The following is a 72,089-nucleotide window of genomic DNA, read 5'->3' on the forward strand; positions in this document are numbered from 1 at the left end:
AACCAGTACATGAACCCGGGTAGTTCTGCTTTAAAAATTCTGTGTTTAACAACTAGGCTGTTTTAAGTCGTCGTTGGTTATGAGATCTATTATCATTTATTATTATTCCTTTGCATGACTCCATAAGAGCATCTTCTAATGAAAACTCACGGATCTTCACCCTGTTTTGTCAACCAGAGCTTCCTTTCCGCTTGGGGCACAAACCCTCCAAGAGGAAACCTAAGTATCCTAGGAAGTTGCTGCTTTTATACGTGAGCAACCTCTACTCCACCCTACCAAACCAATGAGTAATTTGCACTCAACATTATTCATTACTAGCCTTAGTATTCAGGGACTCTAATTTTAGATTATTTCCCCAAACACATCCACTTGCGCCTTCCATGTGTCTTCCACACGCCAGAGACTTCCAGGCGCGCAGACACGCCCGCATCTCGGCGGACGCGGCGCTGCAGCTTTCTTGCCTGTGAAACTACACTTCCCAGTGGTCTTTTCGTCCGCGCGAACCCATCTTTCCCGGATCCGGGCGGCAACTCGGAAAAACTAACGACGCTTTGCGGGGCAGTGTGGGTGGGAGAAATAAAGGGCTGACGGGCAAGGCCCTACTGTACTCGCGCACCCCAAAATGGCTCGGAAGCAGGACGAGCAGAGAGGGGGCGCGCCCTTGATGGCGGAAGGCAAGTCGGACGCGGAGGTTAGGCTCATTCTGTACCACTGGACACATTCTTTCAGCTCTCAAAAGGTAATTACAGGCCTCTGCTGGGGCGGGCGGCGCGGCTCGGGTTTCAGCACCGGGACAGCTCCCTCAGGGCTCTCTCGGGTACTCCGGCGCATCTGCAAGTAGGCCTCTAAAGCCCTAACCCGGGCAGGCGCTCCCTGAGGCAGGGATGCGCGCTGTGAGGGAGCACGGATGATAAGTCTGGGATGGAAAGGGTATGACTCAGGCTTTGCCACTCATGAGATGCGACAAAAAACAAAAAACATCACTTTAGGTATTCGGGCAGGAGGCCTTGTCCCCTGGGCTTAGGGGAGTGAGGCAGAGGGAAGTTCCTTCATGCAACCACATGCATAATTTACAGTCCCTTCTTTTACTCTTTCTGGTACGCATTCTCTCTCGTCAACAAGGCCTAGCACATCTATATATCAGATTCTTGTCTGGGGAGGACACATAATTAGGTTTAGGACGCAAAGATAGTAGTGGTGATGGAGAGTCACTGTGGAATAAATATAGCCAGAATTATTTTCATTCCTTATTTTATTATCCTAATTTATATGAGTAAGATGCTAGAATATATCTCACTTGTTAATTCCTAGACTAGGAATAGTTAAAAAGAATGTGGAGAATATTAATAACGTAGGGAAGCACAGAAAGTCTGCTTAATGGTATCCAGGATGTCATTTAATTCAAAGCCTACATGTGTTGTAGTAACCAGTGTGAACTCTTTCAGGTGCGATTGGTAATTGCTGAAAAGGCATTGAAGTGCGAGGAACATGATGTAAGTCTGCCCCTGAGTGAGCACAATGAGCCTTGGTTTATGCGTTTGAACTCAACTGGAGAAGTGCCTGTCCTTATCCACGGGGAAAACATTATTTGTGAGGCCACTCAGATCATTGATTATCTTGAACAGACTTTCCTGGATGGTAATGTTAAGGCTATTTGTGATTTCTTGGATTTACTTTCAACACAAATATGTATGTCCCCCCCCTTCCTTCTCCCTTCCTTCCCTCCTTCCTTTCCCCCTCCCTCCCTCCCTCCCTTCCTTCCTTTTTTGGTTTTATGATGATAGTTTCATGCTAAAAACCTTTTCCATTTCCATAAGCACACAAATATAAAATAGGTCAATACCATAAATTTTATGTAAGCCAGTGTAACTCCATTTAAAAGATTTTATATAAACTACAAATTTTAATGTTGGAACTTTCCTTTTAAATTCACTTCCGAAACACCTCTGTAGGTGTGTGGTTTGTGGTGATGAATTTTTAGCCTCGAAGTAAAAGTTCAGAATTATTTGAAATGTACACTATGAAAATCAGCTTTATATAGTCTACCAAATAGTTCCACCTTAAACACCATAGGAGAAAAAAAGAGGAATCAAATGTAGGCAGGGGAGAATAGAATGTTGGTATATGTGGAGATCTTTGCTCTATAGTTTAAATTTATATCTTTTGTGAAGAATTTTAAGACTTAACTTTGTAAAATGCTTTTAAGTAATAATCATTTATTGACAGCCTGTTTTATGTCAGGTGCTTTATAATTCTGTTATATTTAGTCTTCAAAAGAACCCATCTGAGACAGGCATGATGGACTAGTTATTCCCACTGTACATGAGGAAAGAGAAACAAAGCGGTTGCCTTTGTTTGGTAATGCAGATATTTAATGGCACAGTGGGGCTGGGATGCAGGTCTTTCCTATGCATACCTTCATGTTATACCAGCTGTCTCCCATAGTCATTGCCACTTGTATATCATCTTGCTTGCTCCTGATGACAATCCTTTGAGATGAACTATATCTTGAATATTTGCCAAAGATCATATAGCTGATCACTGGCACAACTGAGAGAACAGAAGGCTCCTAGCTTTCAGCTGAGTGCTCTTCTGAAAAAGAAGCTACATGAGATCTAGTTGCTTTCCATCTGCCACTAGTTACATTGATGTTAACTGGGCAGGATAAAACTAGAATATAACCTCACATTATTGGAAACTGAGAAAGGAACTTACTAGGCTAAAAAAGTGCCTGAGGTACTTAGAAGGAAAATAGGTATGGGACCTAAAAGTGTGTAGAGGGAACCCCAGGGAATTAGATTGACAGTGGGCTGCCCCTATTCTTATTCCGAGTGTTTGGTTTCCTAGGATTCTGATTGGAGGTTTTAATTAGAGTTGGCCATTGGTGTAAACCAAAGAGTTATTTTCTTTTTAAGATAAAAAAAAAGTTTATTTATTTTTGAGAGAGAGAGAGAGAGCAAGCAGGGGAGGGGCAGGGAGAGAGGGAGACAGAATCCTAAGCAGGCTCCACGCTGTCAGCACAGAGCCAAACACAGGCCCAAACTCTTGAACTGTGAGATCATTATCTGAGCTGAAACCAAGAGTCAAATGCTTAACTGACTGAGCCACCCAGGCACCCCTAAACCAAAGAGTGTCATGAACTGTTTCTCCTTTATAATTACTTCCTATTCTTTATATCTATATGCTGGGGACAGTACTGAAAATGGTGGCAAATTGATTTAAGACAATTTTTCTCAACCTTGAGCTTTTTGGAAATGGACAGGTCTGTTAAGTAATTTGTATTTCTTGAGAGAAGTGGTTATAATGTGAATAAAACAAAATCATGGTATAATAATTCTGTTTTAAATCATCAAAAGTCTCCAAAAGATACATAAATGGAAAATCATACTTAAATATCTTGTTGGCATCCTTTGAACCACTATTGCTAACCATTCTCCACTTCTTCCTCCTCTTCTTGCATTCTTTCTTCTCTAAGATATTCAGTAATATAAAATATGTTACTTTACAACATGGTAATGATGATTATTAGGCTTTCTTAAAGTGTCCTTAAGGTTTTTCTTTTACTGTGATTGTATAAAAACAAAACTGAAATACATTCTGAGCCCTACTCAAAGAAAGGAAATATTAAATTCTTCTTCTTACTACTTATGGAATCAGAGGAGAAGGCACTGTGGGCTAAATGTTAAGATGAAAATATGGAAACTAAGGACTTTAACTCTAGCTCTTAGTCTGAAGTTTTGGCTAACTTGTTGCATATCCTTGGTGACTTGACTTCTCTGTTTATCCTCTTAGATTAGGTGATAGAACTTTATCAATTGCAGAGATAAAGCAAGTCCAATAAACTCTTACTTCACTCTTTTCTCTTTCCCAGGAGATTAGTCACTCCATTGGGAAGAGTTAAAAGAAGATTAAGGGACCCCAAATCCTTAGATATGAAGACAGCAAGAAAACAGTTATATAAATGAAGGCTAGTCTATTTAATTCTTTTTTAAATGTTTATTTATTTATTCTGAGAGAGGGAGATAGAATGGGGGAGGGGCAGAGAAAAAGGGAGAGAGAGAATCCTAAGCAGGCTCCATGCTAAGTATAGAGCTTGATCTTATGAACCCCGAGATGATGACTTAAGCTGAAACCAGTAATTGGATGCTCAACTGACTGATTCACCCAGACGCTCCAAATGAAAGGTAGTCTACAGATGAAGTTTATCCCAAAGTATTAAAATAAAAAATAAACATGTGTGGGTTATCACAATTATCATTAAGATAATTTATATTTGTCATTAACAACTTATGGATATTAGGAAAAGAACCAGACAAGACAGATATTACTATCCTAATTGTCAAGGATGGGGTTAAGTGAATTCTAGCAATCCTTGCTACTTAAAGTGTGTTCCATTGACCAGCTGCATTGATATCACCTGGAACTTGTTAGAAATGCAGACTCCTAAACTCTACTGCAGATCTCTTGAATCACAATTTGCATTTTTTTTAAAATATTTTTTTTTTCAACGTTTATTTATTTTTGGGACAGAGAGAGAGCATGAACGGGGGAGGGGCAGAGAGAGAGGGAGACACAGAATCGGAAACAGGCTCCAGGCTCTGAGCCATCAGCCTAGAGCCTGACGCGGGGCTCGAACTCACGGACCGCGAGATCGTGACCTGGCTGAAGTCGGACGCTTAACCGACTGCGCCACCCAGGCGCCCCCACAATTTGCGTTTTAACAAGATCCTTAAGTAATTCATATATAAAGTTTCAGAAGCACTAATGCAAATTACTGTGTGTTAATTGCTTAAGCTTTAAGCAGCACTATAAATTACTTATATATACACACACATATAATTTTATATATATCTATACACATATATAACTTTTGAGTATCTCCGTTAAAAGGAACCAGCCTAAGTTTTACATTACCGAAGAATGGCTTTAACACCTAAAAAAAAAAAAAAAAAAAAGAATCTATTGTGTACTGGGCATGGTTCTAGATATAACGTATCTTGGTTTAAGTAGAGCACTTCAGATTGTCTCAGAAGATACCCTTGTGGAACGAAGGACCAAATATGGCTGATAAAAGTGATGTACATTCAAACCACCATATTGAAGAATATTTATTTATAAATGTCTTACACATGTTGCCCATTTAGCTAAAGATTTATCCTATATAATTTTATTACATTTATTTCAATTACTGGTAGACCACGGTAAACACCATAAGGTCAGAGGCAGTGTCTGTCTCACTAACAGCTGAATCCCCAGTTCTTCATATAGTGCTTCATATAAGCTCTTTAACAGGAGCTTAATTAATACTTCTGAATGATTAAAATGAATCATTAAAATGATTAAAATGAACTTTTGAAAATAGACGTGAGCCTGGACAGGGATCTCTACTGATGTCCTTATAGGTTTCTGTTCTCTGACTTGAGCCTAACAATTCTATAAATGACTTGAATAAGACATTGTGGAAATAAGGGATGACAAAAGCTGGGATAGTTAATGGCTAGCTTGTGAAATGTTTGTCATGGAACAATAAAAGGGAAAAATAATTAAGATGAAGTTTAACAAGACTAAATGTAGTATGTGAATTTTATTTTTAAAAATCAGCTGCATTAATGAAGGATGGGAGACCTAGCTTGCTAAGTTATCAATAATTTAAGCTAATAATAAAAGGCTGGTATGATCTGAAGTTGTTTTAAAAGTATAGGTTCTATCTGGAACATGGCAAATTGTGAACTGGTCAGAATATGCAACATTTTGTTCAATTATGAGTGGAACTTAAAAGAACATTTACAACTTAGAATAATGAGTGAATTGATTTCATGAGATGTATAGTTGCCCATGGTTATAAGAGGAGACTTTAAGTGAATTTATTCACCTGAAGAATATAGTCAACTGGTATCTCTTTTGCTGTTATTTGTCATACGTTATTTGCTTACCAGCTAGAAATTGTACTAAAAATGATGGCTTGCTGACCTGTAGACATTTCTCAACATTTGTATATAATCGCTATTTACATCCTTATGCTTTTGGGATAAGTCCATTAGATAGCTAATAGTATTAGGGGAGAAATCTAGTAGCCAAGGCAATATTTTTCAAGTCTTAGCCTAAAAATAGTTAATATCTAAATTGGATGATGGCTTTTTTTTTTTTTTGAAAGAAGCTATAGATGTAGATATCAGTGTTATTCTTGAGGTCAGAACATGGGTTAAACAAAGAATTTAGAAGTATTCAGTTATGGCTGCTCAACCAAGGGCTGGTGAAGAATAATCTCTTTATTCTTTTAGTAGCTATTTTTTGGGGGTGTTAATTGGTGCAAGGACCTGGAATATTTCAAAGATTCCTAATCATTGGAATCTTACTAATCTAAAAAGATAGTTTCATTCTATAAACTTGAAAATAATATCAAACCTGTCTTTACTACATGCATGTGCTATTACCACTCACTTTTACAGACTTTTTCATGTACATGAGACCTATTTCTCTTTGTGCATGTAAAGAAAAGTAGATATATTAAGGCATGAAATCCATTAAACTAGGTAAGGCATGATATGAAGCAAACTAGGAAAACTCAGGAACAGTGGATATAACAATTGAATATATGCACTATTAATATAGATTTAAAAATCTGGATATTTCTAATACTGTTCATAACCCATTCAGTGAATTTAATCTGACCTCTAGATAACTTGAAAAAATGAGTATGAAATAACTACAAAATACTAGAACATTACTATTTATTATTGCCAAATGACTCAGTGGTAACTTGGAATCAAGGATCTCATATGGTGATATCGAATTTTGGTAATTTAATATAGAACAGTTCTCTGAAGATCATATCCGATACCTTAGGTCTGTATATACATCATTTATTCTTAGGAAATGGAATTTGGTTTGGAAATAAAGTATTCTGGTATGATATTAAAATATTGTATATAAGTCTCATTAGGAAATATATTTTGTAGATAAAATTTTTGTCAATATCTATTGAATATCAACTCAGATTTTTAAAAAGAACATTAATTCTGAAGTCACTGTTACATTAAAAAGTTATTTATGTAAGAGTTTCCAATTATTCCAATTATACAATATTTTTGTATATTAATAAAAGCCTCTCATAAATAGTTGAATTACTTTATATGTATTTTAGCACATCTCCTGAAATTGTAGAGTAGCACAAAGGTTCTAACCAAGTGTGGAGAAAATATATGTGGTAAGGAAAAGAAAATGAACCTTTTAAAACTCATGAGTGTGCCAATGAAAGTGGCTTTAAAAAGTAACTTTTTCTCCCCTCTTTGATTTGTCCAATTTCAGTGGACAGGTAGGGGTGTCAAAATGCAGAGACTCTAGTTCTATATTATGTGCAAACAATAATTGGAACAAACTGTCTGATAAAGGAGTTTTGCTCCCAATTACAAATGTTTCTGTTAAAAGCCTTAAATACCAATAAAGAGAAGTTAAACATTTAAGGTATAAAGCTTATTGAAAATGATGGTATAAATTTGTCTCTGTCTCAGCAGATCATGACTGCATATAGTGAACTTCTATAATTTGACATTATGTGTTTTTTCCTCATCTGTGTTTAGATTTGATTGTTCTCATTCCAAAGTTGTAACAGCTTTGAATTGTAGTCAGTTTGTAACCATAACTTTTGCCTCAGGTTATAACTTATTTACATTATTATATTTTTTTAATAGCCTGGTGTTTGACTAGTTCAAGGGTACAGTTTTTTTTCTGCTACATGATGCATACCTTCTTATATATCGATGTCATCACAAAGTGATCTAATAAGTAAAATTAAAAAATCAGCAAAGGGGTAAAGATAGAAATGAGGTCTGTTTTCATTGAACTACTTACTATTTCAGTAAGAACTGAAAATTATTCAAATAGACCTAGGGGGAAGTCTTTCTTGAAAACAAGACATAATTATGCCTTCTTTGTCTGCCATCACTGGGGAACGTAGGAAATCAGAGCAGTCAATGTAGTAAAATAATGGAAGCTTAGCCTGTAAGACCCTAAATTCTTTTAAATTTTTGCTCTTGGGTAAACAATGTAATGTAATATAAACAATGTAATTTTTTTTAATGGCTCAAGGCCATGGTTATTCTACAAGGCAGTATAGGGACTTGAGAATGTGGGGAACGGTTTGTCCCTGTTAAATAGCTGCAGAACACTTGCATTGTGTCTTTTCTTTCTGGTTTTAAAAAACTATGTTTTTCTCTCGTTATCTCATATTTCTGCTTTGTGTCTACCCGTCTGTTTCTAATTTGCTGCCAAAATTTTGGTGCAATACAAGACCTGCCTTTGTCCCCTACTCAGTTCTTCTAGGAAGTCAGGTCTTCTGCCAATTTATTCATTTATTCTTATTTTTTCTTCCAGCTTAGTCACTAATCCTGGTTTCCAGTACAGCAACCCTATTCCCTAATGCTGGAAACTCTTTTCAATGCCTGCTTCTTAAAAGTCCCCTGATTCCTTGCCCTGCCCCTTTAGGCCTTCTGTTGCTTTTGCTTTTTCGCTCCTGACTGAGGTAGAATAGCAAGAACAGTTTTTATTTATTTATTTATTTATTTATTTATTTATTTATTCATTCATTCATTCATTCCCTACACCCAATGTGGGCCTCAATCTCATGACCCCAAGATCAAGAGTTGCATAGCTCTAAGCTAGCCAGGTGATCCCTTTTCTTCTTCTCCTTCTCCTTTTGGTGTTCTAACACAAATGCTTTATGGAAGGATTGAAAAATAAAATAGAATGAGAGAGGGAAGATCTGTATAATTAAAAGGAAATTCCCAATTGCTTTTTGAAAAACTGTTTCCAGAGGCAGTGGACACTATTGTGCTTTGGTGTTGAGGACGACAATGACAACACATGGCAGGTGTTGCTCTGGAAGTCCTGGAAGAGAGACCCTGAGGCTGGATGAGAGCTTTGGTTCAGTGGATATTTTATGGTCTGTCTGACAAAGTGTTAGAGGAGATAGTTGTATTGTAATGGTGCCTTGAATAGAAGAAACTTATTTTCATGGATTTAAACATTTATATTCCTTTGAGAACTCAGGCATAGGCAGATGGAACTTCCCCAGAAAGCAATTACTAGACAGTGTTTTTCCTGCTTTTATTCACTTTCCCAGAAGGAAGTGGTATGCTCTTCTGAAGACATGCCCCAGGCCTGGCACCAGAAAGTAGCCTGAGCCACTGGCCATAAATTTAACCACTTGTAAGCATTTTAAAATACTGTACCGTTTTTGGTTATTAACTTGAGGTTTTTGGACCCTCAGAGCAGTGGTTCTTAAACTGTTTGGTTTCCAGGCCCCTTTATCATAAAAGTTATGGAGAACACTGGAGAGCTTTAGTTTCTGTGGGCTGTATCTATCAACATTTACCAAATTAGAAATTAAAACTGAGAAAAATTTGAAACAAGCAAATACATAAGCCCACACCTCATTAACTGTCAGAGTGATGGAGCCATCACATGTCCTGTAGCCTCTGGAAAACTCTGGTGTATCCTTGAGAGAGAATAGGAGTGAAAAACCAATTAACATTGTAGTATTACTATGAAAGTAGCTTTGACTTTGTGGACCCCCTGAGAGTGTCTTGGGGAAGCCCAGGGATTCTTAGACCACGCTTTGAGAACTGTTGCCCTTAGTGGTCTATGAATAGCATTCAGGAGATTTGAGATCCTAGAGGAGAAAAATTATTATATCTTTATTTTCACTAATTTCCAACAGAAACATTACTTCCTTTCATTTCTAGTGTAGGGATAAACCACAGCAATTGATCAGGAGTGCCTGTGACTTTGTTACCAATAGAAATCACAGGTATGTTCATAGCATATCAAGTTATTGTAGATATCTTAAAAATAACTTATGCTCATAATTACTTTGAAATTATGGTAGTTATTAGACCTGCTTCTAGATATTGTTAATGTGTTAAAAAAAGGCACCCATACTAACGTTTTATAATTTAAAAATAATTTGATAAATATATTTCAATATAATCAATTTCCTTTGCAATCCTATGTCTTGTATGCACTTAAGGACATTAGGTTAAGAACTCTTTAGTATTTCAAGGGCCTGAGAAGGACTCCAGTCTGTTGTCCTCATGGAAATTTCTACCATGCATTGGTTGGGATCTTAGTGATAAACTGAAATCCTCAAAGATCACCAAGGAAGTGTGCTCTAGTTGGGTAAATTCACTGTTGACAAGCAGTATGTGGCTGACACTTCATTGTCAGTTATTCCAATGTAGATTTCAGAGTTGGACTTCCCAGCAGGGAATTAGATATTTGTCTGCTGGTTTGAGGAGTAATCCATCTTATTTTTTCTTAGAGAGTCAGAAATAGTTTGTTGGCTTAAAAAACTTGTTCCACTTGGATTATGGTATTATGAGATCTTGTCTGAAATGCTCTGCAATGAACTCTGAATTTTCAACACTTATAAATGAGTGTGGGGTGCTCAAAAGGATTCTAAATTAAATAACCCAAACTCAGAAATAAATTAATAAAATTGAGGCTGTTCTTTTTACTTGTTGGAATAAGCTTGTTGGCATTTTTCAGGGCCTGTTTCAGGGTCAAAATTAAGAAGTGATTCTGAAGGGACATAGCCCTGATCTTTGGATCATTTGGTTCATATTTATTCTTTTTAGATAATCTGTGAATTGTGAACCCTTTAGAGATGTTACAATGATGTTATAAGACAGAGCACTGCATTAGGACTTACTGACTTTAGTTGTTGTTCTGCCTTTAATTAGCTGTGTGATCTTGGGGAGAATGCCTCAGCCTCTATGCCTCAGTGTCTTTGGTAACTGCTGCAGAGCTTCTCCAGCTCAAACATTCTATAGCAACTAGAAATTTGGGAATATGTTCATTAGTTGAAACTTACTGAACACCTACTATGAGCCAAACATTATATTAGGCACTGGGAACTCAACAGAGAACAGTACATGGTCCCTGCCTTCAGGTAGTCTAGAGTTTAACCAGCACATGAGGATTCATGCAGAACCCACTTTCTAGAGATAAAATACTAGAAATTCATGGTGAATTCTGTGAAGATTGTCACTTCACATTCACCTAGCATCAGCAGGGCTACTCTTGGTATTAATTGGAACCTCAGAAAGAGTGGTCCTTGTTTATCTTTCCATAATGGTCTTTCATTCACCTAACCAACCTCTATCAATGGCCTAAAGTATAATGGACACTGTGGTAGACCCTAGGTCATAGGCTCCCTGCCCTGAAGAAGCTCATGGGTCAAAAAGATACAAACAACTAATTAAGGTGATAAGGCTATGTAGGTATACGTACAAGGTATTTTGCATGTACTGAGGAGGTACATTTGACCCAATCAGATATTGGTGGTTGTAGGATGTTAGGGAATGTTCCACAGAGGAGTTGGCATAAATAACTGGACCTTGAGGGTTGAGTAGCAATTTGTAAGGTAGAGAAGTGAGAGAACTGCAGTGTGATCATCGTTTGGGATCTAGCCTCATACATCTGCCCATTTCAAATTTTGAATATCTGGGCAGGGGAGATACCATCTTTTAAATGTCTTGATACAATATTGAAAACATTGATGAGGAGGTTTGGGTTTTTGATTTTGCTTTTGGATGTAACATCTCATTTGTAACTTTTTCTTCAATGTTTGTATATATGTTTTTAGAAAAAACACCCAGGTTAATGCCTGATAAAGGAAGCATGTATTATCCACGGGTACAACATTATCGAGAACTTCTTGACTCATTGCCAATGGATGCCTATACACATGGCTGCATTTTACATCCTGAGCTAACTGTGGACTCCATGATCCCAGCTTATGCAACCACAAGGATTCGCAGTATGTAATGATCTTAAAGACTTGGAATTCTATCTCAAGTTTCTTTTAATTCGTTTTTGAGACCTGGCACATCTCATGAAGACCTGGGCACAGGGTTGTTGAGTTTGTTGCATGGATGCTCATGTTACAGATTGATCCATGCACTAGATTAATATGTGCTTCAGCTGTTCAGCTGGACTTTTATTATCTTTAGGAGCTGATTTTCCAGCTCCTAGTCTTGACGGCCACGTTTGGATAAAACTCAGAAAAGAGGCCTGTGGAAAAGAAAAGAACATAACATGTTCTAACAGACATGTGGACTAAGAATCATGAAATGTGGAAACTGCTGGGGATTAAGGGGAACTGAGTTCACATTTCTTGTCCTTAATTCTTGTTTCATTACGTGAGGGAGCCAGACTGCAGGCTGTGTAACCATTATTCTACCTCTAAATTCAATGATTTGGGATTGATTTGAGTTGTGATAACCAGCTCTCTCCTTTTCTGAGGACAGAGTATGGTCAGTGCATGGGATGTGGAGAAGGAGATGTGCTCTATGGCACATGTGACTGGGATAGGAAAGTAAGGGAAGGTGGCTGTGGTCGGACTCTGGGGATGTTTGACTAGAAAAACTCAAATGCAGATCTTCTAATTCCAGAAACTACATTCTTTCCATTACATCATATCTCACCTTTATAATTCTTTTAATGTTACTTTTCTTTCGTTTTGTACTTTTCCACCTTTTTCTCCTCTTCTTTCCCCGTCCTCCTTTTCCTCTTCCCACTTTACCGTCTTGTTCCTCCTCCTTCCCTACATAAATACTCATTATATGATTTGAAGCAAGTGTTCTGACTATAATTCCATCATTTAGAGTTAATATTTTTTCAAATGAGTCGTTTGCCTTCCCTTCATATAGAAATCCATTATAGAAAACTTGAAAGGTATTGAAAGATAGAACAACTACTGAGCACTGAGCACTTCTAATGTGCTGGCCTTGCTCTGAGTGCTTTCCTGGGTGTCTCACATTTAATCCTTAGCCTATGCAGCAGATGCTCTGAGAAGCATTTGAGAAATTAAAACTGAAGCATTTTCTTGCATTTGAGAAAACTGAGGCACAGAGAGCGTAAGGCCATGGCAGAGGGAGGGGGTGAATCCCAGAGCTCATGTTCTTACCATGGAGTTTCCCAGTTTCTCCTTGTTTCTTGTGTAGAAGGGAGGAAATAACTTACTATTTCAAAAATGATTTTGTTCTCAGGCCAAATTGGTAACACAGAATCTGAACTGAAAAAACTTGCTGAAGAAAACCCGGATTTACAAGAGGCATACATCGCAAAACAGAAGCGACTTAAAGTGAGTAAGCCAGGCTGTCCTCAATTGACATCCACTGTTTGTATTAAATGTTCCACTTTGGTAAAATATCACTATTTCTAGAACATCTTCACTTAAATATTGCAGGTCACCAGTGCATGTTACCTTTGGCTTATGCTCTGCTTTTAGAAAGAAGTTTTCTTTGTTAGATTTGATATTCAAACCTAATGACGGTTGCCTATAAAAAGGCAGGTATTGCCCATGCTGGTTGCCAAGGAAAGTTATAAAACGTAAAAAGCAAGTTCATAATATGTACTGGGAATCTGTCACTTCAGTTATTCCACTTAGCTAGACCTTTGACTTTTGTTTTTTAATACCAATAAGGCAATTGGCAAGCTTATTCTATATATACTCCCCTCCCTCATTTTTTTTTCTTTTTATCTTTCACCCATTTCTTCCTCCTCTAACCCCCACCTCTGGCAACCATCAATCTGTTCTCTGTCTCTGTGAGCTTGGTGTTTTGTCTTGTTGTTGTTGCTTTTAGATATCACATATAAGAGAGATCCTACAGTATTTGTCTTTCTCTGTCTGACCTATTTTACTTAGCATAATGCCCTTGAGGTCCATTTATGTCATTGAAAATGGCAAAATTTCACTTTTTTATGCTTGAATAATACTGCATTGTGTGTATATACCGCATCTATTCATTCATCCATGGATGGACACTTAGGTTGTTTCCGTATCTTGGGTATTGTAAATGAAGTTGCAATGAACCTGGGGTGCATACATCTTTTCAAGTTAGTATTTTCATTTTTTTTTTTTGATAAATACCCAGAAGTAGAATTGCTGGATCACCTGGTGGTTCTGTTTTTAATTTTTTGAGGAACCTCTATTTTGTTTTCCATAATAGCTGTACCAGTTTACATTCCCACCACTTATTACTTGCCTTTTTGATAATGGCCATTCTAATGGGTGTGAGTGATATCTTGTGGTTTTGATTTGCATTTCCCTGATAATTAGTGATGTTGAGCATCTTTTTATGTACCTGTTGGCCATCTGTATGTCTTCTTTGGAAAAGTATTCAGATCCTCTGCACGTTTTAAAATCAGATTTTTTTTTTGTTATTGTGTTTAGGAGTTCTTTATATATTTTGCACGTTAGCCCTTATCATACATGTAATTTGCAAGTATTTTCTCCCATTTAATAGTCTGCCTTTTCATTTTATTGATGGTTTTCTCTGTTGTGCAGAAACTTTTTAGTTAGATGCTGTCCCACTTGTTTACTTTTGCTTTTGTGGCTTTTGTTTTTGGTGTCAGATTCATAAAATTATTGCCAAGACCTATGTCAAGGAGTTTACCACCTATGTTTCCTTCTAGGAGCTTTCTAGTTTTAAGTCTTATGTTCAAGGCTTTAATCCATTTTCAGTTATTCCATTTTGACTTGTCTGTCTCCTAAGGAGGCCGTGGGCTTTGATTCATCAGTTACAGTCAGCCTTTCTCTCTCTAGTGATTCTTTCCTCATGGTCCAAGAACACATGCACACTTCTCGCACATTAAAAATGTAGCCAACATCAACACTCTTCGCCCTCCTCAACCTCCCATCTTCCGTCATCTTATCTTAGCTAAGGGAGCTTCTCAAAGGAAATGACTTCATACACAGCACCCCTTACTTTCTACTCTTTGAAAGAAGAGAGAGAATTTTTTTGATAGAATTATCTTTGCCTTTATTTATTTTTAATGAAATTTATTGTCAAATTGGTTTCCATACAACACCCAGTGCTCATCCCAACAGTTGCCCTCCTCAATGCCCATCATCCACTTCCCCTTCCCTACCACCCCCCATCAACCCCCAGTTTATTCTTTTTTAAGAGTCTCTTATGGTTTGCCTAAGTTTTTTTTTTCCTTCCCCTCCCCCATGGTCTTCTGTTAAGTTTCTCAGGATCTACAGTTGCCCTCCTCAATGCCCATCATCCACTTCCTCTTCCCTACCACCCCCCATCAACCCTCAGTTTATTCTTTTTTAAGAGTCTCTTATGGTTTGCCTAAGTTTTTTTTTTCCTTCCCTTCCCCCATGGTCTTCTGTTAAGTTTCTCAGGATCTACCTAAGACTGAAACCATATGGTATCTGTCTTTCTCTGTATGACTTATTTCACTTAGCATAACACCCTCCAGTTCCATCCACGTTGCTACAAAAGGCCATATTTCATTCTCTCTCATTGCCATATAGTATTCCATTGTATATATAAACCACAATTTCTTTATCCATTCATCAGTTGATGGAAATTTAGGCTCTTTCCATAATTTGGCTATTGTTGAAAGTGCTGCTATAAACGTTGGGGTACAAGTGCCCCTATGCATCAGCACTCCTGTATCCCTTGGGTAAATTTTAGCAGTGCTATTGCTGGGTCATAGGGTAGATCTAGTTTTAATTTTTTGAGGAACCTCCACACTGTTTTCCAGAGTGGCTGCACCAGTTTGCATTCCCACCAAAAGTGCAAGAGTTCCCGTTTCTCAGGAACCCACTCTTCCTTAATTCTCTGCATTCCTCGTGCCTGACCCTTCAGTCCTTCATTCCTCGAAAGCTGCTGAAGTTCCATTCATTAGTTGGGGTTGAGAGGAGTCCCTTTGTGCCCCTCATATTCCTTGCCATTTCTGGTCCACTGGTCCCACAGGGGTTGCCAGTGAGCATTGGATCTGGCCCATGGAGTATTCTCCAAGCCAGAGTATTTTCCCTCAAGTTTGCTTTTGCTTTAACATTATTCTGTATCTTCTCATTGTCTCGAATAAATAGACTCCAGCTCTGGAAGAGTTTATATCTGCTTTGCTCTATATTGATTGTTTTTTTTGCAGGCATCAATAACCTCTTTTGTTATTTTTGCTAATTAGTCAAAGCTTCTTGACCATGACAATGTCAAATATTTGAAGAAAATTCTTGATGAATTGGAGAAAGTCTTGGATCAGGTTGAAACTGAGTTACAAAGAAGAAATGAAGAAACTCCAGGTAGGTTCTCATTTGTGGGTTTTTTTTTTCTCTTTTGCTGGACACCAGGCTATTTATGGGAATATTTTTAGATTTTGCCAAAAACATCCTGTAATCTGTTTTTATTATTTTTATTCATGGGCAGTTTAAATTATCATGGCAACAATAATACTAAACTCAGCAAAACCCAGGCAACTCATGGTATCCCAGTCTGTGTATATGTGAAATGTGACTGGTGGAGGATTTTTCCGCACAATTTGAAGTTATAGCTGGGAGATTCCTACTTAGCCCATTTCACACATTTGTAATTACAGTAGTTCATTTGGTTGAATAACCTGAGTAGTTGCTTGAATGGTCCCTCTAGTTTTTTTTCTGGGCAGGGACAGTACTTCCAATCTGGAGTATAAAACAGGTCCTGGCCTATGTATGTCTGCAGGTTGGCTGGTGAGCATCCGTGTATTGTACTTTGGGGCTTAAGTGCATCACCAAGCCATTGCCCAGGTACATGCATATGGACCATTTGTGCCATTCTAATTGGCAATAAAGTTGAAGACCATGTTATGTGAAAGTTGCTTCCCAATAGGAACTTCTGCTTTATATAAGTAACTAGGAGCAGCAGTCACTTGAGTGACATTTCAGGCCCAATTTTATGGGTGTTTCTAAAGCTTATCTGCTGTTTTCCTAAACCAGGAAGAAAGATCTGTTGACTCCTCTGGGTTGGAGGCTCTCACTTCCTCAGAATCCTTTTGAAAATGAAAGGCTTTGAGCTCAAATGGCTCTAGTTTGACCCAGGGATGTAGGTGACTGACAGATATCAAGCAAATTTCCCTTAGCTTGGGATACATTGGCATGGGCTTTGTTTTAGGATACAATTACTTGCTGAGTTTGATTGTCAAGAAAACGTACCATGGCCTTCATCGTTTGCTGTACTCACACTCGCCCTCAAGACCGAGATAAAAGATGCCAGCCAGAGTCTCTCTGTACAGCCCTTGCCCCTAACTCTCCGTGTCCCTTTCTCTGATTAGAAGAGGGCCGCCAGCCTTGGCTCTGCGGAGAATCCTTCACCCTGGCAGACGTTTCACTCGCTGTCACATTGCATCGGCTGAAGTTCCTGGGGTTTGCGAGGAGAAACTGGGGAAATGGAAAGCGACCAAACTTGGAAACCTACTACGAACGTGTCTTGAAGAGAAAAACATTTAACAAGGTTTTAGGACATGTCAACAATATATTAATCTCTGCAGTGCTGCCAACAGCGTTCCGGGTGGCCAAGAAAAGGGCCCCAAAAGTTCTTGGCACCACCCTTGTGGTTGGTTTGCTCGCAGGAATGGGATATTTTGCTTTTATGCTTTTCAGAAAGAGACTTGGCAGCATGATATTAGCACTTAGACCCAGACCAAATTATTTCTAGGCTTGTAGGGATCTCATGGTGGCAACTCATCCAGCTATTCAACTAGACCCTTGTCCACTCTTCCAGGCCCAGTGGAGAATGACCCTGGGCAATTAGTAAAAAGCATAATTTACTTTACTCTTTGGATAGTTTATGTGGGGAGAGGAGATAATGAAAGTGTTTTTGTGGGCTGGTAACTTTGAGGTCACTTATTTGAAAACCTGAACTAATCCATCCTTAAAATGTGCAAGGTCAAGATAATGTAAATATGACAGAGAATCAGACCTTCAACTCAAAATGTGAGTTCAAGTTCTGAATTATTTTGGGGGAGAAGGTTCTTACTATAAGCAGACGGTAATAGCCTGTGATTGCCCAAAGCTGTTCATTTGAGACTATCTGGATGTGCTGAGTGTTGAGTAGTTAGCAACATTTTCCACTGGAAATTCAGAGATCACCTTTGTTTTAAACCAGTTCAGATAGTGGCAGGGGCACAGCAGCACGTCATATGATCGCTGTTAGCTTCAGGCAGAAATAAGTAACACAAAGGGAACAGGGAGAAGGACAAGAGGGAAAATGAAGTCTGTATAGTGAAGAGCGGTAGAAGGCAACTGCCAGGTGCCTCCAACACAATTCATGGCTGCCTGTCCCCTTAGTAAACATTACATTTGACTACTTGTGGCCATTGCCCACATATCTTCCTGTAATTGAGAAACTTGGGAAGAGACTAGGGAGTTACTGGGGGAGTGGACTGGAGAAAACCCTGGGCTTTACACCCAGAGCTCCTCATCTGACCTTAGGATTAATTTTAAATGCATATGAATCACACTCATTATTTTAATAAGATTAACCGCTTATGTACTTGGGTGTGAAATGCCTACTGGAACATTTCTGCTTAGCATTTACATGACATAAAATGGTTCCTTTCTTTTCCTCATAGTTCCCTAATTGGATGCTGCCTGAGAAATATCACTCCTATGAACCGTTTTCTCCAGTCACTGGGGGTCCTGGCTTCTACAACCTCTTTTAGCACACAAGTGGGAGTCAGGTGAAGGTCCCTGCTAATCCCTAGCATGGCACGTGGCTAGGTAGTAGGTGTTTGAATGATCTGGGAGCACTAAATATGCTTATTCTGATTTTGAAGAAGCTGGTGTGTTAAAAAAAAAACTGTTGTCTAGGCCTTGCATCTGTTTATTGTTATTAGCAGGGCCTTAGAAGGTTAAAGAGAAAGAAAAAGTTAGAGAGAAAGAGAAAAGTGTAGTCTTAGCCCATTAGGGGAAATGAAATAAGCCAATAGTGATGTCCACTTGTATTCTTCATGCGTGTCTAGGCATTTCAGGGGTACCTCAGTCCATCTGGAAGGAATAATCCCAGTGTGTCCCATGAACAACTATGGAATCATACAGTTTGTGCTTAGGAAAAATTTTTCATGGTGACAGCAAGATACAGTTTCCCTGGCATTGCCCTGAAAGGAATTGGGGGCATAGTTTTAGGTCTCTGGCAGGAAGTATGTATAGAGAATGATGAGCTAAGGTTCAAGAAAATAACAAAAGCTTGGATTGCCTCAGGCTGGCTCTGCAAAATAGCCAAAGAATGTACTGACTTTTTTTTATTAATAGGAAACAGTCAAACTTAGGAAACAATGACTTTTGATGGTAAAATGAGTCTATAATTCCATTTCATGAATCAGTTGTTTTTAGAAAATCTTGAGGAAGTGGATGTTCCTTGTTTACAAAAATTGATAACATCTCAGTGTAAACTTAATCTAATAATAACGAACAGACTGGCGGCTTTTAGAATGTCTTAATTTTGCCCCTCCCGTGCACTGTCATATAGAGTAGTTGGATTTGTTTGTTGCTGGGACATTCCAATCCCTATGTTCATAAAAGAGCCACAAAACTGATTATTCAGTAGTTTATAGTGTTTCAGAGATCTTTATATCACTCTGCGAGAAGCAAGAATTCAGACATGAAGAAGACAAAGTTGGATTTTTACAAAATTCTACAAAGGGTATTTACCTATGTAAAAGTTGTTGATCAAGAATAAAGATTAGAAGCCCAGTGCTGGCTTTTCCTTAAATTTACTGAATCAGAGAAAGTCTACTGGGAAGTATAATTTTCTGATACGGTTTCATTGGAAATATGCTTGTGTCAATATTAAAGATGATGCATCATGGTGATTTCACTTGTTTCATGCATACCCATGGGTTTAGACTTATAAAATGTTAGGGGACATAATGACCACTAGATGCCACTGTTCACATAGTAGTCTGAGATCGGGCATTCTTTAGGTTCAGCAAACCTAAAATTGCTCAAGTGAAGATAAACATTAATGACCTTAGTTTCTGAAATGAGGGCATCTTCATCAGATCATTCATCTGTACAAAAGCTTGAGGCACATGTAGTATTGATTTCTAATGCTTTAGAAGGGATAACAGTACCACACAATGTCAAACTAAAGAGCTAAACATATACTATTAGCAAAATAAGCACTTTTATCTATTTTGTTTCAAGATCATTGGTGACTGGCCAGTGTGCTCCTCAGTTTCCAAAGTTTGTATAAATATCATAATTATAAAAATGTCTGAGGTACTAAATTTAGGTTGGCTGTGTATGTCTTAATACATAAATACTATTTTATTGTTATTGCAATTATATGCCTTTTGAATCTGTTTTCCTTAATTGCAGATAGTTATAAATGCTTGCTTGATTTTTAGTTATTATTAATATTGACACCAGAGTTGTAGATATTTTGGTGTTGTTTAATGTAATAGATCAAGATACTATTCTACTTGTAAGATCAATAAAAGTAATTGGATAATCAATATGAACTATAAAAGTACCAATTTTGTAATCTTTTTTGAGAAAACAGATTTATTGGGGCACCTGGGTGACTCAGTTGATTGAGTGTCCAACTTCGGCTTATGATCTCAGGGTTTGTGGGTTTGAGCCCTGCATTGGGCTCTCTGCAGTCAGTGTGGAGCCACTTTGGATCCTCTGTCCCCCTCTTTCTCTGCACCTGCCCCTCTCATGCTTGCTCGCTTTCTCAAAAAACAACAAAAAAAACCCCCAAGATTTATTTTCATTTAAAATCAAAGTATACTGTGCTAATTGGAAGGAGTAAAATAAGCAGAAATTAGGTATTCAATATATTTAGCTTACAAGATGGCATATTTTCCTTATAACAATTACTGACTCATGATTTATTTAAATACACAATTTTATCATTAAAATGAGTGTCAGCTTAAAGAATAGCATATTGCTGTTGACCATTAAAGAGATTATTTGGCAGCTACCTAATGGGATAGGCATGAAAATGATAAATACCAAGAGAATATTGTTTTTTCAAAATAGTTTTGTTACATTTTTACTGGGTTTCAAAGATTACTTTTATGATATTTATGTATATTTTTGATAGAGCTCTTTTATTGAGTTATGGGTTATGGATATTCAAGTTACCATCCATATTTCTAGCCTTGCGAAGCTTAACCATTATTCTAATCATCAAAAGAAACTGAATACTACTTTTATTTTACAATGAACAAAGCAAATGAGAACCTAATTGACTTTATTTTCCCTGAATTTGCTAGCAAGTCAAAAAGCAACAATATTGACTACCCATGGAAAGGCAAATGATGTCATATGCTCAGAAAAGGAAAAGACACCATGGTATGGACACAAAAGTCAAATTAATGCAATGAGTGAATTGATATTTAGTCATAACCTTCATATTGTTTATGCCAAATATTTGGCTCATTTATATTGTTATTCTCTATGTATTCATATCAGAATGTTTTGATTTTCTAATTTACCACACTTGTGGTAACCCAACACTAGATAGGGTTCCAAACCAAGTAAGGAAGTGTAATTTCTAGAGTGAGGATAATAGTTTTAATTGTGTATGACATTGTGAAAATGGATAGGGGAGAGAAAGAGAACTCACTTCATGGATTAGAAGGGTAGTGCATTGATGAAAGAAATATCTTAGATTACTTGCATTTGAGTTGAGCCCTGGATTTTGTCTTAGGAGAGAGGAAGGACTGACATATGGGTCAAAAGCAGCAGGGTGGAGCAGGCTCTGAGGAGCCTGAGACAAAACATACTTAGGATGGGCCCTGATCTACTCTGATTCCACTAGGCAGTGTATCTCATCCAGAAAACCTCATCACAAAGCTCCTTTGGGAAGGTTAGAATTTTTTTTTCCAGCATTTTACTGTACTCATTATTTACACATTGACTCCTTGATTACAAGGTGCTATCTTTAAATTCCCTTATTAAGAGAAACCGATAGTATGGATGAAAATATAAAGATGTTAATGAAATGTAATGCAAAGGGTCAGGTTTCCATGCTAACAGAAATATTCACATCCATGTATATAAGTTAATTCCTAATCAATCAGATAGGTAAATTTTCAGGCATGTGGCTAGTACATATACCTTTTTGTATCATCAGATTAAGGTATCTTTTGAATTTAAGAATCTGATATTCAACAAAGTCACAAACATCAAATATACATAATAAAAATATAATGATGATATACTTTTAGTGATTCCATTTATTAAGGTCAGTGAACAAAAAAGTAAAGATTTACATTGAAAAATTGATATGAACTAAAAATGATTAGCATTAAAAGCAGAGATGGCTATGTTGTAAAAATGACTGCAGATTGTGCTCATTTCTTTGCAATGTGATGTTACAGATCATCTTGTCAGAAATACCGTCCTCAGAGCATGACTATAGTAGGCTCACCAGAAAGCAGAGATATTAGACATCAAGTAGTGGTGAAAGTCACTAGAGGTCCTTGTTAATACCTTGTTAATCCTCCAGGCAGAAGTAAGGACTATGCCCTCAAGTAAGTTAGAAGAAAGTTTTTCAACCTTGTCACTACTGATATTGTGGGCCAGGTAATTCTGGTTGTATAGATCTGCTTTGTGTGTTTGAGGGTGTTTAGCAGCATCCCCGGCCTCTACCTACTAAATGTCAGTAGCTCCCCATCGATTCCCTGTTTTGACAACTAAAATAATCTTCAGGTATTACCAAATGTCACCTGGGGAGAAAATCATCTTTAGTTGAACACCCCTGCTCTACATTTATCCTAACAAAGCCTAAAACTAAACCCCAACAAGATCTTCAGAGGAGATAGACATTGGAGGTTGGATTCTGCCAAGTTAGAGTGCTTGGGAAATGTCTTGGATTTCCACATATCCTCCATATCAAAGCATAAAACCAAACCTACACATTTAAAGGTTATTAGCTAGTAATTGAACTGCCTACCAGAACAAGAATCAATACCCTTCAGAGAGGATAACAGAATCCAGAATCTCTGTAAGAGGTCACTATCAATGTCCAGTACGCAATTAAAAAAATTACCAGATATGCAAAGATACAGGAAAATAGGATCCATAGTCAATTAGAAAAGGAGTAGTACACAGAAGCAGAATGTGATATGACTCAAATGTTGGACTTAGCAAACACTTTAAAGCAACTAAAAGATAACATATATTCATAGAATTAAAATGTAGTTTGATTGAGCCAACAGATTAGGCATCTCAGTAGAGAAATGAAAACCATAAAAAAGAACCAAATGGAAATTCTTAAACAGGAAAGTACTGTAACTAAAGTGAAAAAATTCACTGGATAGGCTTCACAGCAGATGGGAGAAGGTAAAGGAAAGAGAGGAGCAGAAACTGAGGCTCACATGAATCATATCAACTTGTTTAATATATATGTTATAGGAGTGCTAGAAAGAAAGAATTTATGGAAACAAATATATAATTAAATACCAAATTTTCCCAAATTTGATGGAAAATATTGACTTGCAAATACAAGAAAATTGCTGAATTCAATGAAAAATACTCAGAAAGCTGCACTTAAGCATATCATGGTCAGACTGTTGAAAATAACCAGAGGAAAAAAGTCACATAACACTAAAGTGAACAATAAAAATATTTACTGAGTTCTCGTCAGAAACATTGCAGTTCACAAGACAATGGAAATGTCTATAAAATGCTGATGGGGGAAAAATCCTCAAAATTCTATATCTGGAGAAAATACCCCTTAAAAATGGAGTGAAATAAAGACATTTTCCTGATAAATGCAAACACAGTAATAAATTGGATCTGGCAGAAATGCAAAACAAAACATGTTAAAAGCATTCTTTAGACTGACAGAGGAATCGTACCATATGGAAAATCAAATCTAAAGAAAGGAATAGCTAAAAAGAGTGCCAGAAATGGCAAACAAATGGGTGGTATACAAGATTATTTTTGTTACTTCATAATTTCCTTAAAAGGCACCCAATTTTTTATAACAAAACTAATAGCAGTGTAAGGTGGACTTTATAATATACATGGAAGTAAATATATCACCACAAGAAACACAAAAGTTGGGAGTGATGGATAAATGGAATATTATTGTAAGGCTAGTTAGATTTGTGGAGTATGAAGTGTGAAGAGGGGTGAGTCAAGGGTAAAGTAACAAGTGTCTACTGTGAAGTAGTACAATTTTGACTCCAAATACACTCTGATAAGAATGCATTGTTGTCACTGGAAGAATACTAAAAATTAATTTTATAAAAAGCTGAGAAATAGAAGGAATAGAATAAAAATACCAATAAAAAGAGCCAACAGAATGAAAAAACCAAAGAGACAAGTGAAAAACAAACACACCATTGCAATAATTACATTAAATGTAAAATGTTCCAAACAAAGGTCGGATTGCTAGATTAGATAAGAATGCAAGACAGAAGTATATGCACCTATTAGAGATGCATTTTAAATTTAAAGTTACATGTAAACTGAACGTGAAAGGATGGAAACTACACAGCAAAGGAAGCCATCAACAAAATGAAAAGTTAACCTACTGACTGGGAGAAGATATTTGCAAATAATGTATCCAAAAAGGGGTTAATATCTAAAAAATATAAAGAACTTATATAATTCAAAACTGAAAAACCAATCTGATTACAAAATGGGCAGAGGAATTGAATGACTTTTTTTTTTTTGCAAAAAAGACATACAGTTGGCTGACACTTGAAATTCAAATCAAAACTGCTATGAGGTAGTACTTCACACAAGTAGAATGGCTAAAATAAAAAAGACAAGAAATAACAAGTATTGGTAAAGATGCCGAGAAAAGGGAACACTTGTGCACAGTTGGTGGAAATGTAAATTGGTGCAGCCACTGCAAAAAAAAGTATGGAGGTTTCCCCAAAAATTTAAAAGTAGAAATACCATATGATCTAATAATTTTATTACTGAGTAGTTACTTAAAGAAAATGAAAACACTAATTTGAAAAGATATACGCACCCCTATGTTTACTTCAGCATTATTTACAATAGTCAAGATATAGAAGCAACCCAAGTATCCACTGATAGATGAATGGATAAAGAAGATATAGTATATATTCAGAATGGAGTATTACTCAGTTATAAAAAGAGGATAATCTTCCATCTAAGACAATATGGTTGGATCTAGGGGGTATTATGCTAAGTGAAATAAGTCAGAGAAAGTCAAATACCATATAATTTCACTCCAATGTAGAATTTAAGAAAACAAACACAAAAAATAAGCAGACACATAAATACAGAGAGCAAATGGTGGTTGCTAGAGGGCAGGAGGTTTGAGAGATGGGCAAAATAGGTGAAGGTGATTAAAAGGTACAAACCTCCAGTTATAAAATTAGTAAGTCACAGAGATGAAAAGTACAGCATAGGAAATATAGTCAATTATATTGTAGGGGCGCCTGGGTGGCTCAATCGGTTAACCGTCTGACTTCTGCTCAGGTCATGATCTCACGGTTCGTGGGTTTGAGCCCCGTGTGGGGCTCTGTGCTGACAACTCAGAGCCCAGAGCCTGTTTCAGATTCTGTGTCTCCCTCTCTCTATGCCCCTCCCCCACTCGCGCTCTGTTTCCGTCTCAAAAATAAACAAACATTAAAAAAAATAATATTGTAATAACGTTGTGGTGACAGATGGTGACTACACTTATTGTGCTAAGCATTCAGTAATGAAAAGAGTTGTCAAACCACTATGTTGTACACCTCAAACTAATATGATACTGCATGCCAACTTCAGTAATAAACAAACTGAGGGTTGATGGGGGGTGGGAGGGAGGGGCGGGTGGGTGATGGGTATTGAGGAGGGCACCTTTTGGGATGAGCACTGGGTGTTGTATGGAAACCAATTTGTCAATAAACTTCATATAAAAAAAAAATAAAGTCCTATTCCACAGGAAAAAAAAAAATAAAAAAAAATAAATAAAAAGGACTGAAAGTGATACACCAAGCAAATGGCATCAGATAGATAATGTGTTTACATAAATTTCAGAAAAAGTCTTTAAGACAAAGCATTTTTCAAGAGATGAAGAAGTACATTTACAAATCACAAAAGGACCAATTCATTAGGAAGACATAATCATAAATATGTATGCATCTAATAACAAAGCTTCAAAGTTAATGAAGCAAAAACTGACACAACAAATGGAAAAAATAGTTGGAGAGTTTAATACCACTTTCTGAGTATTCATGGAGGTAGACCAAAATTAGTTTGAGGATAGATCTTAGCAGACCATCAACCAATTTGAGCCAATTGACATTTATAACACATTCTACCCAATAACTCTGGAAGGAACATTGTGTTCAAATGCATATGGAATGTTCATCAAAGTAGACATAGACTAGGTCATAAAAGAAATCTCAATAAATTTTCAAAGATTAGTATATCATAGAATATATTCTATGTATATTATATTTTATAACAGAGCCAAATCAGAAATCAATAACTAAAATATTTAGAAATTGTCCAAACATTTGGAAATTAAATAACACATGTCTAAGTATCCCATGGCTCAAAGACAAAATTATAAGCAAATAAGAAAATATTTTGACTTGAATAACAAAAGTACAACATATAGAAATTTATGGGATATGGCAAAGGCATTAGAGGGAAATTTATAGCTTTATTTTATTTTTTTATTATTTTTATTTTATTTTTTTATTTTTAGAGAGTGGGAGAGAGCAAGCATGCCCAGGGGAGATGGGTGGAGGGAGAGAGAAAGAATCTTAAGCAAACTCCATGTTCAGTGTGGAGTCTGGTACAGGGTTCAATCCCATGACTCTGGGATCATGATCTGAGCTGCAGTCAAGAGTTGGATGCTCAACTGACTGAGCCACCCAGGCACCTCAGAAATTTATAGCTTTAAATGATTGTAATAAGAGAAGGAAGGTTTAAAAATCTTAATGTACAAAGAGTAAATTAAACTCGAAATAAGCAGAAGGAAAAAATAATGGAGTCAATACATAAGTCCATGATTTAAACACAAAAAATTAACAAAGCTCAAAATTCATTCTTCAAAAGATTAATAAAACTGATAGCCCCCAACAGGATGAAACAAGAATTAGAGAGCTAAATATAAATTACCAATACTCCCAATAGTTTATTTTTGCTTTTGTTTCCCTTGCCTCAGGAGACCTATCTAGAAAGAAGTTGCCACAGCTGATTTCAAAGAAGTTCCTGCCTGTGTTCTCTTCTATGATTTTTATCGTTTCAGGTCTCATATGTAGGTCTTTCTCCATTTTCAATTTATTTTTGTTTATGGTGTAAGAAAGTGGTCTAGTTTCATTCTTCTGATGTTTCTGTCCAGTGAAACCGACACCATTTGTTGAAGAGACTTTTTTTTCTTATGGGATATTCTTTCCTGCTTTGTTGAAGATTAATTGACCATGTAGCTGTGGGTTCATTTTTTATTTGTTTTCTGTTCTAATGATCTATGTGTCTATTTTTGTGCCAGTACCATACTGCCTTGATCACTACCGCTTTGTAATATAACTTGAAGCCTGGAATTGTGATGCCTCCAGCTTTGATTTTCTTTTTTCAAGGTTGCTTTGGCTATTCAGGGTCTTTTGTGGTTCCATACAAATTTTAGGACTGTTCTAGCTGTGTGAAAAATGCTGTTGGTATTTTGATAGGGATTGCATTAAATGTATAGATTGCTCTGGGTAGTATGGACATTTTAACAATATTTGTTTTTCTAACCAATGAGCATGGACTATCTTTCCATTTCTTTGTGTCATCTTCAACATTCTTCATCAGCGTTTTATAGTTTTCAGAGCACAGATCTTTCACCTCTTTGGTTAGGTGTATTTCTAGGTATCTTATAGTTTTTGGTTCAATTGTAAATGAGATTGTTTTCTTATTTTCTCTTTCTGCTGCTTCATTATTCGTGTATAGAAATGTAAATAGCTTCTGCACAGGAAAGGGAACAATCAGCAAAACTAAAGGCAACCTACAGAATGGGAGAAGATATTTGCAAATGACATATTTGATAAAGGGTTATTATCTAAAATATATAAAGAACTTATAAAACTCAACACCCAAACAATAAATAATCCAATTAAAAAATGGGCAGAAGACATGAATACACTTTTCTCCAAAGACAACCTGCAGATGGTCAACAGACACATGAAAAGATGCTCAACATCACACATCATCAGGGAAATGCAAATCGAAACTACAATGAGATATCTCTTTACACCTGTCAAATGGCTAAAAAAAAAATCAACAATACAAGAAACAACAGGTGTTTGGTGAGGATGTAGAGAAAGGGGAACTGTCTTGCAGTGTTGGTGGGCATGCAGACTGGTGTAGCCACTCTGGGAAATAGTATGGAGGTTCTTCAAAAAGTTAAAGATAGAACTACTCTATGAACCAGCAATTACACTACTAGGTATTTACTCAAAGAACACAAAATTACTAATTCAAAGGGATGCATGCACCCTGCTATTGATAGTTACATTATCTACAATAGCTAAAATATGGAAACAGCCAAAGTGTCCATCGACTGACGAATGGATAAAGAAGAGATGATAAATAGATAGAGATAGATAGATAGATAGATAGATAGATAGATAATGAACGATTACTCAGCCGTAAAAAAGAATGAAATCTTGCTATTTGTAATGGCATGGATGGAGCTAGAGAGTATTATGCTAAGTAAGTCAGAGGAAGAAAAATGACATATATGATTTCACTCATATGTGGAATTTAAAAAAATTTTTAAAAATATTTATTCATCTTTGAAAGAGAGAGAGAGAGACAGAGTGTGAGTGGGCAAGGGGCAGAGAGAGAGAGGGAGACGCAGAATCTGAATCAGGCTCCAGGCTCTGAGCTGTCAGCACAGAATCTGATGCGGGGCTCGAACCCATCAACTGGGAGATCATGACCTGAGCCAAAGTTGGATGCTTAACCAAATGAGTCACCCAGGTGCCCCTCATATGTGGAATTTAAGAAACAAAACAAATGAGCAAAGCGACAAAAAGGCAGAGACAGACAAACCAAGAAACAGACTTTTACTATAGAGAACAAACTGACGATTACAGGAGGGGAGGTGGACTGGGGGATGGGTTAAACAGGTGATGGGGATTATGGTGTACATTTCGGATGAGCACCGGGTGTTGTATGGAAGTGTTGAATCACTCTATTGTACACCTGAAACTAATATTATACAGCATGTTAACTGGAATTTAAATAAAAACTTTAAAAAATTACTAGTATTGCAACTAAAAGAAGGCATACCATTACATTTTTGTCAATTTTAATAGGAAATAACAGAATATTAGAAAAATTGTGCTAATATTTTGATAACAAGATGAAATAAATTTCTTGAAACATAACTTATCAAAAGTGACTCTGGAAAAAATAGAAAATTGGAATATAAGTATTAAAAAAACTTGAATTTGTAATAATGTTAAGAAAATGTTTGCACAAAGAAAACTCAAGACCAAGATGGTTTTATTGGTAAATTGTATCACGCACAAAGTAAGAAATAATACCAATCATACATAAACTCTCTTTTCTTTTTTTTGTAATTTTTTTAACGTTTATTTATTTTTGAGAGAGAGAGAGAGTGCAAGCAGGGAAGAGGCAGAGAGAGAGAGAGAGAGAGAGAGAGAGAGAGAGAGAGAGACAGAATCCGAAGCAGGCTCCACGCTCTGAGCTGTCAGCACAGAGCCTGACACGGGGCTCAAACTCAAGAATTGTGAGATCATGACCTGAGCTGAAGTCGGACACTCAACCAACTGAGCCACCCAGTTGCCCCAACTCTCTTTTCAAAAAATAGAGAATAGACTGTTCCCCAAGTTATTTTATGTGATCAATGTAACAGTGATATCAAAATACCAAATTTATTAGGTAAGAGTTTCGAGATGGTTGTAGACTGAATGCTTGTGTCCCTCCAAAATTCATATGACACCTTGATCTTGGACCTCCAGCTTCCTGAACTGTGGGAAATAAATTTCTGCTGTTTACAAGCCACTTATTCTATGGTATTCTGTTACAGCAGCCTGAATTGACTAAGAGAGTAACAGAGAGACCAGTATCCCTCATCAACATAGATTAAAAAATCCTCAACAAAGTGTTGGAAAATTAAATCCATTAATGTTTACAAAAGGATACATCTTACAAGTACAATTTAAGAAATTCAAGCTTGTTTTAATGTTTGAAAATCACACAATTAGCCACATTAACTGAACAAAGATGAAACATGGTCATCTCAGCAAATGCAGAAAAATATTTTGGTAAAATTTAACACATGTTCAAGATAAAAAAAAAAACACTAAGTAGAATAGAAGTAGGAAATTTCCTCAGTCTGATAAAGGCATCTATGAAAAATCTAAAGCTCATATCATTTAATGGTAAAAGGCTGATCAGCAATCTCTCTCATAGGTCAGGGATAAGGCAACAATGTCCAATGCCATCGCTTCTATTATCCTACTGGAATAATAGTACAATAAAGCAACTAAAAGAAATAAAAGGCATAAAATTGGAAAGGAAGAAGAAAAACTGTTTTTGTTTGCAATTCATATGATTCTATATGGAAATTCTAAGGCATTTTCTAAAAAAAACTACTTAAAATATTAAGTGAAGTTATTGAGGTCATAGACTACAGGATCAATATGTAAAACTAATTGTTTTTATATGTACTCACAATTTATATGTGAAAAATGAAAAATACTTAGGTTTAATAAGTGTGCAAGACACTGAAAACTTCAAATAGTTGATAAGAGAACTTTAAAAAGACCTAAGTAGATATGACATGTTCATGTATTGGAAAACTCAATACTGTTAAGTCCATTCTCCTCAGATTTATCTGTAGATTCAATGACATGCCAATCAACTCTCAGCAGCACCCCTATCCTTTTAAAAAGAAGGTTAAAAATTTATTCCAAATTTAAAATGTAAAGGACCTAGAATAGCCAAAACAATTTTGAGGCAGAACAAGATTGGAGGACTTGGCATTATCTTAGTTCAGAATTTACAAGCAAGCCATGGTATTCAACTTAGAATGGTCTTGTCATAAAGGTAAACATAGGGCAGTGGAACAGTATAGAGAATCCTGAATAGGCTTTCCATCTAAGGTCAACTTTTTTCTTTTTAGCATAGGAGCCAATTCGTTTTCAATGGCTGGGACAGTTAAATATTCTCATAAAAATATATATATACTTCTGACAGTCATCTCCGACAGTACACACAAATGACTTTGAAATCGATCATAGTCTTAAATATACAAGCTAACATCGTGAAATTTGTATGAGAAAATATAAGATCAGAGGTTTGCTACTTTGTGATAGGCATAGATTTATTAGAGAGATCACCAAAGAGTACTCACTATAAAAAATAAGTTAGACTTCATCAAAGTTATAACTGCCTACTTTCCAAAAGACACCATTAAGGAAATGAGAAAACAAACCACAGAATGGGAGAAAATATTCACAATGTATGTATCTAACAAAGGGCTTATAGCCAGAATATATATTCTTACTATGCAGTAATAACAAAAAGTTGAATAAAAAATGAACAAAAAGACATGACTAGATACTTCACAAGGGAAGATATATGAATGGTCAGTTCACATATGAAAAGGTGCTCGATCGACATCTTTATCCATCAAATCCAATCAGGCAACTGGATTCAGTTGGAAATCAAATGTACCAATTATTATACCAATATACAAGCTATTATATAACATTAATCCACTGTGTATCATATGCCCTAAGTGCTAAAATTAAAAAGAATGATGATAGTAATTCTTGGCTAGAATATGGAACAACTGAAACTCTTAGAAATGGGTAGGGATGTAAGATTTATATCTACTTTGGAAAACAGTTTTGCAGTTTTATATAAATTAAACATGCATTTAACCTATGGTCTAACAATTCCACTCCTAGGGATTTATCCCAATGAAATGACAACCAATATCTACATTTATGTGCAAGGCCTGTACATGCTTACAGCCACTCTGGTAACAATAGTCCATAATTAGAAATCATTGAAATGCACGTCATAGGTAAATGAACAAGCTGTACTGTATTCACACAGTGGAATACTACACATCTATAAAAAGAATAAACTATTGATTCATACAGAAATATAGCTTAATCTCAAACACAAGTTATGTGAAAGAAGCAATGAGCCCACACTTTGACTCAAACTGAAGGGTGACCATCACTGAACCAGAACCCTGAGCTTTTCCTATGTCTGAGTAAGAGTCACTCCAAATCAATGTATCAACACTATTCTGGTGAACCAACTTTGTGTGATCCCATGAAAGAAAAACTACTGGTCAGCAGAGTGATTTGCCTGTTAGGTCACCCTTCTGGAACTGGGACCTGACTATGGTATGCCAGGAAAGTCTCATGGGTGTGTGTTGTAGAGTTCCCCAGGGCATCTGGTAACCCTACATGTAGACTAGATGGGTGGAGAATATCCAAAATCAAAGAAGCAGAGATGAGGCCCCTGTAGGTTTTGGTCTGTGCTCAAGGTGCTCCACCTGGATGGAATTGGTGGCCATGGCCAGTTCTAGGCATCTGAGGTGGACTTAGAAAATTTTGAAGAAAGCTCTCTGAAGTGCAGGGACCCTTAAGTTGTACCAAGGGGGGTACCTAGACTGCTTGAGTTTAAGAGCAATACTGATGAGGGGAATGTGTGAGAAGTTCAATGGCGGCTATCCTTAACTGACCAGGGTTGACAGTAGAATATAGTACCATCAAATAAGCACCATAATTATCAAATTAGTACCAATTCCAAAGGATTGTGAGCAGAGGCTAGTTAGATGCACTTAAAGGAGGAATGGTGTAATTACCAAAATGAGGAGAACAGCTGGAGTCATAGTCCTTGACCCACAGAGATCTGTTGTGATAGCTAACAGACCACGTGTTTTCAGAGGCGTAATATATGGGCAACCCACTAGGATGTTGACTTGTAGAACCAGAAAAATTGAGCTGGTGAGAAGTTGATAACAGCTGTTGTAATGGGAAATCATGATCCTTCACTCCGTTTCCAGATCTAAACAAATTCTCAGACCAGAATCTGTTGTCTAAAATGAAGACTATGTCCCTTTGAGAAAGAAATTGCAGGTTTACCACAAAAGTATGTGACAAATATTTTTTCAATGTTTTACCAAAGGACCAGTGGTCAGGAGCACATCTTTCAGTATAAGCTGAGGGCAAGTGTATAAATGGAAGCTATTGACCCAGAGCCTATCCCTCTTAAGATAGTGTGGAAGTACTAAAATTTGCTTCCTGTTTTTAATAGTCCAAGCATATAAATCTAAAGTCATTGGAAATTATTCAGAAGATAAAATAAGAATTTTTCTTCGAGCATCTTCAAGTTGAATTCTGTGAGATTGAAAATATTGTTTATAAGCCACCCAGCCCATGGTATTTTGTTATAGGAGCCTGAACAGACTAAGAAGTTGATACTGAGAAGTGGGGATGCTGCTGTAACAAATCCTTCAAAATGTGTAAGTGGCTTTGGAACAGGATAAAGGATAGAGGCGAGAAGAGTTTCAGGGTACATGCTAGAAAAAGCCTATACTGCTCTGAACAAACTTTTAAGGGCAATTCTGCTAAGGGTCCAGAAAGAAAAGAGGAGAGCTGTATTAGATAAAGCCACAATCTTCTTAGGGAATACCCAAATAATCCTAAACAGAATTTTGGTAGAAATATGTAAGGCAAAGCCTATTCTGATAAGGTCTCAGATGCAAATGAGGAACATGTTATTGGAAACTGGAGGAAAGGCCACCTTGTTATAAAGTGGTGAAAAGCTTGACTGAATTGTTTTCATCTTCCAGTGTTTTGTGGAAGGTAGAACTTCTGGATCAATGAAATTGGATATTTGGCTGAGGAAGTTCCTAAGCAAAGTGTTGAAGGTGTGGTTTGGCTTCTCTCAAAGTCTTATAGTAAAATGTGGGAAGAGAAAAATAACTTAAAGATGGAATTATTAGAAAGAAAGTAGAGCTTAAAGATTGGGAAAATTTCAGCCTAGCTATATTGAAAGAAATGAGAAAGCCTATTCAGGAGATATTCCAAAGGGTATGGCTAAATGACCATTTGACTAAGCCAATGGGTTTGTATCAATTACATTTGATGTAACTATTTTAAATTATTGCTAATTAGCAACCCCTTGTTTTCCATTGCTTTCCTCAGCAAATCATAGAATGCAACACTACGTTTCCTCACACTGACATATGCGGACAATTGACTTTTGACAAAGATGCAAAAATCATTCAGTGACAAAATATAGTCTGGCAACAAATGATGCTGGAATAATTGGATATCTATGTGCAAAAAATAATCTTTGATCCAAACCTTGCATATATACAAAGCCAACTCAAAATAGATCATACATGTAAATGTAAAACTTAAAACTGTAACACTTCCAGAAGAGAACATAGAAGAAAATCTTTGTGACATTGTATTTGGCCAAGATTTCTTTTCCTTCATTAAAATTTTTTAAATATTTATTTTGAGAGAGAGAGAGAGAGAGAGAGAGAGAGAGAGAGAGAGTGCACGCAGGGGAAGGGCAGAAAGAAAGGGAGACACAGAATCTGAAGCAGGCTCCAGGCTCTGAGCTGTCAGCACAGAGCCTGATGTGGGGCTCAAACTCACAAACCCCATGATCATGATCTGAACCAAAGTCAGATGCTTAACTGACTGAGCTACCCAGGCTCCCCTGGCTAAGATTTCTTAGTAACACCACCAAAACCACAATCCATAAAAGAAGAAAAATTGATAAATTGGACTTCATGCAAATAAAAACTTCCACTTTTCAATTTTTATTAAAAATTTTTAATGTTTATTTTTGAGAGAGAGAGAGAGAGACAGAGTGAGAGTGGGAGAGGGGCAGGGATAGGGGGAGACACAGCATCTGACATGGGCTCCAGGCTCTGAGCTGTCAGCACAGAGCCTGACGTGGGGCTCAAACTCATGAGCCATGAGATCATGACCTGATCCAAAGTCGGCCGCTTAATGGACTGAGCCACCCAGGTGCCCCTAAAACTTCCACTTTTTTTTTTTTTCAACGTTTATTTATTTTTGGGACAGAGAGAGACAGAGCATGAATGGGGGAGGGGCAGAGAGAGAGGGAGACACAGAATCGGAAACAGGCTCCAGGCTCCGAGCCATCAGCCCAGAGCCCGACGCGGGGCTCGAACTCATGGACCGCGAGATCGTGACCTGGCTGAAGTCGGACGCTTAACCGACTACGCCACCCAGGCGCCCCAAAACTTCCACTTTTTAAAAGATACCATTATCAGAATGAACAGACAAGTCACAAATTGGAAAAAGTACTTGAAATTCTCATATCTACTAAGGATTTCTATGCTAAACACCAAAATTTAAATCAGAAAACAAATAAGCCCAACAAAAATATAGGTAAAAGATTTGAAATGACAATTTATCAAAGAAGATATATGAATGATAAATAAGCTCATGAAAGGTGTTCATCATTAGTCTGTACAGAAATGTAAATTTAAAACCATAGTGAAATACTACTTGATACCTATTGGAATATCTAAAATTAAAAGGCATGATCATAAGTGGTAATAAGGATATGAAGTAACTGGAAATCTCTGGTGGGAATGTAGAACAGAAATGGTTTGTCAATTTCTTAAAACATGGTAAATACATACTAACCATTCAATTCCTAGGTATTTAGCCAGAACAAATGAAAGTATTTTCCATGCAAAGGCTTGAACACAAATGCTCATAGCAACTTTATTTTTATTTTTTCATATTAGCTTTAGATGTATTTTTTCTTTTATATGTATTTTTTTCATACCGGCAAACTGGAAATCACCCAAATGTTCATCAACAGGTAAATGGAGAAACAAATGTGGTGTGTGAACACAATACCAGCCAGCAATAAGAAGGTATGAACAGTTGGACACAGGCAGCAGCATGGATGCACGTATACATCTTTATGCTGAGTGAAGGAAGCCTGATGGAAACGCTACTGCCTTTGTGATTCCATTTACATGAAGTTCTAGAAAAAGCAAAGTAATCAAGAGTGTGCCTGAGGCTCCTTAGTGTTCCCCTCAACTCTTCTCAACTTTAGATGGGTCTCTTCCTGACATAGCCCCTGCCCTCCTGTTTCCTAGAGCACTGACTCTGGAAAACTTAGAATTGTAAATTTTTTCTCTGCCTCTTTGAGATGTAATTCTCCCCCACCCAGCCTATTAAAATAGTCTTTACTTCTATTGTAACAGTCTTTTAAAAATTAATTTATGTATTTAAATTCAAGTTAGTTGACATACAATGTTGTATTGGTTTCAGGAGTAGAACCCAGTGATTCATCACTTACATACAACACCCAGTGCTCATCCCAACAAGTGCCCTTCCTTAATGCCCATCACCCATTTAGCCCATCCCCCTCCTCCCCTCCAGCAACCCTCAGTCAGTTTGTTCTCTGTATTTAAGGGTCTCTTATAGTTTGCTTCCCTGTTTTTATCTATTGTAATAGTCTTGAATAAAGTCTTTCTAGTTTGTACATCTCATACATACATACATAGTACACAATACATTATGGCTATTAAAAGAACAAGTGGAAATATCAAGAGCAAACTGACAATCAGTATGTGTGTGTGTGTGTGTGTGTGTGTGTGTGTATAAAATGTGATTCCATATATGTGAAGAAATATGTAAGCACACAAAAAAATTAACACTAAAACTCTTAATTGTGGTGGACTCTGGAGAGGTAATTATGTAGCAGGATTCTCACATAGAGGGATGGGACACTGAAGCCTTTCTATCCAGGAAGCAGCTTTATTTGTGCTGGCACAGGCTCAGTGGGTTTGTATTCGAAAAACTGAGTCCCCAATGCAGTGAGGTGTAGCCTTTTATAAACTTTTTACTTCTTTGTTTCCCATACATGGTAACATACAGACATATGGTCTGATTGGGTGGTCTCATGTTACAGGGTCATGAGGGATGTCACGTATATGCACATAGCCAGGTTGCCTTCCCTTATCTTGAGGTTTTTTTTTTTTTCTTCTTCACCACATTCCTTAGGGAGGAGACTCTACCACAGTTGGAATTTTGAAGGATATGTGAGGGAGAAGAGTTGAACTTTTTACTGTATCTTCCATATTTCATATCAATAGCTTGCTGGTCTTTGAGAGCTTGACCCTCTGCTTTCTTCTTCATGTCCTCTAATATTGGCTACTATGCTGGGATGTACATTAAAGGACTAAAATGTTGGTCTTTTTTTTATTATTATTTTCCAGTTCTTAAAATAGTGATTGGTTTCCTAGAGTCCTCCAAAGATGACCAATGAGGGTTTTGTTGGTGATGGGGTAATATAAACTTGATGCGGTTTTGGAGTGGTGGTGGTGGGGGTCTGGAACACACAGCCAAGAAATTCTTGAGACATCTTTGGTGCAAAAAGTAGTTTTATTAAAGCACAGGGACAAGACTTGTGGCAGAAAGAGCTGCACTGGGATTGTGAGGTGTGACTGATTATATGCTATGGAGTTGGGGTGGGCAGGTAAGGAAAAAGAAAGGTTTCCAAAAGGACTTCCATATGTTAAAGAGGACTCATAAGATACTGGATACCTAGCTTATTGTCGAGCTAAGGTTTTTTTTTTTCCCTCTAGCAAAGCATTACCTTTAAGACAGCAGGGGGTTCCATAGGTTTCTGGAGATTGTTTTTTTCTTGTAAATCATTAAAACAGTTGCAAACTGATGGAGATTCATGTCCAGCATGATTATGATCTCTATCAATTAACCATTTGTTTTTTCCCTTTCCTTTGTTCTTGGGCATCCAGGGTTACCTGAGGAATATCACACATATTCCACCCAAGGGGGATTGGAGTTTGTGGAGGTGTCAGCTTGCCTTATGCTCCCTCATCAAACTCAGGGACTTAAACTTATTTCATGTGTTTAGTCCATTACCTTTATTATCTTATTGATACTCAAATTCTCCTCTTTGGTCACTATATGCTTATTCAGCTTCACTCTTGAGTTCTTATGCTTATGATATAATTTGACAGCTTGATTCCTGGTATGATAAAGTACTTCAAATGCAGGTTTTACATTTCCTGCCCCAAATTTGGAATCAGCCATTTTCTCAAGGAGCCCTCTTTCCTGTTAATGGGAAATTGATATGAGAGTTGGTCATTGTTATAGGGTTGATACTTTCTTTCTAGATCTTTTCAGTGGCTAGAACTTGATACGTTCTCAAATTATCTTTAAAAGCATGAAGTTGTAATAAGACCTACTTCCCAGCTCATACACTGTTAGATACCCTTGGGTATTTAAAAAAAAGGATTATAGAAAATACTGTCATCGATATTAAGTTCATAGTCTAACTGGAGTTTACTGATTTTGCCTAAGAATAAAAAATATTGAGTAACATGCTTTGAATTACTCTGAGTCTAACATCTTTTTTTTCCATAGGTGAATACTGCTTATGAATTCTTTCATCTAGATGAAATTGTAACAAATGCTCTCTGTTTAGAATTCCTTTTTATTCCCCCTGAGGATATATCTGCTTGGGGTTTGAATTATTTAAGGGGAGCATTTTTGGATTATTAATTCTACCTTTTATTTCAATCATGCTCTATTTGGAATCTATCTTTTCCAGAATTTTTAAGCTTTTCGCCTCCAGTTTTTGCATTAAAATCTCAGAATTAATGGAATCTGAATTACATTCAAACTAAAAACACAAAACGAAAAAACAAGAACTTCTTCCTCAATTTGCTTACAAATCAGTCAGCTTGAAAAATGTAAAACTTTCCAATGCTTTTTATAAACCTGGGTTAAGTCTGGGTCTTTCCAGGATTTAGCTTTCCAATTAAGCAAAATTTCATGAAACATGACATTTTGTTTCCCTGGGTATTGCATATAAACATATTTAAACAAATCCAAATCTGGAACAACCATTCAGTACTTTAGTTGGACTCTCTAAAATTGGGTTGAAGGAAATCTTAAAAATCAGTTCAAATTAGTTTGCTTTGTGAAATTTCACCTGTTTGCAGGTTTCTGGTGGCTTTTATCCCAACTCTTAACCCAGTCCAAATTTATTTGAAAACCAGCCTGCATTGGCTATAGAATTGACCTGCGCTTGTCCCAAATTCATCTCACTCAAATTGCAGTCCAGATTACTCCAAAACTCATCTCTAGAATTCTCTCTTTTTTTGGGGGGGGGAGAGAAGAAGCTAGCTGTATTTTGGGGAGTAGAACTGATTTCAAAAGTTTTAGATGTAATAATCTGTTTGAATTTTTATAAATATTCCCATCCTTAATTTAAAAATGTGTTTTTCTAGCGAAAGAGAATCCAACACTGTATCTAAGCCACGACAGAAATTTTCTCATTTCCAGATCTCTCCATCTTACCCAGATTTGGGGCTTAATTACCTCTTTACGTCCTCTGACATTCATGGTCCATACCTCTTCTCTAAATTCTTTCCATATAATTCTAAGAGGTTATATTTTCTCTTAATTTACTAGTTTACCATTTATTTAGCTGTATCCCTTGCAGATTCATTTCTTCCACGAAACCTTCCAACAAAAATTTATGAAACGCCAAAAAGGAAAAGTATAAGCTCACAAATGTAACAGCTTTCTTCTATCTTGTGAATCAACCCAGATCTTGGTTATAGTTGGTGTCTAAGCAATAAGGTTGTAAGTTTCCCATTATCACACAGGACACACAAATTCAACTCTTAACAGCAAGTTACAGACTTCCTGCCTCTGAAATGATGAGAATAGTGATTTCATTTCTTTACCTCCCAGGAACTTAATATTTGGAATGCAATCAGCTGAATTCAGACAATGCACTGATAACTGCTTTTTAAAACATTCCATTACTTTAAAAACAGCTTTGTTTAATTTTGTCCATTAAATAGGACTTACATTAACATTTTCTTGCCCAAGAAGATTGTGTGTGTCAACACCTCTTATAGCTTTTGGGAATTCACCTCAATAGGGAGAATAGCAATAGGCAGTAACATACTGTATTACAATTTCTTTAAATTCCTCTCAGGCAACCTCTTTTCAACCACTATGTTTTGTTCCAGAACCCATGCATGAATAGTTTTTATATTTTTCCAAAGTAAAAGTTGTTTTCTTCAGGTCTTTTCTTTCCACTAGGAAGTCATGTTTTCCCTGTGAATGGAACTTAAACCTCAATTGTTCAATTCTAAATTCAAAACCCACAGAACTTGGTCTACAGAAAGCAAAACACATTTATTCTTTTATTCCTAATTGCTCGAAATTCTATCCAGGTTTTCTAAAAGTTGATTGAGTCTTACCAACATTTTCTATGACCCACACATGGATTTGGAGTTTATAGACAAATCCCAAACCTCTAGAAATAAACCCCGCATCAAGAAAATTTCATTGGGTTTCAGGTTTCACTACAAAAATTCAATATAAATTTACGAAAAAAGCACTAACACAACACAGGCTGGAGATGTTATTTGCCACCAGTGAAATGCTGTGCTTATGTATTATTGCACATCAGTACTAATATATGTCCTTAAATCTTGAGTGAAGTCTATTCCATGTTTTGTAATCAGTACAACTATGTACATTTTCTTTGTAGGCAAATTTACATCTTGAAGTTACACAAAGAGGGTACTAAAGGTCAACACTATATGGGGGTGGATCTACTCTACATCATAGCTCAGTGATGTTAAGGCTAGCAAAACGATCTGGATGCTAGTTAAATATTAATTTGTTAACTTCTGAAAGACTTAAACACAGAGAAGTAAATGACACTTCAGGGGTTGGTTGGTTTGTTTGACTATGGTACTTCTGCAGTAGGAATTAGATATTACCAAATCCAGGTGACATATGACATAAAGAAACCTGATTCATACATATTTTCCCTGGTCCTTCCCATATATGTTCTTTTCCCATCGGAACACAGATGTCAGGACTCAGAGAGTTACAAAGCCAAAGACAGAAGTAGCTACATGGCATGGAGGAAATTTGCTACTGATTAGGAATATCCATATGGAACTTATATTAGTAAGAAAGATCTATGGGATTTAGACATGGACATTTGGGAGTTTGTTATAGATGCTAGTATTCTTACAAATACAGACTGTGTTCTTACAAATACAGTATTTTATGCTCATTTTCTATGTGTGTTATTTATATTAATACCAAAATACTGAGGTATTAAAAGGAACTTCAAATTTATAAGGAGAAAGTTTAATATATTTAGCAGTGTCTTAGAATTGCATCATAAGAGTTAGTATTCTTAACAAGCATGAGAATTATAGTGCATAAACTGTCTTTAGATTTACTAGTTAAGGCTATATAATTTAAATAATTTAAATAATTGTTCCTTTCTAGTAAAGAGATTGACAAAAACACAAAAGAGAATCTGAAAATTTCTGGCTTGGACAAAAAAATGAGAAAAAACTATTTTTCAATTCCCTCTCCCCACTTTCCCAATAACTGGCTTTGAAATCTTGGAACATTATTTTTTTTTCTCTTTTTGGTTGAGTGGCTCAGTTTGGGATAAGGGGTGATAGGCATAAGGTGTGAATAAAAGGATTCAGGGATTTTTGGAGAAAAACTTGGCCACAAAGTTTTGTTTAATGTGCATAAACTGTGTAAGGTTTCTTGGATCAAAACGTTCTGAATAGCCTTAAAAGATGATAGTGACTATTTTATATCTTTGTGTTGATAAAAAAGAAAGAAAAATTATGGGGCAGAAATTTAAAAGGAAATTTCCACAGACTTTGACTACTGTCTCAGTATCTTCTGTTGATCTGAGAAATATTTATAGTATAATTGATTAAAAAATCCCACCAACCACAAGCAGGATGATTAAATATTGCCACAACTGATAGTTAAAAAAATATTGTAAACCTCTCAGTTAACACTTAGGTTCAGTTAAATTGCGGAAATGTCTTTTAACAGACATATGTTTTTGTGAATACTTTCATGTGCTAAATAACTCTTTAGCTTCTGAAAATATACCTACAGAAAATAGAACCATCAAGGTGGTAGTAACAATGTTTGGATATTTTGTGAAACCTATATTTCTCCTTATATACTTGCCCACAGCCCCTACTATTCTTATGTAACTCCGTTCTTTCCATAGCAATATTTAATAAAATCCTCATTGCATTTTTGTCTTGAGCAAGGAGAGGTAACAACCATTTTGGAGAGAACCTCCTAGTAGCTGTCCTTCCAGTATGTTTTCTCACAGGCTCTCTTATTCTCAGCTTCAATGTTGAGAGTTCATCATTCTTCCTCTGTTTCTAAAGCATTTGATCCCTACTTCTGTTATACATACGCTTGCACATATGCACTAACATTGATGGGAGGGTTGAGTACAAAAGTGTGATGAGGTGATGACTCAGAGAGGACGCTGAGAGGTAGGCAGAGTGAAGCTGAGCTGAGACTGAGGAATGGTACTGCTGGCGAAGAGCCAAGACACAGGGATCTGGAAACTGGAATCCAAAGAATGTTCAAGCCTGGACATTGACGATAACAAGGTCAGGTCAGGAGGCAAAATCATGAAATATGAAGTTGAGGGATACCTAAAGTTGCATCAACAGCAAAGAAAATGTGTACATGGGGTCCAGATACTGCATTGGCTGGCTTTTTCATCTTTTATCACTCCTGCGGGGTGGCCCTTGATCATATCTGTCTCCTTTACTAGTCTGTGACCGTGTCACAGGCATGCTCTGTATTCACCTGAGTTCACAGTGCCTTGCCTAGTTTCTGGTGTCCATACAATGAGTATTAAATGACGTGGAAGACTAGAAGATATTGTTTACCTTATTTTACAGATGATAAACCTAGGGGTTCACCAAAGCTTTTATGCATGTGAGTATGGACACAGCTACAATAATACTTCAGTGAGACTGTGGTGCAATTTAGTGTCTACAGTCTTCTTTTCAGTCCAGAGAACAGATCATGCCTTAAAACTACTGTATGTGATTTATATATAAAGGTTCTAGTTTGTGTCCTTGAAGAATCCAAAGTTAGGGTGGATTAAACACACAGTAATCAGGAGCCTTAATTTCATGTCTTCTCTTTTTGTGCAGAACAGTGAGAAAACTAGATGAGAAGAATTATTATTCTCTTTTGTACAAAACCATTTCACTGTATAGCAGCTCTAAGGCCATGGTACTGAGAATAGGGATGGACTACTTTGAGGTGAAACTTAGAGTCACACAATCCCGCTTTCAAACAAATGCCACTGGCACATGGCCCTTTGGTAATTCCCTGATCCCCTGTTGCATGTGGGTTTAAGACTGTGACGCTCTAGTACTGTCAAGAAGTTTAACTTCATCTTCAGTCCAACCTACATTAAAAAAAATGATCATGCCTCTACTGTTATCTCTAGTCACTTGGTCTCTGGTTTAATGAAAGTATGTTTACAAAACCATACAGACAAACCCTAGCACCACACTGTTTAAGATTTCAGAGTGACAGAGGTGCACCTGGGTGGCTCAGTGGGTTCAGTGTCCTACTTTGGCTCAGGTTATGATCTCATGGTTTGTGGGTTCAAGCGCCACGTTGGACTCTGCTGATACCTCAGAGCCTGAGGCCTGCTTTGAATTCTGTGTCTCCCACTCTCTCTGCCCCTCCCCCACTCTCATTCTTTCTCTCAAAAATAAACATTAAAAATAATTTTAAAAAAAGAATTCAGAGTGATAGAGAAACAGGTTAAGAGAACTGAAAGACACAGTTAAGGTGCAAAGCAGCATCACCAAGCTAATGGTTGGTGAAATTAATTAATGGTGAAATTAATTCAGTGGATCATGATTGGCATTGAAAAAGAAAGGAAGTTGTATAGAATGGAACAGAAGAATAAATAGAGTGCCTTGTGTATAGTAAGGAGCATTGATTTTTTTAATAATTTTTCCATGTGTATGCATGTGCATTCTGAGTAATGATATAAAAGATATTTCTTACTGTGTATCATAATAAAAAGAGTTTGAGAACCACTGCCACAAGGAGTTCTGCTATAGAAACACTGGAATTTACATTATAATTTTTTGGAAACTAGAAGTCTTTCTCTCCATGTAGCCTTTTATTTTTAGAATTTGTAAGAAAGAGATATTTTTAAATATCAGAAAAATTGAAACAGCCCAGGTAATTATTGTTTTTCACAATTCCAATGTAATATTATCTCAAAAAAGAAAAAAAATATTTTAAGTTTTGTGATGAAAGCAAAAATAGCTTTATAAACAAATTACTTTTTGAACACGTGAAAAGTCTTGAAGTTAACCCTTAAAAATTCCAATTTAATAGAAATTAATGTTCCATAAAATTGCTATCAGAATATATCTGAACAGATATATTATCAATCCTCCTCATTGTTATTTTTGTTGGGCTTGGTTTAAGTAAAGAAAGTCTGTCTCAATGTATAATATTCTTCTAAATGTTAATGAAAAAAATGAATGGATATGTAGAAATTTACATAAATAGAAATACCTCTATAATATAGTAGTGTACATTTTCTTTACAAATATATACATGACCATAATGGCCAAAGAATGTGTTAAAATGAGCCTGGGTGGCTCAGTCAATTAAGCATCTGACTTTGGCTCAGGTCATGATCTCAGGTTAATGGGTTGGAGACCCATGTTGGGCTCTGTGTCGAGCCTGACAGCTCAGAGCTTGGAGCCTGCTTCAGATTTTGTGTCTCCCTCTTTCTCTGCCCCTCTCCTGGTTGCACTCTGTCTCTCTCCCTTTCAAAAATAAATAAATATTTAAAAAAATTTTAAAAAAGAATGTGTTAAAATGTAATTTCACACCTTGAAATTATGGGAGAAAGGGTCATTACTGGATGTGCTTGCCTTATTAAAAATGTTTGAATATTTTAAGTTTGGTTAAATTCAGATATTTTTGTAAAGTTTATTTTTTAAGAGAGAGAGAAAGGAGAGAGAGAGAGAGAGAGAGAGAGAGAGAGAGAGAGAGAGAGAGAGAGAGAGATAATATCCTAAGCCCTAGGTGGGGCTTGAACTCATGAACTGGGAGATCATGACCTGAGCTGAAACAGAGTTGGAGGCTTAACTAACTAGCCATCCAGGCGCCCCGATTCAGGTATTTCTTCATGATACAGGTGCTTCACCTTAATTGTTTAAGGTTTGTTAATACTGGATTTTCCATCCTATCAGTTTTGTTATAGTATTGACTGCATGTTATTGTTTCACATGAATAAAATTTCAAAAGAAAGAAATTTAAGAAGGGGGATTACAAACACATTCAAAAAGTTTAATTCTTAGCTTTTCCCATCCAGTCAGAGAAAAGTACAGGGCATGTTTACGTGTTTTATTTGGGTGACTATCCTCATCTACCCATTCTACACGGGAGAGGACAAGAATTGCAAATGAAGCCAGATGGTGGAATTTTCCTTTCTAAACAAGCCTGCCAAATATTTGTAAGTTTTACATGTTTACTTTTCAGCTTTTGCTGATGAAGCTTATCCACTGAATTTCACCAGCAGTTCCAGTAAAAGTATATGGATTATGGTCACTAGTATTTGGGTAAGACATTTGGGCAAATTTCTCAAGTGGCAGTATCTTCACTATGTATGCCTCAGTGACTTTTAGAGACCACTTGAGAGAACAGCAAGGCTGAAGTTTGTCTGAAAGATACTGCCTATGTTTAAGCATGTACCTTGATGGAGTTACTTTTTTGTTTAGATTCAATTAATATTTAAAAACTTAATACTCTAACTTGGTGCTATGTATAAGTTTTTGAGGCTTATAATATCTGGAAAGCTTTGTGTTTTAGTCTTTTCATTAAAAAGTTGCAACAATCCATCTTCAAATATGAATTATTTTAGAAAGGAAAGAAAATAAGATAGTGTTTGGAGTTTATATAGTACATATTAACTCAGAATGTAAGAAATCTCTATAACAAAGAGATTGTGAGACATTAATTTGTAATTAATAAACATAATGATGATAATGGTCATTTCTTCAGTGCTTACAGTATACTAGGAAATACATTAAGTGGTTTGTACATATTCTCATTTGATTGCTAAGGGAAAAATATTTACTTTGTGCATTAACTAAAAACAAAAATCCTATCTTAGTCTTATTGATAGCATTCCTCTAATAATAGGAATATTAGCTATCATTTTCTAGATGATTACTATGTGCCACGCAGTTTGTATGAATTAATGTATTCAATCATGCCAAAAACTCTCTAAGGTGTATGTGTGTGTATGGAGAGGTTGAGTCGCTCACCCAAAGTCATAAAGGTAGTCAGTGATGGAGTTAAGACTCCGATGGCAAGACTGTCTAACTTTGGAAATTACATTCTTAACCGGTTACACTGCCATACTTCTTAAAGCTCCTTACTTTTTTGAAATTTGTGCTTATTGGACTGTCAATTGATCTTCTAGGAAAACCTTCTTTCCTCAATGACTTTTGGAATTTTCAGAGTTCTCTCTCCTCCCCATCCTCTTCCCTCACCTTTTGAGGACATTCTTGTGATACTAGGGTGCACAGTATTTGTTGAACCAAGCCAAATTAAAGTTCACCATTGCCCTGGTCTAAGGGTCCCCCCCCGTTATGCTTTACTAGTATCTTCTTCATGTCCTTAAATTTACATTTTTCTTAGATTTATAAATGATATTTTTAAAGGGAATAGCCACATTATTTTTAAAATTGGAACACCAGTCTTGATAGAGCAGAGTTGAAGGATTTTAGCAAATCCTGACACTGAGCAAGGGAAGAGGTTGAAGGACTAAAACATGAGTGAGCTTCTTGAGGGAAAAATCTATCCAAAGGAGTAGAATTTCGATATTTCAGCACTGGAGGATAGTCATGAACATGACACTGAGAACATTACGGGGGAGCTGTTGGGGTTCGAAATGGTGTGTTCTGGCAAAGAATAGAGGTCTCCTCAGACATTCTGAATTGTGAAAGTTTCCACATGAGACATTTCCCAAGGAGCCAAAAATGTATTGGAATCAATAAATGTCAGTAGCTTGCATAGGCTTTTAAACCATTTTAATGTAAGAATATAAAGCCCTTGGCGTAAACAAAAGCTAACCAGTCAGCCAGATGACATGCCTTGGATCATCCAAGATACTCACCTGACCTTGTCTTAGTTTAAATCCTGTTTTTAATCACTACAGAGCTGTAATTCTTAGATGCTGAAAGGGAGACGGGGTAAAAATGTGTGGTGCACATGTCTTTTCAGCAACATGGCAATATATTGAGAATATTTGTGGCTCAAATTAAAGTTTAGGACAGTCAGCACCATTTAATGAATCCTAGGTTAGCAATGATAAATAAACAGTGACTCAACAGCACTGTTTATTTTTTATGCTTGAGACTTTACTTTGGAGTCGGCCCTATAAACACACATGTACTTCTAACAGGACTGGCATTAACATAATACTCTGTGATACCAAGAAAATCTGGTCTGAAACATCAGCTCTGTCTTAAATGAACAGCTCCCTTCACTTCTTATTACAAGAAATGATGGAAAATTATCCTTAGAACAACAGACTCATTTAAAGAGCTACTATGCTGGGCACACTTTCAAGGTCACTTAATAAATTCTGCAACTATTACTCTTCCTTTGAAAACAGCAGATGGGAGGTAGAATGTATTATCTGTCTCCTAATTGATAACACTCCTAACTGGTGTTATCTGTCACCAGTACCTGGTGAAGCTTATAAATGGTGAATTTTACTAATAATTTAACACCATTTCATCCTTTACTTGTGCCATGGATGCCCACAGTGAACTGTGGCTTTTGACTAATAATTGTTCACACTGATAGCAGTGAAGTCTGAGAGGTTAACTCACCATGAGACAATTCATGTTTCAAAGCTAGAGTAAGGCTTCCATAAAGGGCCTATGGGTAGCTGTGTGAAATTAAGTCAAAAGAGAAAAGTTTACTTAAAATAACAGTTAGAAGCAGGCCCACAGATGCATCTTAACTGCTTATTCTTAGAGTCCTCATACCATAATTTTGTCTGTTGATGTAATGCTTAACTGCACTTGACATAATTGAAAAAAAATTCTGTATCAATTCCTCTTGTGACATGAAATGTTTAGACTTTAATAATAGAAGTATCAGAGAAAAGTGTATATGTTGCAATAATCAAAGAGAAATTCTAGTTCTTAGAAAGAAATAGCTTTCTGGAACAAGTGCCTGGTGACACCTTGACAAATATAGACTTTATTCATGGGAAAAATATCCATTCTCATTTCCTGTTTTTTTTTTTTTCCCCTGCTGGCAAACTGGCCTAGACAACCAGAAAAGTACTTATCTCTTTGCCTCTCTTCTTAAAATCAGGCCTGATTGCAAGCCTACAATATTATCTTTCTCCTCTGGAGAAATTTTAGTTTTAGAGTTTAGTTTGGAATTCCACAAACTAAAATACCTAGAGGCCAAACTATACTTCCATCCCGATACAGCCTGCTTAAGTATCCTCAAATTTTACAATCCTATTATACTTAGGAGCAACCAAAATCTCTCATACACCAGGACTGTAATACTTCCAAATAAGAGAAGAGGGGAGAAAAGGGGGAATATATCTGCTTCTTTTTCTTCTTGGAAGACAGACTTAGAACATTTTTCCTTGTATCTGGGCAATGTTGTTTTGCATTTTTATATTGGTGCGTAATGCAGTCTCCATCAGAGGTTGCTGAATTCTCCCAAGGTGTGTCCCAGTAGAGGTGGGTAAAAGGGTAGAATGTGGCTTCATTCTCCCAGTTCTCTGCCCTGTGCTGATTTTAGGACTCACTTGTTCATGGTATCTCTGTAACAAGAGGGCCAACCAGGACACTCCAAATATTTGAGTCTAATGTTGCCATGACCCACACTAGGATCACGGGGATATAGAGCATAGGCACTAAGCAAATGCACCTTTTATTATTGGTGGGAAATTTGGTCACTAATCCCATTTGATACCCTTATCTCCAGGTGAACTGAGGTGGATCCTTTGTAGAGCAACAAGGGCAATGTTTGGTCCTAGACCACCACATCAAAATCACTTGGGCAGGGGGTTGCAAACTAGAAGATTTCTGGACTTTATCATAGACTTCCTTTTTTAAAAAAATTTTTTTTTGGTAATGTTTATTTATGTTTGAGGGAGAGACAGAGTGTGAGTGGGGAAGGGTAGAGAGAGAGGGAGACACAGAATCTGAAGCAGGCTCCAGTCTCTGAGCTGTCAGCACAGAGCCTGATGCAGGGCTCAAACTCATGAACTGTGGGATCATGAATTGAGCTGAAGTCGGATGCTTAACTGACTAAGCCACCCAGGCACCCCTATCCTAGACTTTCTTAATTTGTGATATTGGAACCTGATAAATGTATGTTAAAAATATGCTCCACAGGCAATTCTGATATGCAATAAAAATTTTGAACCTTGTATAGGAGCCACAATTAGAAGCAGAGATTAGTTTTAATGTTCCACCTCCCCTGGGTCTTTTGCTTTTTGGTCTCCTAAAATTAGGTACGTTAATTGAAAATACCCCTAGCTTTGTGGAATAGTGTCTACATTACCATAGAAAAGGAAACGAATAGAGATGGTTGACAATAAAAGAATATGCCATGAGATCCACCTGCCTCTTGAACTGGTTATATGAAGTCACCAGTGGAACACTCTGATGTCAGTTCTGATCCCAACTTAACCACTAAGACCACAGTCTTATAGACAGGAAGCTAGGAGGCTGGATGACAATAAAAGCTCCCACAGAGAGGAGAGAGAGAGGAGTAAGAAGGAATCCTGATTGATTGCATTTATCTAAATTTACAACCAGAAATGATTGGAATACCTTGAAATGGCAATTTAAATTTTCTATCAGCAGAAATGGAGACTTGGGTACTAATTTAGATTCAGTTAGAGACAAATCTGAGTCTATGACCATGAAATATTAAGCTAGATATAATTTTAAATAGATATATACAGTTCTGTATTAGTGTTTCCTCTTGAATATTCCTTCCTAGAATTTCTTGGGGTTATTTAAATGTTTTTTTTGAATCCTAAGAAAACGCGGTAGAGAAATGGGGAAAATGGGGGAAGATGTATATAGTTCACTGCAAGAATTAAAGCTTTAAAGAATTAAAGAGTCAACATAGCAGCATTATGGGTTCAAAAGAATCTACAGATGCCAAGTTAAAAAGAAGGGTGATAAATATAGATATATAGAGCTGAAAATTAAGGTGGACAATTATGGGAACCTAGCCAAGGGCAAATACCTACAGAAGCAGCAGTTCAGTTGTCATAACTGAGTCAGTCTTGCTTCTAGCTGTTGCCACATTTATAAGCATGTGTTAGTGGCCCTATTTATTGGGGATGGTGAGCCATGCTTGTAAATAAACACCAATGTTTTAACACATGTATGTTTTATACAAGTTTGGGAAGCAGAGTAACTCCTCAAAGTGCCAATTTTGACTTTGTATATTTGTGTTAAATTTGCTAGGAGATCTAAATGTTGTGTTATGTTATGAGAATACTATCCAGTAGTGTTTGCTATAGTAGACAGTTCCTTGTAAATAGTACTAAACCAGCATTTCTTTTAAACAAACATTTTCCTTTAAACAGAATTTTATATATTCATAACAGTACACAAAAAGTGTAAGAATGTTGGAGGTATTTTAAGAACATTTAAAATTTTGGGACTTGAAGAGAACTCTAAATTTGTATTCCCGAATCCCAAACATTAATATCTGCCGGAATAGTTTCTTTTTTTTTTTTAAAGCATTTTAAGAAATTGAGATAAAATTCAGGGCATTTTCTTTATCATCGAAGATTACCACAGATAAGGTCCCATGGAACATGAGTTCACAATCTACAATAATACAATAAAACAATTTACTATGTGTGAGAGTGACACTCTGGATAGATTAAAAAGCAGATTATAATTAGCCAAAGGGAAAAGTATTAATGGGAAATATTTTCAAAGAATTTTGCAAAAGTAACAAAAAGACACACAGAGATAACAAATATTAAGAGATATGAAGGACGGAATGAAGAAAGCAGACATATAAAAGTCAAATTGGAGTTCCAGAAGGACTAGAGAGGGGAGAGACAATATTTGAAAGACAATGCCTTTGAATTTTCAGAAATAACTAATGACACAAATTCTAAGAATTAGGACGCATAGCAAATCCTAATCAAAGAGAATAACATTTTAAAAGGACCAAAAGAGAAGAGCATATTACTCATAAGGTAAATAAAATTAAACTGATAGCATGTATATCAACAACAACAATAAAAACCCCCCACAGAAGATTGAAGACAGAATAATAGCTTCAAAGTACTAACAGAACATTACTGTCAATCATCAGTTTAATGTCAAGGTAACAAATTTTTATGCTAACAAAAACTGAGAGCAAAGGAATAACAAGTTGGAATAATATGGAATAAATACTGGTAAACATACATAAAATAAATCTTCTTCAATTACCTTCATAAGCTTTCTATAGTTTTCAGCATACAGATCCTTTACATCTTTGGTTAGATTTATTCCTAGGTATTTTATGCTTCTTGGTGCAATTGTGAATGGGATCAGTTTCTTTATTTGTCTTTCTGTTGCTTCATTGTTAGTGTATAAGAATGCAACTGATTTCTGTACATTGATTTTGTATCCTGCAACTTTGCTGAATTCATGTATCAGTTGTAGCAGACTTTTGGTGGAGTCTATCGGATTTTCCATGTATAATATCATGTCATCTGCAAAAAGCGAAAGCTTGACTTCATCTTTGCCAATTTGGATGCCTTTGATTTCCTTTTGTTGTCTGATTGCTGATGCTAGAACTTCCAGCACTATGTTAAACAACAGCGGTGAGAGTGGGCATCCCTGTCGTGTTCCTGATCTCAGGGAAAAAGCTCTCAGTTTTTCCCCGTTGAGGATGATGTTAGCTGTGGGCTTTTCATAAATGGCTTTTATGATCTTTAAGTATGTTCCTTCTATCCCGACTTTCTCAAGGGTTTTTATTAAGAAAGGGTGCTGGATGTTGTCAAAGGCCTTTTCTGCATCGATTGACAGGATCATATGGTTCTTCTCTTTTTTTTTGTTAATGTGATGTATCACGTTGATTGATTTGCGAATGTTGAACCAGCCCTGCATCCCAGGAATGAATCCCACTTGATCATGGTGAATAATTCTTTTTATATGCTGTTGAATTCGATTTGCTAGTATCTTATTGAGAATTTTTGCATCCATATTCATCAGGGATATTGGCCTGTAGTTCTCTTTTTTTACTGGGTCTCTGTCTGGTTTAGGAATCAAAGTAATACTGGCTTCATAGAATGAGTCTGGAAGTTTTCCTTCCCTTTCTATTTCTTGGAATAGCTTGAGAAGGATAGGTATTATCTCTGCTTTAAACGTCTGGTAGAACTCCCCTGGGAAGCCATCTGGTCCTGGACTCTTATTTGTTGGGAGATTTTTGATAACCGATTCAATTTCTTCGCTGGTTATGGGTCTGTTCGAGCTTTCTCTTTCCTCCTGATTGAGTTTTGGAAGAGTGTGGGTGTTCAGGAATTTGTCCATTTCTTCCAGGTTGTCCAATTTGTTGGCATATAATTTTTCATAGTATCCCCTGATAATTGTTTGTATCTCTGAGGGATTGGTTGTAATAATTCCATTTTCATTCATGATTTTATCTATTTGGGTCATCTCCCTTTTCTTTTTGAGAAGCCTGGCTAGAGGTTTGTCAATTTTGTTGATTTTTTCAAAAAACCAACTCTTGGTTTCGTTGATCTGCTCTACAGTTTTTTTAGATTCTATATTGTTTATTTCTGCTCTGATCTTTATTATTTCTCTTCTTCTGCTGGGTTTAGGCTGCCTTTGCTGTTCTGCTTCTAGTTCCTTTAGGTGTGCTGTTAGATTTTGTATTTGGGATTTTTCTTGTTTCTTGAGATAGGCCTGGATTGCAATGTATTTTCCTCTCAGGACTGCCTTCGCTGCGTCCCAAAGCGTTTGGATTGTTGTATTTTCATTTTCGTTTGTTTCCATATATATTTTGATTTCTTCTCTAATTGCCTGGTTGACCCACTCATTCGTGAGTAGGGTGTTCTTTAACCTCCATGCTTTTGGAGGTTTTCCAGACTTTTTCCTGTGGTTGATTTCAAGCTTCATAGCATTGTGGTCTGAAAGTATGCATGGTATAATTTCAATTCTTGTAAACTTATGAAGGGCTGTTTTGTGACCCAGTATATGATCTATCTTGGAGAATGTTCCATGTGCACTCGAGAAGAAAGTATATTCTGTTGCTTTGGGATGCAGAGTTCTAAATAGATCTGTCAAGTCCATCTGATCCAATGTCTCATTCAGGGCCCTTGTTTCTTTATTGACCGTGTGTCTAGATGATCTATCCATTTCTGTAAGTGGGGTGTTAAAGTCCCCAGCAATTACCACATTCTTATCAATAAGGTTGCTTCTGTTTATGAGTAATTGTTTTATATATTTGGGGGCTCCGGTATTCGGCGCATAGACATTTATAATTGTTAGCTCTTCCTGATGGATAGACCCTGTAACTATTATATAATGTCCTTCTTCATCTCTTGTTACAGCCTTTAATTTAAAGTCTAGTTTGTCTGATATAAGTATGGCTACTCCAGCTTTCTTCTGGCTTCCAGTAGCATGATAAATAGTTCTCCATCCCCTCACTCTGAATCTAAAGGTGTCCTCAGGTCTAAAATGAGTCTCTTGTAGACAGCAAATAGATGGGTCTTGTTTTTTTATCCATTCTGATACCCTATGTCTTTTGGTTGGCGCATTTAATCCATTTACATTCAGTGTTATTATAGAAAGATACGGGTTTAGAGTCATTGTGATGTCTGTATGTTTTATGCTTGTAGGGATGTCTCTGGTACTTTGTCTCACAGGGTCCCCTTTAGGATCTCTTGTAGGGCTGGTTTAGTGGTGACAAATTCCTTCAGTTTTTGTTTGTTTGGGAAGACCTTTATCTCTCCTTCTATTCTAAATGACAGACTTGCTGGATAAAGGATTCTTGGCTGCATATTTTTGCTGTCTAGCACCCTGAAAATCTCGTGCCAATTCTTTCTGGCCTGCCAAGTTTCAAAAGAGAGATCAGTCACGAGTCTTATAGGTCTCCCTTTATATGTGAGGGCACGTTTACCCCTTGCTGCTTTCAGAATTTTCTCTTTATCCTTGTATTTTGCCAGTTTCACTATGATATGTCGTGCAGAAGATCGATTCAAGTTACGTCTGAAGGGAGTTCTCTGTGCCTCTTGGATTTCAATGCCTTTTTCCTTCCCCAGTTCAGGGAAGTTCTCAGCTATTATTTCTTCAAGTACCCCCTTCAGCACCTTTCCCTCTCTCTTCCTCCTCTGGGATACCAATTATGCGTATATTATTTCTTTTTAGTGTATCACTTAGTTCTCTAATTTTCCCCTCATACTCCTGGATTTTTTTATCTCTCTTTTTCTCAGCTTCCTCTTTTTCCATAACTTTATCTTCTAGTTCACCTATTCTCTCCTCTGCCTCTTCCATCCAAGCCGTGGTGGTTTGCATTTTGTTTTCCATTTCCTTTAAAGCGTTTTTCAGCTCCTCGTGACTGTTCCTTAGTCCCTTGATCTCTGTAGCAAGAGATTCTCTGCTGTCCTGTATACTCTTTTCCAGCCCAGCGATTAGTTTTATGACTATTATTCTAAATTCACTTTCTGTTATATTATTTAAATCCTTTTTGATCAGCTCATTAGCTGTTGTTATTTCCTGGAGATTCTTCTGAGGGGAATTCTTCTGCTTGGTCATTTTGGATAGTCCCTGGTGTGGTGAGGACCTGCAGGGCACTTCCCCTGTGCTGTGGTTATAACTGGAGTTGGTGGGCGGGGCCGCAGTCCGACCTGATGTCTGCCCCCAGCCCACCGCTGGGGCCACAGTCAGACTGGTGTGTGCCTTCTCTTCCCCTCTCCTAGGGGCGGGATTCACTGTGGGGTGGCGTGGCCCGTCTGGGCTACTTGCACACTGCCAGGCTTGTGATGCTGGGGATCTGGCGTATTAGCTGGGGTGGGAAGGCAAGGTGCACAGCGGCGGGGGGGGCAGGCTTAGCTCGCTTCTCCTTAGGTGATCCACTTCAGGAGGGGCCCTGTGGCAGCCGGAGGGAGTCAGATCCGCTGCCGGAGGTTTGGCTCCGCAGAAGCACAGAGTTGGGTGTTTGCGCGGAGCGAGCAATTTCCCTGGCCGGAACCGGTTCCCTTTGGGATTTTGGCTGGGGGATGGGCGGAGGAGATGGCGCTGGCTAGCGCCTTTGTTCCCCGCCAAACTGAGCTCTGTCGTCCGGGGGCTCCGCAGCTCACCCTCCCTTTGTCCTCCAGCCTTCCCGCTTTCCGAGCAGAGCTGTTAACTTATGACCTCCCAGATGCTAAGTCGCGCTTGCTGTCGGAACACAGTCCGTCAGGCCCCTCCGCTTTTGCCAGCCACACTAGGGGGCTCTGCTTGGCCGGCGAGCCGCCCCTCCGCCCCGGCTCCCTCCCGCCAGTCCGTGGAGCGCGCACCGCCTCGCCGCCCTTCCTACCCTCTTCCGTGGGCCTCTCGTCTGCACTTGGGTCCGGTGACTCCGTTCTGCTAATCCTCTGGCGGTTTTCTGGGTTATTTAGGCAGGTGTAGGTGGAATCTAAGTGATCAGCAGGACGCGCGGTGAGCCCAGCGTCCTCCTACGCCGCCATCTTCCTGTCTCTCCCCCTCCCTGTTTTTATATTATTTTTTTCCTTTCCCTTATGTTCACCTGTTCTGTGTCTTAAAGTCCTCATATGAGTGAAATCATATATTTGTCTTTCTCTAATTTCACTTAGCATAATACCCTCTAGTTCCATCCATGTAGTTGCAAATGGCAAGATTTCATTCTTTTTGATTGCTGAGTAATACTCCATTGCATGCATATGTGTGTGTGTGTGTGTGTGTGTGTGTGTGTGTGTGTGTGTGTGTGTATACACACCACATCTTTATCCATTCATCCATCGATGGACATTTGGGCTCCTTCCATACTTTGGCTATTGTTGATAGTGCTGTGATAAACATGGGGGTGCATGTGTCCCTTCGAAACAGCACACCTGTATCCCTCAGATAAATACCTAGTAGTACAATTGCTGGGTCGTAGGGTAGTTCTATTTTTAGTTTTTTTGAGGAACCTCCATACTGTTTTCCAGAGTGACTGCACCAGTTTGCATTCCCACCAGCAGTGCAAAAGAGATCCTCTTTCTCCACATCCTTGCCAACATCTGTTGTTGCCTGAGTTGTTCATGTTAGCCATTCTGATAGGTGTGAGGTGGTATCTCATTGTGGTTGTGATTTGTATTTCCCTGATGATGAGTGATGTTGAGCATTTTTTCATGTGTCAGTTGACCATCTGGATGTCTTCTTTGGAGAAGTGTCTATTCATGTCTTTTACCCATTTCTTCACTGGATTATTTGGGGTTTTTTTTGGTGTTTTGGTAAGTTCTTTATAAATTTTGGATCCTAACCCTTTGTCTGATATGTTGTTTGCAAATATCTTCTCCCATTCCATTGGTTGCCTTTTAGTTTTGCTGATAGTTTCCTTCACTGTGCAGAAGATTTTTATTTTGATGAGATCCCAGAAGTTCATTTTTGCTTTTGTTTCCCTTGCCTCCGGAGATGTGTTGAGTAAGAAGTTGCTGCGGCCAAGATTAAAGAGGTTTTGCCTGCTTTCTTCTCGAGAATTTTGATGGCTTCCTGTCTTACATTGAGGTCTTTCACCCATTTTGAGTTTATTTTCGTGTATGGTGTAAGAAAGTGGTCCGGGTTAATTTTTCTTCATGTCGCTGTCCAGTTTACCCAGCACCGCTTGCTGAAGAGACTCTTTATTCCATTGGATATTCTTTCCTGCTTTGTCAAAGATTAGTTGGCCATATGTTTCTGGGTCCATTTCTGGGTTCTCTATTCTGTTTCATTGATATGAGTGTTTTTGTGCCAGTACCATACTGTCTTGATTACAGCTTTGTAATACAGCTTGAAGTCTGGGATTGTGATGCCCCCAGTTTTGTTTTTCGTTTTCAAGATTGCTTTGGCTATTCGGGGTCTTTTCTGGTTCCATACAAATTTTAGGATTGTTTGTTCTAGCTCTGTGAAGAATGCTGGTATTATTTTGATATGAACTAAAAATGTTTTACTTGAGAGAGAGAGCGAGCAAACGTGAACAGGGGAGATGAGGCTGAGGGAGAGAGAGAATCTTAAGCAGCCTCCATGCTCAGCACAGAGCCTGATGCAGGGTTCCATCCCACAACCCTGAGATCATGACCTGAGCTGAAAACAAGAATTGGATGCTCAACCAAATGAGCCACCCAGGCACCCCTAAAAATTGCTATTTTGTATATCAAATGACTCACGTGATATTAGACCATAGAATTTTTTATTATTTATAACTTGCTTTAAAACTACTGTTATTAAGCCTAATATGTATATTTGTTAAATTCCACCTCTTGACACATCTTAGTATATGTGTTTGGAGAGAGAAAGAGTTGATAGGTTGAAAAACTTAGATTGCAATGAGGGAGGTGGATCAAATGAACCTCTTTAAGCATATAAGCAATGGTAGCACATGATGATGTAAAGTAATTAGCCGTTTTTGTTTTTAACAAACACACCAGGACTAGTTTCAAATATATGTAAAATCTTTTCTGTGTTAGGGTCTTTGCACATTTTATCCATCCTCTGGAAGTACCTTCTCCCAGGTCTTTGCATGATTGATTCCTTTTCCTCCATTAAATTGAGGAAAGAGGTCTTCCCTGACTACTGATCTGAGAAGGCTTTTGCTCTGACCCCTTTATTCTCTATTTTCTTAAAAAAATACGTACCATTTAGTTTAGGTATCTACCATGTTTTAAAAACATTTTTTTCTTCTCATTTCTTTCTCACTTCTTACTTTCTGGGCTCACTCAACTAGCAAAACTTGTAAAAATTGGGAGGGGAAAAGTTAGTTTTATTAAGGAATATATTCCTATTGCCTAAGATAGTGTTTTGCACATATTAGATATCCACTAAATATTTGATAAATGAATTGGTATTATCTCTGTTCATGACTCAGAGCTAACTGCATTTTTCTAACCCCTTCGGTTTTCATAAACCCAATACAAGCTTGGTAAGTTTTGATTATGTATATTTAATTTTATTATCCCGGATGCAAACATGACTTTTCTGCCAGACAAGACTTACCAGTTATCATTTACCAATGATTTACCAATGGTAAATCAAGACAGACTTACCATTATTACTTAGGGCAATAACCAGATTAATTCCCCATGCTCTATTCTTCCCCCTTCTGGGGAAGGAAAGTTATAAGAGCCATATAGACCTTGGGTGTGCACAAAAAAGATTTTTTTGCACCACAAGAGAGGAATCTCAAATTGTGAGTCTGGGAGCTTATATGCATGTTGCACCTAATTCCCCTCTACCACCTAGGAGAGGAGGAGAAACCCACTTTCTCTAATGGAGACAAAGTCTCCTTGGGAAGAGAAGGGGAAGGTCCCTTGCTTCTTACCCTTTAGAATACCAATCTTTATCTCCAGGAAGAAAATAAAATAAACCTCCATGGTTTACAGTCCCTAGAATGTTTACATGGTTCCAGGTTTTATCTCCTTTTGATATGTAAACATATATCTACGGAGGTAAATCACTTTTCTGAGTTTACCCACTATTTATTCAGTCATCATTTAGCTTCCAAGGATTTTCCTTTAATCTAGTTCCAGTAACACTTGCTCAGAAAGCCGTAATCATGCAGAAGCATGAAAATATTTACTGCCTGACAAGTAGTTGCAGGTATCTAATATCCTTTATGCTCTTCATCATGGTGACTATTAATCCTGTAACCATATCTTGTTATTTAAAGTGTTACTAAGAGTGCATGTATTACTATATCACATTTATTTTTAAATATTTTGATAACTGTATTGCAATAAAAACAAGTTTTATTGTTTTATTTTATACATTTAAGAGTATTCTGAGGGGACACCTGGGTGGCTCAGTCGGTTAAGCATTTGACTTCAGCCTAAGCTGATCTCACAATTTATGGGTTCGAGCCCTGTGTTGGGGTCTGTGCTGACAGCTCAGAGCCTGGAGCCTGCTTCAGATTCTGTGTCTTTTCTCTTCCCCTCCCCACTAGTGTTCTGTCTCTCCATCTCTCAAAATAAATAAAACATAATAAATAGTATGCTGAGGTATTCACAGACTTCACCAGATTGCCAGAAGTGTCCGTGCACAAAAATGGTTAAGGGTCTCTGGTCTAAGTATTGGAAATTGTATCTGTGGATTATATTAATCAATATTTATTTTACACCTCCTAGACCATACCACACACTAAGACATACTGAGTTTACATGTTAACACAGGTTTAGTTACACAGTCAAAATCTTTGAACTTTTCTTAGGTTGTCTTATACTCCTAAGAATACTTTACCCTTTATGATAAGAATGAGCATATATATTGGCTTCTTGGATTCTTCTCCTTATAGAGGCAAAATGCACTCAACTCACACTAGCTGGGAATGTCCTCAGCAAATCAATTGATATATTCACTGCAGGCACACACATTTGGTTTAGGTCCTCAGGAGGAATTCTGGGCTTTGTGGATGAAGCTAATAGTGAGCCACATTAACTCCTAGAGCAAACTGCACAGCACATTGCTTGCTCTTTCCCTGTTTACCTTGGGCTCTGGGCACTGAAGCTTTTGAGTGATGCTGTAGATTAGTACCATTTGCAATATCTGATGTTATTCCTCTTCTATTTGCTCCAGAAAATACTTGTATTTAGCTCTAACCTTCTTCAAATCAGATTATGAAGACAGATGATGGTGACTTTGGTTTACTTTGCTGGGCTGGGATTCAACCAGGAATATGCTATATGTCTTAAGAAATGATTTTTTAAACTAGACATTAAAAGATCAACTGTGGTTAGCTGGAACAACCCGGAAGGAGTCATAAAGTGGAACTGGATGAAATCACAGGAATAAAGCAATTATCCTGGAAATATCTGGGAGAAATTTGGTCACAGAAGAGCAGTTGGAATATTAGGCCTGAATTAGACAAGAAGGTTGAGTATTTTGGATTTTATTTAATTATAAGTGGAGATCTATTTGAGACTTTGAATGAAAAATTGATGTTCTAGGATCCAATCTATGATACTATATTACATTTAGACCTACTATATTTTGAATGTTTGCTACGGTCTGTTTTAGCCCCACCTCCCTCCAATTCATATGAGGATACAGCACTTATGAAGGGGATTAATGCCCTTATGACAGAAACCCCAGAGAGATCCCTTATCCTTTTACAGTGTGAGGACACAACAAGTAGGCATCAGCTATGAGCCAAGGAGAAGGCTTTTGTCAAAAGATGACCACATTGGTATCTTTAGATTGACCTTTTTAGCCTCCAGAACTGTAAGCAATACATACCTGTTGTTTATAAGCCAACCAATCAGTGGTATTGTGTTAGAGCAGTATGAATAGACCATGCTCTTGCCAGCAAGATTTGCAATTCTGTGCATCACAGTTAAAGCTGGAAATGTAAAACTCTTGTATAACTGTTCTATGTTACTCTTAAATGCAGGTTGCTCTTTTCCTGGAAAAAGTTTTAGATTTAAGGATGGGAGTGTAGTTGTAAAAAATATCTAGACTGAATCCTGGCCAGAAGTGTTTTCTCTATACTTAGCTATCTTTCTATTACCTCTGTGTACAATTACTTTTTTCTTTGAACAGATATCTCCTTGATTGCTTGCCATAAACACTGCCATGTTCTCAAGGCTTTTAAAAACTTTTTTTCAAAAGTGAACTACAGGAAATAAATGGAAAATATCCACCTCATTATATTTTCGGTGTTTTTTTCCCACCCGGAAATTAGAGGAATCTATCTTGATGGCACTTTGCTTAATTTGAGCTTAGTACCTATGCGGTCAATTGTTACAGTATTGGCTTCATATTTCCCTGTACCTACACTTGTATGTGGTCCCTTCCTACACTGACTATGGGCTTGGTCATGTGACATGATTTGGCCAATGAGCCCCAGCAAATGTGACACAGAGGCTATAAAAGTGCTTCCATATTAGGGCTTTTCTTCTTGAAATCCTTGTGAAGAAGCCAGGGTTAGCCTGCTGAAGACATGTAATCTAGTTGACTGCCTGAACCATTTGCCAGATACGTAAATGAAACCGTTTTCTCCCAGCCAGCTCCAGCTGACCCACAAATCATCACAACCACATGAATGACTGCAGGTGAAACCAGCATAGAAACTGCTCACATGAGCCCAGCCAAGGTCAAATTACTGACTATAGAAATGTGATAACATGGTTGTTTTTAAGCTGGAAATCCTAAGGTGGTTTGTTACACAGCAATTCATAACCAAGAAAACCTATAGAAGCTCAGAACCTGTGTTCAGTGGTGGGTAAATGAGTCTCAAAACATTCATTTTCTTTAGACAATAATTTCTCTCATTATGAAAAAAGTTATTCTTTGAAGTCCTGTTCTAAAGCAGATAATATTTTGATTCTCTTTTCCAACCCAGTTTTATCAGTGCTTTATCCTTTTTGCACCTTATAAGGACTTTTTTTGAACTATAGGTTATTACTGAAAAATACAATAAACAAACACATTCACTAAGAAGAAAAAATATAGACTACTGCTCCAGGCAGTGTGTACTCAACTTTCCTTTTCAGTGCTCATTAAGAAGAAAATTGTTGAAACTGGGTGGAGAATGGGTAAACAGACAACCACTTTTCTCTGCAAAATCCTTTTGTAAAGTAAATTTTGAATTTTTTTCCTTGTGCATATATAACCTTTTTCATTTAAAGTAATGTTTAAAAATACTATCACATTAAAAAGTTTAAAATAATAAAAAAAATCCCCTCTATCCCTGACAACATCCAATGGGAAGAATGTTTTTAAGAAATCGTGTGATTACTGAAGTCCATTCCAAGATGGTGACATAGAAGACCCTGAACTCACTTCCTCCATGGGTATACCAAGCTATACCTATTTAGAGAGCAATTCCTCCTGAATAAGAACCGTGGGATGACTGAACAGCTTCTGCACAACAAAAGATAGAATGGCAAGAGAGAACAGCAAGAGAGATGGAGACATAGATAGTGATGAAGGGAACTCCCATCCCTGATGCTTCGAACTGCAGTTCACAGAGGACAGACTGGTTTTTCCTTGGGCACAGAAAAAAAAAAAACTCAAGTTTAAAGAGCAGCTAGCATACAAAAGAGCCAGCCCTAGAAGTTCACCTAATGGTAGAGGAGCAGCTGGAACTCTCTCTGGGTCAGAGAGATTGGAAAGCAACGTGGTTCATATTCTCCCTCCACCTTGAAGGTGCAGAACAGAGCAGGGTCCAGATGCCATACTTGGCTTGCTGCTTTATTAAGCCCTGAGTCCCCTAGCCCATATCAGTCCTGGGCACAGGAAAAAGAAAAAGCCATGGTTTAAAAAAGCAATTAGCATATAAAAGAGTCAGTCCTAGAACTCCACTAAAGGTGAAGGAGCTGCGGAAATCTCTTTGGTGGGAGGGGTGACAGTCTATGCTTCCCCTTCCGTCTTGAAATCACAGAGCAGTGTACAACCTGGGTACCCTAACTGGCCTGCTGCCTCAGTGATCCATAGCCCCTAGTTGATACAGGCCTAGCCATCCCACCAAGGGCAGTGCACACCAGGACACCTCTGGCTAATGCTTACTACATCTCCAGTCTTTCTGTCAAGGTGACACTGGTGCAAAGTACCCCGGACACTTCAGATTCACATCACTTCAGCTTCAGATGGCTTGCTAGGGATCTGCCAGCACAGAGTGTTCCAGAACCACCCAGCTGAGATCTGCTTTGGATCCAGTTGCCTTGCTAGAGTAAGCCCTGTGTGAAGCACTTCAGAACACTCCTGTCCATTCCAGTCTTGACTCCAATCACCCAGATAGGGCACCCCCTGCAATGAGCACCCACTTTAGTTTTAGCTGTTCTGCCAGGGTTCTCTCAGTGTGGGAAGCCCCAGGACATCCCAGATTGCACTCCCTTCAGCTTTAGCTGTCTTGCCATGGTGTCTGCTACATGGTGAGTCCCATGATCCCCTGGCTTACACCCCCTTCAGCTCCAGCCACCCTGCCAGGGTGCCTTCTATAAGGAGCTTCCCTAACCTAAACTTCACTAACCTAGAAAAGGAAAGAGCCGTCCAGGTTCAAGAAGCACAGACAGTTCCTAACAAGGTAAACCCAAAAAGGTCCATACCAGGACACATAATAATTAAAATGTCAAACGTTAAAATTTCAAAATCAATGAGAGAGAAGAAAAACTTAGATAAAAGGAAACCCTGTAAATCTATCAACTGATTTTTTCAGCAGAAACTATGAAAGTTAGTTCAGGAGTGCCATAATATATTCAAGTCATGCAAAGATAAAAAAAAAAAGCCTATTACCAAGAATACTCTATCTGACAAGATTATTATTCAGAGTTGAATGAGAAAGAATTTCCCAGGTAAACAAAAAATAAAGGAATTTATCACCAGCCTCATAAGAAATCATAAAGGTGCATTTTTAAGCGGAAAGGAAATGACCATAAGTAGAAGAGAATTATAAAACACGACAGAATATACATAAAATGTGAAGTAGGGAGAAAAGATTTTTTAGAATGTGTTTGAACTTAAATGACTGTCAACTTAACATAGACTTACATATACTTAGAATGTTATATATAACCCTTATGGTAACCACAAACCCAAACCCTATATAATAGACACACAAAAAATAAAGAGAAAGAAAGTGAAACATGAGAAAAACTCACAAAGAGAGCAAGAAAAAAAAGAACAGAGAATACAAAAATAACCAGAAATAATTAACAAAATGGCAATAAGTACATACCTGTCAATAATTATATTAAATATAAATGGCCTAACTGCTCCAATCAAAACACACAGAGTGGCAGAATGTATTTAAAAAAAAGAAAAATCTATTTGCTGCTTACAAGAGACTCACCTAAGACCCAAAGACTGAAAGTAAGGGGATGGAAGAACATTTATCATTCCAGTGGAAGAAAAAAAAAGCTGGGATAGCAGAAGTTATATCAGACAAAATAGATTTTAAACCAAAGACTGTAACAAAAGAAAAAGAAAGGCATTACATAATGATAAAGGGATCAAGTCAACAAGAAGATACAATTATAAATATCTATGCACCCAACATGAAGCACCTAGATACATAAAGCAAATATTAACAAACATAAAGAGATAAATTAATGATAATACAGTAATAGCAGGGGACTTTAACACCCCACTTACATCAATAGATAGACCAACACGACAGAAAAACAATAAGGAAACAATGCCTTTGAATGACACTTTTAGATCAGATGGAGATAATAGATATATACAGAACATTACATCTAGGAACAACAGAGTACACATTCTTTTTAAATGCACATGGAAAATTCTCTAAAATATATATGTCAGGCTGAAAAACAAGTCTCAATAAATTTAAGAAGATTGAAATCTTACATCATTTCCAACCACAATGCTATGAAACCTCGAAATAAATCATAGTAAAAACACTGGAAAAACATAATGTGTGGAGGCTTAACAACATGAAACTAAACCACTAATGGGTTAACAAAGCAATCAAAGAAGAAATTTAAAGCATACAGACAAATGAAAATCAAAACACAATAGTTCAAGATCTTCAGGATGCAGCAAAAGCAGTTCTAAGAGGGAAATATATGGTGATACAGGCTTATCTCAAGAAACAAGAAAAATATCAAATAAACAATCTATTCTTATACATAAAGAAACAAGAAAAAGAAGATTAAACAAGGCCCAAAGTGAATAGAAGGATAGAAATAATAAAGACGAGAGCAGAAATAAATGATACAGAAACTAAAAAAGAAAAAGAAAACCAAAAATAGCTGTTTTTTTTAAAGATGATAAAATTGATAAATCCTTAGCCAGATTCATCAAGGAAAAAAATAGAACATAAATAAATCATTAGTAACAACCAATACCACAGAAATACAAAGGATTTAAGGGAATACTATGAAATTATATGCCAATAAATCAGATAACCTGGAAGAAATAGATAAATTCTTAGAAACATACAATATTCCAAAACTGAATCAGGAAAAATAGAAAATCTGAACAGATAAATTACTAATACCAAAATAAAATCAGTAATCAAAAAACTCCCAACACACAAAAGTCTAAGACCAGATGGATTCACAAGTGAATTCTACCAAACATTTAAAAAAGAGTTAATACCTATGCAGATCAAACTATTCCAAAAAGTAGAAGAGGAAGGAAGCTTTCAAATACATCCTATGAGACCATCATTAATTACCCTGATACCAAAACCAGACAAAGAAACTACCAAAAAAGAAAATAACAGGTCAATATCCCTAATTAATATAGATGTGAAAATCCTCAATAAAATATTAGCAAACCATATTCAATGACACATTAAAAGGACTGTTCACCATGATCAAGTAGAATTTATTCTGGGTATGAAAGGATGGTTCAATATTTGCAAATCAATCAACATAATACATAATACACCACAGCAAAAAATTAGGATAAAAGCCATATGATCATCTCAATAGATGATGAGAATTTGACAAAATATTCAACATCTGTAATTGATAAAAACTCTCAACAAAGTGTGTTTAGAAGGAACATACCTTGACATGATAATGGCTGTATATGAAAAATATACATTTTTTTTTCTCTAAGGTGAGGAATAAGACAAAGATGTCCACTCTTGCCACTTTTATTCAACATAGTACCAGAAATCCTAGCCATAGCAGTCAGATAAAAAAAAAGAAATAAGAGGTAGCCATACTGGTAAGGAAGAAGTTGTCACTATTTGCAAATGACATGATACTGTACATAGAAAACTCTAAAGAGTCCACCAAAAAACTATTAGAATAAATGAGTTCAGTAAAGTTGCAAGGTATAAAATTAATATCCAGAAATTGGTAGCATTTTATACATTAATAGCAAAGTAGCAGAAATAAATTAAGAAAAATTTCCTTTTATAATTACACCAAAAAAGAATAAAATATTTAGGAATAAACTTAACCAAGGAAAGAAAATACCTGTACTCTGAAAATTATAAAATATTTATCAAAGAAATTGAAAAGAGAAGTGAATGAAAAGATATTCCACACTCATGGATTAGAAGAATTAATGTTATTAAAATGTCCATACTACCCAAAGCAATCTACAAATTTAGTGCAATCCCTAACAAAATACCAATGGCATTTTTCACATAACTAGAAGACCCCAATTGGCCAAAACTATATTGAGAAAGAAGAAAAAAACTGGAAGTATCACAATTCCAGATTTCGAGATACACTAGAAGCTGTAGAAATCAAGGAAGCATGGTACTGGCACAAAAACAAGACACTTAGATCAAAAGAACAGAATAGAGAGCCCAGAAATAAATCCACGCTTATATAGTCAATCTATGATGAAGGAGGAGATAATATACCAAGGGAAAAAGACGGTCTCTTCAGTAAATGGTGGAGGGAAAACTAGATAGCAACACGCAAAAGAATGAAACTGGACCTCATTCTTAAACCATACACAAAAATAAATTCAAAATGGATTGAAGACCTATATGTAAGACCTGAAACCATAAAAATCCTACAAGAGAACACAGGCAGTAATTTTCCTGACATCAGCAGTAGCAACATTTTTCTAGATATGTCTTCAGAGGCAAGACAAGCAAAAGAAAAAAACTAAACTATTGGGACTATACCAAAATAAAAAGCTTTTGCACAGTAAAGGAAACTATTAACAAAACAAAAAAGACAATATACTGAATGGGAGAAGATATTTGTAAGTGGTATATCCAGTGAGGGATTAATATCCAAAATATATAAAGACTTAGGCAATTCAACACCAAAAAGCCAAACAACCTGACTGAAAAATGGGCAGAAGACCAATGGGGAAACACCCCACTGGATAACACAGGAGTATATTTTCAGTGGCAACTCAGAGTCAATGTACAGAGTGATGAAAAATTGAGATTATTTCAATACTCTGTTCTTATCTTTGCTTCTTATTCCATCCAATCCAAATGAGAATCTTGAATTATAAAAAAGGATTATTTGCATGGTGGCAAAAATTCCTGGAACACATCTGAATTTTAAATAACGTGGGGCGCCTGGGTGGCGCAGTCGGTTAAGCGTCCGACTTCAGCCAGGTCACGATCTCGCGGTCCGTGAGTTCGAGCCCCGCGTCAGGCTCTGGGCTGATGGCTCAGAGCCTGGAGCCTGTTTCCCATTCTGTGTCTCCCTCTCTCTCTGCCCCTCCCCCGTTCATGCTCTGTTTCTCTCTGTCCCAAAAATAAATAAACGTTAAATAACGTAATTAAGGTAGATTATATCAAAGCAGAAGGATACTGGGTCTCTAGAGAAATAAGCAGATTCATTAGCTTTCAAATCAAAGAGTGAAAATCTTCAGTAGCATATAAACATTGGATTTGGTTGTGATGGTTTCTATGTTGAGTCTCAAAGACTTTCAGGAACAATTCTACTTTGCTTCTCCCAAATATTATAAATCAACTCTTTGGTTTCTCTGCATATTATCTCTAATTTTTTAGGCTAGAATGTAAAAGAGTTTGTTGTAACCTTTTAAATGAATCAACAAACATTTCTAGACTTTAAAAGGAACAAGTGTGCTATGAGGCCAAGGAAGAAAAGATCCAGTCTGCGGCTCAATATTAGCACATTAATATTAATGAGTTCAAATCATCCCCAGGGTGTCAACAGAAATTTTTGGAAATATTTTCAAAATGAATCCCATCCCATGCTGATTCCAAGGTGAAACTCTTTAAGCTATTAATAAGCAGGCAAACACATTCTCCTCATCTGACCCATGTCATGACAAAGGCTAGCCACAAGAGAATCCTTTTGGGGTTGCCTACTTGCTCCTAATTACTGCTTTCTGGAAACTGGCATTCACAGTCAGAGGAAGTCCCCAATGAATTTGTCTGCAATACATAGCTTTGCCCAATTGAACTAAAAGTATATATTTGACCCAAGCTGGACTAATTAGAGTCTGTAACCTAAGAGTTAAAAATTGGAAAAGAGAACTGAGAGACTAAGGGTATTTGGCACTGAATTTTATAAATGGTAGAGGTCTTGGGAGAAGGCCAACAAATTTGATGCAGGGATTCTTAAAATGTTCCCTTCCTTAATTATCTCTTCCTTTGATTCCAAGAGATAGAGTCTTTCCAGTCTTTGTCTTTCTCCTGGCCCTTATTCCCCTAAATCCAGCCAGAATCAGTTTCTGTTTCTTTTACTAGAAGAACTTAAAGGTTAAACAGTGATTAAATTAAGACTCAAAAATTTCACAAAAAGAGAATAGCCAAAAATCCCTCAAAAAAACAGCAGAAGATGGATCTTCCCAGGCTGGGAATAATCATGTGACAGCAGAAGGAGAGGTGATTTTCTGTTAACAATCAGGCTACAATACAAGGTGGATATTGTTGGAAAGAAGTAATGATAGGACACTGACGCAACAATACTCACAAATTTGGTCGAGGGAACAATTGAACAATTACATATTAGGAGTCATGGAACACCCAACTATAAATTTATGTCTTCACTTACAAATTCGACTCTAAAATCCAAATTACTGAAAGAAAATAAAAATCCAAATCATAATTCATGCTTTGGTTGCTGCAAATCCTCTAAAGTGCTTTCAGTTAAATTTTATAGCTGTCAAGGAATCTTAGAGATGGTCTTGTTTAACTCTCTCTTTATACAGATGAGGAAAGTAAGGCCCAAAGAACTTGAGCAATATGCTTCTTAAAGACCTAAAGCTCTAAACCAGGGCGGAGCAAGGAGTCCAGTATTTACAGTTACTTATTCGTGAATTATATGCTTTTCATGATAATTTGACTAGTTTTAATTAGGATTCACTTTGTGATTTGTTTTAAATTCATATTGTTATTTTTGTACTTTAAAAAATTTAAAGAGAGATAAAACATTCAGATATATTTGGGTTCTCTGTATATGTATTCTCAATTTTATTTATTTCTCCTCATGATAAAATTTCTATTTGTCATTTCTGCTACTTTTGGCTACATATGCGGAATATATGTCAATAAAATATATAGTATCATTTTGCATTAAACAATTTATATAATCATACCCTAATTCCACACTTTATTTTTTAGATTTAGCCACATTGATATATATACAACTGTTATTCTTTTTTTTCTTCCAAGTTTTTATTTAAATTCTAGTTGGTTAACATACAGTGAAATATTAGTTGTAGGTGTAGGATTTAGTGACTCATCACTTACATACAACACTCGGTGCTGATCACAAACGCTCTCCTTAATACCCATCACCCATTTAACCCATCCTCTCACCCACCTCCCCTCCAGCAACCCCCAGTTTGTTCTCTAGTCTGTTTTATAGTTTACCTCTTTTTTCCCCCAATGTTCATCTGTTTTGTTTCTTAAATCCCACATATGAGTGAAATCATATGGTATTTATCCTTCTCTAACTTAGTCTTTAGCTCCATCCATGTCCTTGCAAATGGCAGTCTCTTTTATGGCTGAGTAATACTCCATTCTGTAAATATACCACCTCTTTTATCCATTCATCCGTCAATGGACATTTGGTTTCTCCATAATTTGGCTATTGTTGGTAATGCTGCTATAAACATCAGGATGCATGTGTCCCTGACACAGTATTTTTTGTATCCTCTGGGTACATACATACCTACGCAATTGCTACGTCATAAGGTAGATATTTCTAACTTTTTGAAGAACCTCCACACTGTTTTCCGCAGTTGCTACACCAGTTTATATTCCCATGAACAGTGCAGGAGTGTTCCCCTTTCTCTGCATCCTTGCCCACATCTTGTTTCCTGTGTTGTTAATTTTAGCCATTCTGACAAGTGTGAGGGGATATCTCCATGGTCTGATTTGCATTCCTTGATGATAAGTAATGTTGAATATCTTTTCATGTGTCTGTTAGCCATCTGTAGGTCTTCTTTGGAAAAATGTCTATATATTCTTCCTATTTCTTCACTGGATTATTTGTTTTTTGGCTATTGAGTCTGATAAGTTATTTTTTAAATATATTGTTTTAATTTTTAAAATGTTTATTTTTGAGAGAAAAGGAGTGTGAGCAGGAGAGGGGCAGAGAGAGAGGGAGACACAGGAGCTGAATGAAGCAGGTTCCAGGCTCTGAGCTGTCAGCACAGAGCCTGACTCAGGGCTTGAACTCATGAACCACGAGATCCAGACGGAGCCACCCAGGCTTTCCAAAGAGCATAATTTTCTATAGGAAATCATGAATTTCCTAAAATATTTAAAGTGCTGACACATTTTTGCCAACCAGCACAGAAAGTAGTTCTGTTTAGAAATATATATAGCAAACTGATGTCAGTAACAATTGTTGGCGGATCAAATCATTCAAAGCACAAATATTTCCTTTTTCATAAAATATTTGGTTTTGATATAATTTTTAAGAGGATGTTTTAAGACATCTGCAAATTCATGTTGTTAATACCTGCCCTTCAGAAACTCTAATTAGTCAATCTTTAACGTAGTAATCTGAAAGTATCCTGATAGTTCTTCCCTATCGTCAAATTTGCATTTTACCAGAGTTCAAGTTAACAAGTTTGTATTTTCTGAAAAGTCCAGGATTTGAATTCGGTGGGCAGGGTATTTGATATTAAAAAAAGTCTTAGATTTGTAATGAAGTACAAATAATGAAATAATGAAAGACTAAGGCTACTTGCCTTTTGTTTACTTTTACTCTGTTATGCAAGTGGCAGATTTATGCATATGCGACTTTATGACTTCATAGGGTCACCCTGAGTTTCATTTAAAAAGGAAGTACCACAGATATCAAACTGTTGCTAAAGAGCAAATGGATTCAGCAGCTTATAAACTGACTCAGTTTTGGTTTCCTTTTGTTCTAACCTTTGAACTATTGGAGCATAAAATAAAAAGACTGAGTGGAGAGTGCTATTTGAACTTTTATGGCCATGTGCTGAAGTGCTGAAGTAACTTGAAAAGATTAATGAGATAGAGCTCATTATGTGCAAGAAAATTGGCATAAACTTTGTAGTGGCTCTCACTCTGTTTCCCATCGAACCGGTAGTCATCACAATTTCTACATTTTGTTATTCTAACTCTGAAAGGGAATAATCCTTAATGTTACAGTTTTTAGGTATTTATAACTTAAAATTTAATATACAAATTGAAGTTAAAGTTATAACCTAAAAGATTATTTCTTTTGAAAGGAAATTATCAATCTTATTCCTAAACTATTTAAGACTGGCTCTGAGAATTTTACTCACCATAGAAGGTAGCTCTCTATTTACAATCTTTTATTTGTGCTACCTCTACTCACAGACATAACTGTTATTTAACCCCCATTGCCCAACACACACTGTATCTTGATCAGACCAAAACATGAAATGGTGGAGGCATAGTTTTCTATTTAAAATTTCTGAGTTCTTTTGAAAGAATTTTCTTTAAATCATATCTTGCACTTTCATGTTACCATTCAAAACATTTGTCATAGATCTTAATGACAGAACAAACTAAGTTAAAGAATTTTTTAAATAATAATATATTACCTCTGGCTAGGATAGTTGCATTTCACAAGAGAAGACCTGATAATGTCTATAGTAATCTCAAGGGCTAAGTCTATGAATGGGGGAAGTCACACACTTTTGAAGGGATGTGGGGTATACTTTGGCTTTTCAGAGTCTCATTTCTTCTCATAGCGCCCCATGTTTACTTCCAGGCTTCCATATGAGTATTTTCCTATGATGCCTTCTCCTCTCTTTATATGTTCCCTTATCGAGGAGTTCACTTACATACAGGGCTTACTTTTTAGATTTTCTTTCAGTTCAGTGCTAGTGGATAGTCTGATAAGGAACTTTGACAAGATGATGATGATGATGATGATGATGACGACGATGACTGGATTACAACTCCATTCTTGAGGCCACAATTTGATCCAGGTCCAAAAAAAATTAGATTTTACTAAATGATTTCTGCAATTAGGCATAGTTTGATTTATGAGACTCTAATATATCTTTGTACAATCTCAATAGGTGAAAATATTGATTAAAAAAACCTTTCAGGATGATTTTTCACTTTGTGAAAAAATGAAAAAGTCTTCCTTGAAAGCTTGTCTGGTGATTATAATTGAACTTTCTGAAGTTGAGAGAATTGCAGGCATTACCACAGGAGAGCAAATGTAAAGACTGAATACAGAAACAAGAGCCCAACACTACTGGAGAGGCAATAGCAACGGAAGGTCATATGCAAACACGTAGGGTCAAAGTTTCAGATACATGCATTTTTCAGAATGTCCAAGTACAAATGAAGCAAGCATTGTATGGGGCTCCAATAAGTGGACA

The 72,089-nt window shown here is 36.9% G+C and overlaps 1 protein-coding gene across 2 annotated transcripts; it reads left to right on the forward strand.

Moving 5' to 3' along the window:
• Positions 1-622: 622 nt before the first annotated feature.
• GDAP1 (ganglioside induced differentiation associated protein 1) lies at positions 623-17,489 on the forward strand. Of its 2 annotated transcripts, XM_047073764.1 has the most exons (6): positions 623-739; positions 1,446-1,638; positions 11,645-11,818; positions 13,050-13,144; positions 15,988-16,102; positions 17,107-17,489. In XM_047073764.1, exons 1-6 carry the CDS (start codon positions 623-625, stop codon positions 17,487-17,489), a joined length of 1,077 nt encoding a protein of 358 aa, XP_046929720.1. The 2 variants fall into 2 exon arrangements, with proteins under 2 accessions (XP_046929720.1, XP_046929721.1); XM_047073765.1 differs by lacking the exon at positions 11,645-11,818.
• Positions 17,490-72,089: the final 54,600 nt, after the last annotated feature.

The sequence above is a fragment of the Lynx rufus genome, unplaced genomic scaffold, assembly GCF_022079265.1.
Source record: "Lynx rufus isolate CCGP_SWC_20201006 ecotype Redwood Valley unplaced genomic scaffold, mLynRuf1.p SCAF_12, whole genome shotgun sequence".
NCBI lineage: Eukaryota > Metazoa > Chordata > Mammalia > Carnivora > Felidae > Lynx > Lynx rufus.

What these genes read in the sequence shown, in the direction of transcription:
- GDAP1 (XM_047073764.1), top strand. Translation starts at nt 623, where the DNA reads ATGGCTCGGAAGCAGGACGAGCAGAGAGGGGGCGCGCCCTTGATGGCG. An exon ending in CAAAACAGAAGCGACTTAAA is followed by an intron (nt 13,145 to 15,987) that starts GTGAGTAAGCCA and finishes TTTGCTAATTAG; the next exon opens with TCAAAGCTTCTTGACCATGA. An exon ending in AAGAAATGAAGAAACTCCAG is followed by an intron (nt 16,103 to 17,106) that starts GTAGGTTCTCAT and finishes TTCTCTGATTAG; the next exon opens with AAGAGGGCCGCCAGCCTTGG.